General features: G+C 36.2%; 3 protein-coding genes across 22 annotated transcripts in view; 2 read left to right on the top strand and 1 right to left on the bottom strand.

Annotated features, from left to right (window-relative positions):
- The first annotated feature begins 9,864 nt into the window (after positions 1–9,864).
- Positions 9,865–25,793, top strand: LOC140761197 (DEAD-box ATP-dependent RNA helicase 1). Of its 5 annotated transcripts, none has more exons than XR_012104549.1 (12): positions 9,865–10,277; positions 11,508–11,781; positions 12,630–12,864; positions 15,686–15,940; positions 20,171–20,322; positions 20,460–20,637; positions 21,564–21,751; positions 22,785–22,989; positions 24,182–24,287; positions 24,401–24,526; positions 25,225–25,327; positions 25,476–25,793. XR_012104549.1 is itself a non-coding variant. In XM_073098420.1 (11 exons), exons 2-10 carry the CDS (start codon positions 11,672–11,674, stop codon positions 24,511–24,513), a joined length of 1,542 nt encoding a protein of 513 aa, XP_072954521.1. In that variant the 5' UTR covers positions 9,865–10,277; positions 11,493–11,671; the 3' UTR covers positions 24,514–24,526; positions 24,599–25,210. The 5 variants fall into 5 exon arrangements, 1 of the variants encoding a protein (XP_072954521.1); XR_012104548.1 differs by having other exon boundaries at positions 11,493–11,781; XR_012104551.1 differs by having other exon boundaries at positions 11,493–11,781; positions 25,225–25,341.
- On the bottom strand, positions 25,775–37,484 carry LOC140761199 (uncharacterized). 16 transcript variants are annotated; one of them, XM_073098424.1, is made up of 8 exons: positions 37,073–37,484; positions 33,253–33,305; positions 32,632–32,749; positions 32,349–32,412; positions 28,574–28,662; positions 26,432–26,878; positions 26,231–26,300; positions 25,775–25,914 (listed from the first exon to the last, which is right to left on the bottom strand). In XM_073098424.1, exons 1-6 carry the CDS (start codon positions 37,136–37,138, stop codon positions 26,843–26,845), a joined length of 426 nt encoding a protein of 141 aa, XP_072954525.1. In that variant the 5' UTR covers positions 37,139–37,484; the 3' UTR covers positions 25,775–25,914; positions 26,231–26,300; positions 26,432–26,842. The 16 variants fall into 16 exon arrangements, 14 of the variants coding, with proteins under 14 accessions (XP_072954525.1, XP_072954527.1, XP_072954533.1 ...); XM_073098426.1 differs by having other exon boundaries at positions 25,796–25,914; positions 26,223–26,300; XM_073098432.1 differs by lacking the exon at positions 25,775–25,914 and adding an exon at positions 35,129–35,322 and having other exon boundaries at positions 25,972–26,300; positions 35,419–37,484.
- A 26,412-nt stretch (positions 37,485–63,896) lies between these two features.
- LOC140760916 (V-type proton ATPase subunit a3-like) overlaps positions 63,897–67,335 on the top strand; it is a 25,510-nt gene continuing 22,071 nt past the window's right edge. Inside the window, exons 1-2 of the mRNA XM_073098000.1 lie at positions 63,897–64,257; positions 66,625–66,669. Of these exons, the coding sequence (XP_072954101.1) occupies positions 64,093–64,257; positions 66,625–66,669 (210 nt within the window). The 5' untranslated portion in view covers positions 63,897–64,092. The remainder of the gene's footprint in view (positions 64,258–66,624; positions 66,670–67,335) is intronic.

The raw sequence follows: 67,335 nt of genomic DNA, 5'->3' as shown, positions 1-67,335 counted from the left end.
TTAATTATCAAAGAGAATAATAGGCAAATAATTATGATTTAAATACACTATTAAATAATATAATTATGGTTAATAAATAACAAAACAATTATAAAAATGAAGAGTACATGATTACAACAAGAAATTATCTTTTAGCCGAGTTAACTTTAATTTTTAGAAAGACTGACATTATTTGTTATAAATAATTTCAGATCCCGACTCCCCTATTCAAGACCCCGTGGACTTAGCTATCGAGGCTTGATCGTTGTCGTAGCAGCGTGAATGAGTGGTTGTTTGGTAACTGTTGTGGTGGTGAGTAGTCTTATCCCCTAGATGTCTTTCTCAAATTAGGATATATTATATATTATGTGCTTGCATGTTTTGGCCTCTAGCATGATTATATAACTTTATCTAGAGATGATTTCAATTAAGCATATTTTATCATGCATTTGATTAGGCTGATCTAGGATATGAATACATTGGTGATATATAGAGATGATTGGAGATGATTATAATGTTATGATTTTATACCGAGATAATCTCTAGTATGAGTGTGGATGTGATAGACTAGCAGTAATATGCATATGTTAAATACATGGTCGGAGTCTGCATTATATCATTTTTCTCTTGGCTTCTTTACCACCTAAATTCCTAAGTTGCATAATCTATTACAATACTGGATATATGCATATGATCTATCATGTATAGGAAATCATGAAAATACTTGTGTATGCGATGTGATGGTTGGAACGGTATCTGGTTCGGACTGGTACTGGACATACTCTTAACGTATGGCAGAGTATGGTAATGGCTGATGATTGTACTCTTAGCATATGACATGGTACAACTATCATTAATATATCCTTAGCGTATGGCAGGATATGATTATTTTATTCTAAAATATTCTTAGCGTATGGTAGGGTATGATTTATTTACAGAGATACTCTTAACGTATGACAGTGTATACTCTGAGCTTGTAGCATGATGAGTATCGAGTTTGGGGCCGAGTACCGTTGTCCAGCATGGTGAATGATATGTAGATGATTGTGATAGTGAGAGATATGTAGATTATATCTGGATCTGACATATACGATTATCTAGTGGTTGGCATGCATTATGCATCATCATTGATGTGACTAGTATCATTGGATCATGATTATTATATATGATATGTTGCTATATTCGATTATGTTATATTATAATTTCATCATGAGATATAATTTTGGTTGAGGATATAATATGCTCATTCATGAGAATTGATTTTATTTATATATATGTCATTGAGAATACATATGTACATGCTCACACATGGCATCATGTTTCTTTCTGATTCATATTATTCAATCAATGATTTACTCTCTGTTTGGCATCACTGATTCGGGGTAAGGTCTATTCACTGAGCCTTTAGCTCATGACTCTCTTTGTTTTCTCGAACGAGTAGAGCAGGATACTTCCTTGGAGGTCTTTTTAGTGGGTGAAGAGTAGAGTGTGGTTAGTGTTATACGCTAGATGAGTAATCTTATTTGATGTATGAGTGAACATCCCTCAAAGTGTGTCTTTATCTTTATTTTATATTCTGGCAGGTGACTTTGTACTTGAATAATTATGTATATACCACCATTGTAAAAAGCTCTTGATGATGTGTTATGGCCTGTGTAGGGTCCAAGTAGGGTTATCTGTATGCTGTTGACAGTTAATCTAGAGTTATTCTTAGTTTAGATGTTGTGGATATATAGGTTTATTTGATTGTTAGTAACTAACCAAATTGTCAGGTGCCACACACGTGCTGTGTGGGCTTGTGCCATGCACGTGTTTGGGGTTTGTGGGTGTTACATTATGAGTAACAATAAGTTATTAAATGAGATGGGATAAATTATAGGAAAAAGAAGAAAATACTAATATAAAGTAAGCACAGAGAAAAGATATGGATAAAAATAAATAGACAATGACAAACTATTAAATAAAGTTGATTGAAAAGATAGTTATTAAATTAAAATTCAATTACTATAACTTGTATATAATATAAATTAATATATATATTAATAAATTTGAACTTTTCAACCTAATAATTTTATTTCAACTCGGCTCATTTATATATGAGTCAAGTCGTAGTTGAGCTGAGCCCGAACCAACTCAAGCTGCTTGTTTATTTTAACAACCCTATATATATATGATACGACTTGGTCCATATTAGATTTATTGGGATTAGTCTATTTATCTAGTTGAGTTTTATTAGAAGAAATCAAGTACAAAGTTGCATATTTATAGTACTAACAAGGAGAGAGACATCACTTTAAAAACTCTAACACATCATATAACATCAACTCATATAACATACCACACTGACAATATGATACTCCTCAAACGCTAGCAAGGCCTTTAGTAGAGTGTCCCAATTGATCTGCTCACCTAAGTTTTTTTGGAAAGAAAAATAAGAAGGCCATCACTACGCAAAATTAGTTTTTCCCAATGTATTTACCAGCATGTCTAATAGATGTCAGCATAATATAACGTTTATTGACTCTTAGAATTACATGCCGATAAAAATGTTCAACTTTCGATACCTATCATTTTTCCTAGCAAACATGGTGGTGTTTAATAAAATGTTAATAAAAATTGGAGACTATCTCGTCGTTTGTGAAACAACGCCACAATAAATTAAAGAATATAGAGACGTTTATAAAAAATGCTGGAATAATGGTGGAGTTGTTATAGTACTGAATATATGCATGTGATATATCACATAGAAGAAATGCATAAATTTCATGAAAAATTGATGGAAAAAGCATGAGGGTACCTACGCAGGCGCTTAGGATTAGGGGTGTAACGCTCCCATTTATCATGGGCACGTGCACGTGTAACGCCCCCGCCCGGCACGGCACGTGCATGCCCACGCGGCCACACGGCACGCGCGACGCACGCGACAAGTCGGGCGGGGCCCGTCACGCACGGATACTCTCCTGTGCACATATAATTATGACATCATCAAATAAAACCTGCTAATCTATCCATGATCATATAATCCATCACCAAATAAATCATACTCTTAACCAAATAAACATGTTAACATATGAATATCAAAGTCCACAATAATATACACTAGACCGCTACATAATCTGGCAGGACCCATACAGGCCACAACAAACCATCAAGATACAACTAAAATAACTAATACAAGAGTACACTATGATTCGACCTATATTATACAAATCATCGTCTGATACAATAAGGTACAAATATAATAAACAACGATATAACTCAATGTCTGGTTAAACTATCTTCTATACCGTCTCGCATCAATAGCTCACCCCATCATCACTCTAAAATATCTTCCCAAGATATCTCAGGTCGCTATCACGTACCACAAATCTGAGGGGTTAGAAAAGAAATAAAGAGAGTCATGAGCAAAAGGCTCAGTGAATAGACCTTACCCCGAATCAGTGATGTCAAACAGAGAGTAAATCATGTACTGGATAATATGAATCAGAAAGAGTATCATGTCATGAATGAGTATATGAATGTATCCTCAATAATATATAATGAAAAGTAGATAACATGTCATAACTGATAAAAGTATATAATCCTCGACCATGAGTAAACAAATCTCCATGTCATATGATCATCATAACTCTCTATCAAATATGACACATGATGCATGCCGACCATGACCATGCTATGATACCAAATGCAACCATATATGATGTATATTGACCACTCAATAATCAGGTATGTCAGATAAAAATGAAATCATATGCATTTCTCAACATTCACGATCATCACCGACATCTCGGTATAATATCATCATACTAGACCACTGTGCACAGTCAATACCCGGTACCCGGTCTCAACATCATATCCAAAGGCTCAGAGCATACTCCGCCACCCGCAAGAGTATCTCTAATATAACCATACCCCGCCACCCACATAGTTGATAGAAACCTCGTGAGGATAACTCGCCACATATGCCATGGCGAACGGCATGTGTCCGAATGTCTGCTGCACACACAGACTAACGACCTCAGACGTAAGGCCAACAGGATCGCGACTATGTCGAGCGATCAGTCATCTCCAGGCACACCCTAACCCTCGCGCCCAATCGGGTATCCTCACGCTTTCTATCAACTATCCTATCAATCACATTTCATGCTTTCCTTCTAAATGACAGATCATATGCATATATTCAGTACGATAACAAGTCAATGCATAACAGGAATTTAGGTGGAATACGAATCAAGAGAAAAATGATGCAATGTAGTCTCCAACTATATAGTCAACACATGCATACTCATGCTAATCTATTATATGCATACCCATGCTACAGATCAACTAGACATAACCTCACCACAATATAATCATATCTCATCATCTCTATTTATCATCATCATACTCATATCCAAGATCAGCCTAATTATATGCATGATAAAAATATGCTCGACTGTAATCATTTCTAGATAAAATCATATAATCATGCTGGAGGCCAAAACATGCATGTACATAATATATAATATAACCTAATTTGAGAAAGGGATCTAGGGGATAAGACTACTCACACTGATCAGAAGATACAAACCACGTATCCCTTACATCCGCCCATCAACCGTATGACGCTTCTCGCTAGCAAGGTCCATGGGGTCTCAAATAAGGGGTTCGGGATCTGAAAATGTTTAAGTAATATAAAGTTAGTTGTTTATCCCATTATAATCCGTTCGAGTAAAATATGATGATTTATTAGATTTTAGAATTTCTACTTAATTTTATAATTGGCTAGATTTTTATTATAAATAAAATATAAATATAGATAAAAAAACTAATTATAATTAAATTATATCTTGATTAATTAGGGACTATGTAGTCATTATCTTATTTGTTACAAAATAATAATGTATAATAAATTAACAGAATTACTTAAAATTTATATCATAAGAATATTAGAATATAAATCTAATAACTATAATTTACAAATTTATCTATTAATCTAATATACATATAAGTAAATAAATAAATATAAGTATTACCTATATTTATGTGTAATAGTTTACCACTTAATTAATCATCAATAAACTTTAATTAATAATAATCATAATGATGAATATGTATTATTATTAAAATAAATAATGTCTAAATCTATTTGTATTAATTAAGACAGAAATACCTAAATAAATAAATAATAAAATTAAAAGGATAAAGGATCTCTGCTAGAGTGCTGGGCTCGGGCCCAGCACTAGCCTACTACAGTGCTGGGCCGAGCCCAGCACTGTTGCAGAAAATAAGAAGAGGAGAAGTAGCTGAGGAAGAAGAAGAAGAAGAAGAAAGGAAGAAGAAAGAAGGAAGAAGAAGAAGAAAAGAGAAGAGAAGAAGAGAAGAAAGAGAGAAGGGGAGGGAACTGCGGAACCGGGTCGGCGGGGAGGGCACCGGCCGCTGCTGGCCAGCCAGCGGCCGGCCTCTCGCCGGCGGCTCTGTTCCGACGTGCCCGAGCTCGGGTGTGAGCGCGCGCGCGCGCGAGAGAGAGAGAGAGAGAGAGAGAGAGAGAGGGGAGAGAAAGGAGCTCACCGGAGCTCGCGGAGGTGGCGACGGTGACGGCGGCGACAGGCCGGCCTCAATGTGAGAGAGAGAGAGAGAGGGGTTTAAAGAGAGAGAGACCAAACGAGAGAGAGAGAGAGAGATTTAAAGAGAGAGAGGGAAGGCGGTGGGAGGTTGGCGGTGGCTACGGTGGCGCTGGGGCCCGCCGCTGCCAGATGGCCACAGCCGGTTGGCTGCGGCGACGCGAGGGGGGGGGGGTGCGTGGCACCTCCCCCACGCAGCCCCACTGCACGGGCGCGAGGCCGGTCACACTATGGCCGGCCACGTCGTGCCCATAGAAAGAATTTTTTTTTTTTTTTGGGGATTGGGTTGTTACAGCATGCCCACGGACCCACACGGCACGCGCATGAGGTCGGGTGGGATCCGTCACGCACAGATATACCCCTATGCACAAATAATCCATCGCCAAATAAATTATACTATTAACCCAAATAACCTTATTAATATATAAATATCTAAGTCCATAATAATATACACTAGACCATAAAATAAATCATGATATCATCAAGTTAAACCGATTAACAAATTTATATCTATATCCACAATAACCATACTAGATAGCTATATAATCTAGCAGGGCACACATTGTACAACTCAATTTGTATATAAACTATCATTTATAGCGTCTCACATCTATAGCTCACCTTATCATCGCTCTCCTCGGGATATCTCAAGTCGCTATACATAACCTAATATCTGGAGGGCTAGAAAAAAAAATAAAGAGAGTCATGAGCTAAAGGCTTAGTGAATAGACCTTACCTCGAATTAGTGATACTAAACAGAGAGTAAATCATGTACTAGATAATATGAATCAGAAAAAAACATGATGTCATGTATGAGCATTTATATATGTATCATCATAACATATATATATATATAAATGAAATCAATATTATCTCATAAATAAGTATATTATATTCTCAATCAAAAATATATCTCATGATAGAATTATAATATAACATCACCGAATATAACAACATATGATGTATAACAATCATGATCTAGTGATACTAGTTACATCAAGGATGATGCATGCTAATCACTAGATAATCATATATGTCAAAGCCAAATATAATTCACATATCTCTCACTATCACAGTCATTCATCTCAACTCTGAATATCATCCATCATGCTGGACTACGGTACCCGACCCGAAACTCGATAGACATTATGCCATAAGCTCAGAGCATACCTTGTTATACGCTAATAGTATCTCTAGAGATAAATCATACCCTGACATACACTAAGGGTATCTCAGAAGATAATCATACCCTGCCAAACGCTAAGGGTATCTTAGTAAATAATCATAACATATCATACGATAAGGATATATCAATGATAGTTGTATCCTGTCATACGTTAAGAGTACAACCATCAGTCATTACCACACTCTGTCATACGCTAAGAACATGTCTAGTACTAGTTTGGACCAAATACCGTTCCAGCCATCACATCACATATATAAGTATTTTCATGTTTTTCTACTACATGATAGATCATATGCATTTTATCCAGTACTACAATAAATCATCCAACTAAGGAATTTGGGTGGTAAAGAAGCCAAGAGGAAAATGATGCAATATAGTCTCTATCCCTATATCTAACATATATATTTATCTTCATACTAGTCTATCCAATGCATACTCATGCTAGATATCATCTTGACATAAAATCATAACGGTATAGTCATCTCCAATCATCTCTATATATTACTAATATACTCATATCCCAGATCAGCCTAATCAAATGTATGATAAATATGTTCGACTAAAATCATCTCTAGATAAAGTCATATAATCATACTGGAGGCCAAAACATGCATATACATAATTATATAATATATCCTAATTTGATAAATGCGTCTAAGGGATAAGACTACCTACATCTGATTAGAAGACACAAACCACGTAATCCTCACATCCGTCAACCGAGTGTCAAATCACTAGTAGGGCCCATGGGGTCTCAAATAAGGGGTTTGGGATATGAAAATATTTAAGTAACATGAAATTAGCTATTTATCTAATTAAAATCCATTTGTGTAATATAATAATTTATTAAGTTCTAGAGTTTCTACTTATTTTTATAACTAGTTAGATTTACATTATAAATAAAATTTAATATTAATAATATACTATTATTGTAAAAGGGTCGGTTATAAGATAAGAATAAAAGGATTGTTCCTTTTTAGATAAAAAAATAGTCTAAATATGACATTATAAAATAAAATAAAATAAAAGGCTGAATATATGAATATATATATATATAGGGTATATTTATAAATCTGATGACTATAATTAAAAAAGCTAAGTATTAATCTATTATATGCAAGTAATATTATACATAAGTAATAGGTATATTTAGGTGTTTATAATATAATAAATTATCAATTCTACTAATTATAATTAGCTAATAATTATATTACTGAATATATATATATATATATAAAATTAACTGCTTAATTAAATTGCATTAACTAACATAAAATACTTAACTAAAAGGATAAAGAAAGAAAATAAAAAGAAAAAGAAACCACTATCGCAATGCTGGGCTCGGCCCAGCACTATCTGCTACAATGCTGGGCTGAGCCTAGCACCGTTATAGTCAGGAGAGAGGAATTGAGGAAGGAGGAGAAGGAGGAGAAAAAGAAAAGAAGAAGAAGAAGAAGAAGAAGAGGAAGAAGAAGAAGAAGAAGAGGAAGAAGAAGAAGAAGAAGAAGAAGAAGAAGAAGGAAAGAAAGAAAGAAAGAAAGAAAGAAAGAAAGGAGAAGAAGAGAAGAAAAAGGTGAAAGGAAGGGAAGAAGGAGGAGCCGGGCCAGCGGGGAGGGGCTCGACCATTGCTGGCCAGCTAGCGGGGAGGGGCTCAGCCATTGCTCACCAACCAGCGGTCGGCCTCTTGCCGATGGCTCAGTTCCGGCAAACTCGAGAAAGAAAGAGAAAGAAAAGGAGAGAAAGAGAGAGGGGGGGAGGAAGGAAGAGGCTCACTGGCGTCAATGGAAGTGGCGACAGGCTGGTGGGGCGACAGTGGTAGTAGAGAGAGAGTGTTTGAGTGAGAGAGGAGAGTGAGAGAAAGGCTGAAAGAGAGAGAAAGGGGAGAGAAGTAAAGGAGAGAAAGAGAGGTGGTGAAGGGGGAGGGGGGAGGAGGAAGGCGACGGTTGTTGCTATGCTAGGGCCCATCGCGGCTAGTTGTCCTAGCCAACTAGCGGCGTCGGGCCCGCCGCGACTAGTTGGCCGTAGCTAGTTGGCTGCGACAACGACGTTAGGGGGGGGGGGGGGGGGGGGGTGCGTGGCACCCCCATAGTGTGGCCGGTTATGTCGTGCCCAAGTTTTTTTTTTGTGGTTATTACATTAGCAGAAGTCGAGAGTACCTTTACGCCAATTGTCGCTTGGCCAGTGGTGGAATCATCTTTTGCATGGATCGAGGTACCCTCCTCATTCCTGTCGGTTGTGTCTACTATTGTCTGATCTTCTCGAATGACACCCTGCTCCTTAATTTTGATCTTACCGTATGAGTTCCTCATGTTGTTTTTGGTATTGGTCTCCCGAGTCCCTTCGTTAACGCCATTTCTTTGGTAGCTTCTTCCCTTTGAGCTCGAGCAATCCTTCTCGACTATTGCACCCTTCCCTTTCTCAGCTCTAGTATGGATGCCCGTATCCTCCACTGTTGCATTGGTTGCTTGGGCCTTGGTTTGCATTGGGACCGAATTTTTGCTTTGCTGTTTCTGTCTGTTGGTGCTTCTCCCGAGATTATTTCCTTTCCGCTTCGCCACTGCTAGCAACCGAGTGTTCGATCACGCCGCCTCTTTCTGGTCACGGGTCTGGGCCGTGCTCGACCTTTTTGGGGCTAGCTAGTCGCCTACGTTGCACTTGCATCCATGGCCCAACGGTAGAATGCTCACCCTCGCCACCATCCTCTTGACCGATCTTTGATGGAGTGTTTTCACCTTGACCCTTTTAGCCTGAGCTGGTAGCTTCCTTCTTGGCTTGTGGCAAGTTCTCATCCTCCTTCCTTATGTTGCAGTTCTTAACCACGTGCCCCAGCTTGCCACTCCTGAATAGGGGTGACAAAACTTAACCCGACTCGATAACTTAACACGATAACTTGACTGTTAATCAGGCTTGGGTTTAGATTAATCGGGTTCGGGTTATAAACGGGTCAACCCGCCTAACCCGATTATTAACCGGATCTTGTTTGGGTTTATATCTCTGACCTACTTGACTCATTTAACTTATTTAATGGAACAGGTTGGGTCAGGTGGGTCAATCCGCCAACCCGACACACATATATATAGATGCGCCGTCGCCCCTTCCCTTATTCCTTCCCTTACCCATGCCCGCAGCCCACTTTGCCGTCGCCCCTTCCCTCCTCACTCCTCACACCGAGTAACATCGCCCCTTTCCTCCTCACTCCTCACTGCTCACGCTGCCGGCGCTTCTCGCTCATACCGCTCGGCGCCCGAGCTTCTCACGCCGCCCGAGGTCCTCACGCCGGATCTCCCCCCTCACTCACGCCGTCGGGTCCTCACGCCGGCCGAGCTTGTCACGACGCCAATCCCCTTCACTCACGCCGCCTGCATTCTCCACCTCCTCGCCCGCCGCCTCCTCCGTCGCCGCCTCCTCGCACTCAGCCTCCGTTGCTGCCTCCGTCTTGCTCAAGCTGTCCTTCGAGGAGATTGTGGTTTCCGCTTCCAAGGCTTCACTCTGTCGATTTCCGAAGATAGGTGAGATCTTTCTGCAATTTTGCGCCTTGGATTGATGATTCCAGAGTTGGGTCTTTCGGTTTAGTGCTTAATTGGCGAAAAACCACATTTAACTTGTAGTATATGTGATTAGAAAGAACAGTTCTTTATTATTCTAAATAAGCAAATTCAAACTTTGCAAATTGGTGCTGATGCAATGACAAATTACTTGTTCTATTCTGATTCTTTTTCCTTGTTACTATGCATTCTTGGTGTCTAAATCAGATTAGCATATAATGCAGGGTTTCAAGCTAGAACTGGATAATTGCGTCTTTTAATTTAAAGAAATTTAGTTGTTGTAGTTTAGTTGGAGTCTCCCTTGCATGGTCAAAGTTTACTATTTGTGGTGGATTTGCCTGATTTGATATTTTTCCCCTTTTCTGTATTCATAGTATAGGATTTTGTCGTTTTGGTCAAATTTTTGGAGAGAACTATAATTTAATATTGTCACATGCACTCGATAAGAGCGTTTAACTTTTGACCATCATTTGGAATTTTAGTCTCTTTTTAATTGACTGCCCTTTTCCATTGATTTTTTTTCATAATTTCTTTTACTTTGAGATGTAATGAATGCTACCCTTGGACATGCTTGTTAGTTTGCGCCAAACTATTTTGAAGATGCCCATATGTCTAGATAATATGCCAACTAATATTGTTGGTTATTAGCTAAAAAAATAGAGGGAATGTATTTTAGAACATATATATTATTAATTTTTTGTGTCATATTGATATTATGAGAGCAAAATGCTTAAGACTCTATTATCTTTTTAGAGCATATCATGTCTCTTTTGTTTCGATTAATATCTAATATATATCCAAATTCAATATAAGATCTTGTTCGTGTTTGATAGATATTCGTATTCCTTTAAAATCTGGTCCGTATCCAATTTGTATCCATATCTATTCAAAATTTGACCGATTTTTATCCTTAAATATTTAGTCAGGATATGATTTTTAATTATCCTATTTGTCTGATATTTGTATCTGAATCTATATCTAGATGAAAACTAGGACTCGGGCATGAGTTGAACACTATCCAATCTGTTTTCAACCCCACTAATCATTTTTTTTAAGAAAAAAGGAAAACAGGATATTACAAAACCACAAACTAATAATTACAGTTACTAAAAGCTATGCATGATATTCAATTTTATTAATTAATATGTTTAATGAATTATTTGTTAAATATTTGATCAGATGAACATTTCTTAGGATCTGCATCAAGGTTTGTGTAATCAAATTGGCTTTAGCGCGAATGTCCTGCCTGCCTGCTGTGTCCTTTGATTCTTCATGCCCTCTGGATTCGAAAGGCCAAAAACCCTAAACCCTAGTAAAGAAGAACAAGAATACTATTCCTTCCTCAAGGTTTGGGTGATATGGAGGCCTCGAAGAAGCACGTTCCCCACCTGCCATGGATGAGGAATTCAGTGGACATTGATCTCTTCGACGATTGTCCCCTTGATCTCCTTCCATGTCTTGATACCAGGTGCCAATGATCTCCTTTAATTTTTTTTCTTTTGCTCTACATGTCTGTGTTTTAATTTTTGTGATTGCTCCTAGACCAAATGATCTTCGTAAGCTATCACCTAATTTGGTTTGTTCTGCTATGGATTTATCTCAATATGTGAAAAAGTTTTTTTGTCTCTAATTATGAAATATCACTATAATTACAGCTAAGGTGATGTTTCCTTTCACGCAAGATTTTCTGACTCTGTAAGGTCCAATTTGGAAGGATATCTTCTGATGCCCATAACCATGAGAAATTGATAAGTTGTTGTACATCCCAAGAAAAAGTAATTCTTTAAATTGTTCTAGCCTACGAGCTTCTGGTTTCTCCCCTATTATACTTAATTAGTTGGATTTTCCTGTCCACTGCCATGCATATATTTTTGTTTTTTTTTTGTGACAAAACTGCCATGCATATGTTGATATAAACTTACTATCTTTAAGGTTAAGGGTTACAATTTTTTTTCCTTTAATGTGCGAAGAGGCTTACATATTGTTGAAACGGTGTTAGATTGTCATTCCGGAAAGATGCAAGTCATTGTGACCATTATTTACTCTATATCAAAGATTTCTCCAACTGCTTGACTATATTTGTTTTCACCATGATAGATAAGTTGAAGTCAACTAGAGAAAGAAGCCTCTAGAATCTAGATACTTTCTCTTGTTAAATTTTTTGTTCCTTCTATGATTGAGGTTATTTTATGCTCTTCAAGCATTAATACATAGCACATTGCAGCAGATATGCACCCATATGCTCAAGGTTTTAGTTTTCTATAACAAAATAGCCTCATTATTCCTAGTGACTAAGTATATCTTTTGTCATTGCAGATTGGAGAAGGCTTTGTATAAAATGCATATCCAGTCACTTTTCCCTGTGCAAGTAGCTGTATGGCAGGAAACAATTGGGCCTGGCGCTTTTGAGCGAGATATTTGTGTAAACTCTCCAACAGGAAGTGGAAAAACCTTGGCATATGCTTTGCCTATTGTGCAAACGCTCTCAAGTCGAACGATAAGATGTTTACGTGCATTAGTAGTTTTGCCTACACGAGACTTAGCCTTGCAGGTTAGTTCAATTTTTATAGTTGCAGAAATGTCATCATTATTGGTATGATAAATGCTGGACACACGCAAGTGATATCATATTTCAAACCATTTTGTATTATGCTAATAGAAATTGTAGACACATGCTGTATAAAGTATAAACTTGAGTTGATAATACACATGTTATTCCATTTCACACACTGAAGAAACTTGTGATTCATGTAGTTGATGAACAACTATGATAGTGTCAATATATTGTAGGAATCCCTTTAGCTGATTACTTCATCAATGCTTAACCATTTTCTAACAATTATATGATGATCTCATGAGAACTTCTTTAGTTCCGGAAATGTCCTCATCCTTTTGCTACTTACAAAAAGTGTGGATATGTGCTCTTATTATCTTATATTCTAATTTGTATTATCTAATATTTTCATAAGTAAGGTCAATTGATTTTGTATTATCTCCGGTATATGTTTCCTCTGAATGATTTTATAGATTTTATTTTATGACTCGGTCCATGCCATTATTTTAAGTCGACTAGAATTCATTGAATGCAAGGTAAATCCAAATTCCAAAAACATACCACAAGAGATAATTTCAGAATTTATTGATTTTAGTTACCGATGGCTGATTAGTGCTTATTTTTCTCAATACTGTTAAAGTTTGCTTTTCTATCATTTGTTCAATTCTTGTGCCTCGGGATTTTATAAATTCAGCTTCTTTTCGGTCTCCAAAATGACGTCGTGTTCATTCTTGTGAACCAAAAAATGAGGATTTGATATTTGAAAACATTAGTGCACTTACATTATTAGAATCAACCTTTTATTTGTCACAACCCAAAATCGGAATCATGACCTGTCATGTACTCAATATGTTTGAGATACACGAAGTTTTACTAATACTTTCTAAGTACACAATGACAAGAATAAAAAAAAGAAAAAGATTTGATTTATATAATTTAAGCCAATTATAAGGAAAATGACTAATGTCATCACTAATGTGTTTCTAAACAAATTGATTTAACAAATAGTCTAAAATATAAGACCGAATGAACAAAAAAGTAAATAGGTAGGTCTTAAGTGGAGGTAGGGTCTTGGTACATCTCTCTCAGTCACCACGCTGACCATTATCTGAATATTAAAAGAGAAAAAATCTATGAGCCAACAACTATAGTTTAGTGAGTAGAATCTACTCGAAAACCAAGTAAATTTAAAATTTATAGCGTTAAATATAATTTAAATTTAAAGATATAAAATGATAATTTCTACTAAGCATATTCTTAAAGTAACAATAATAACGACAACAATAATAATAGAAAGTCATAATTCGTAATATGCTCCGTTTCAACATACTAATTTTTTTGTCAATAATAAAATGTCATTTATCTTAATTGGGTCTATACTTTGTGAATCCACATCAACCAAAAGTTACATCGAGATGACGCTCGGGTCTTTTTCTCATAGCTAATTCGATTAGGGTCATCAGGAGGTGTCATCATGTGATAAACGTACTCTGTCTCTTTTACTAACCGTTGAGAAAAATTGAAGTCATCTCAGAAAGTTTTTTGATCTATCTTGGGATTGTTTTTTAATCCTGCCAGAGTCACCTAAGAAATTCACTACAGTGATATGAAATAATACTTTCTCTGGACTTTTAGTTAGACTTGAGTCTTGAGTCACTACGAAAAGTTGCAAACGATCTATACAGGGATTGTTCTCTAAATCATACCAAATACTAGTTATATTTTCTTGATTAAAATTTGCAATTTGCACGAAGCATAGCAATGCACTAAATTATATATTTTGCGCACATAATTATAAAAATTTAAATTGCACGTAAAAAATATAATAAATAATTTGCATAAAAAAACGTAGTCTGATAGAAGGTACAAAATGAATATGAATAAATATGCAGATCATTGCAGTGACTTTCTTAAATAACTTTGGTGGGGTTAGGAAACATTCCCAAGATAGATTGAAAGACTTCCTAAGATGATTATAATTTCTCTCAATTGTTAGTGGAAAAGACAGGGTGCGTTTATCACTTAGTAACATCTCCTGATGACCCTAACCGGATAACTATAAGGAAAAGATCCGAGCATCATCTTAATGTGACTTCTAGTTGATGTGGATCCACTTGGTATAGACCTATTTGAGACAAATAACATTATTTTTGAAAAAAAATTTAATATGTTGAAACTGAGCATGGTACGAGTTATGACTTTCTATTATTATTGTCATTATTATTGTTACTTTAAGAACATGCTTAGTAGAAATTATCGTTTTATATCGCTGAATTTGGATTTTATGTAACGTTATAAATTTTAGATTTATTTGGTTGTTGAGTGGATTTCATTCACTGAACTATAGTTATTAGCTTATGAATTTTCCTTTTCTAATATTTTAGGTAATGGTCAGCGTGACGACTGAGCGAGATGCAGTGGGATCTTATCTCCACTTAGGACCTACCCATTTACCTTTCTATTCCTTCAGTCTTATGTTTTACACTATTTGTTAATTCAATTCGTTTAAAAACACATTAGTAATGACATTGGTTATTTTCCTCACGATTGGCTTAAATTATATAAATCAAATCTTTTTTTATTTATTTATTCTTGTCATTGTGTACTTAGAAAATATTAGTAAGGCTTTGTGTATCTCAAGCGTATTGAGGTATATAGCCGGTCATGATTCCGGCTTCGGGTCATGATATTATTAGCTGGAGAAATTATTACGTTTCTTAAAACCTTTTCTTTGTTGTTTACATCAAATGTGAAAACTGTAAATTCTTTTTCCAGATACAAACTTCAATTGTACTTTGATTTCCTTGTTGATTGACAGGTTAAAGAAGTTTTTGATGCTATTGCACCTGCTATGGGCTTAGCTGTAGGCTTAGCAGTGGGACAATCATCAATTGCAGATGAAATTTCTGAGCTTATTAAGAAGCCTGAGCTAGAGATACATGCAACATTTGATCCAGAAGAGATACAAAGAGAACCGCAAACTGCAGTGGATATACTGGTGGCGACTCCAGGAAGGCTGATGGATCATATTAACTTGACAAAGGGTTTTAGTCTAGAACATCTTCACTATCTGGTACTTAACTGATTCATTTGTCTTAAAGCCTTTATTTCATCTTCCTGTGATACTTCTCTTGACAACCTTCCCTGCTTTTTTTTCTCAAAAGTTTAGTGCTTATCTACTGAAAGACTTGCTATGCCCCTCCTTTTGCTCTCTTATTTTTAATTACTTAAATACTCTGAACTTGCAGTTTTACATTATGTAGTGAAACTTCGTTTGTTCTTTGTCACTCAATATTTTTTTTAAGGTATTTGTGCCTCATTTTCTTTTTTCTCAGTTTGGTTACTCATATTAGCAGTAGTATTTTTGTCAATTATAGGATCAATTTATCAATAAATATTTGCATTTCCTCTTATTCTTTTTCCAAGCGGTTTGTTTGTTTTTTATGACATTACTTTTGTGCGATTTTTTCTTGAAAATTTGTGGCTAGCTGATATAAAGAGGTAGCTGCTTTATATTGGCTTCATAGGTTAGGTACAAGGAGAGGAAAAAAAAAGTTGGCTTGAGGCCTTATTGGAGGACTAAGGATTTATCATTTCCAAATTCAGGATATTTGCTAAAAGATAAGAAGGGTGGAAAGGAAGGAAAAGAGAGAAGAGACACTGAAGGAAGAGAATGAGGAAGAAAAAAATAAAAAGAATAATAAATGCTCAACATTTCTGGGAGTCAGCAGTTGTCCTTCAGAAGTAAATTGGTTGTGACTACCTAATTGGCCTAATTGGACAGGACTGTTTTGAAACTGTCATCATTTCTCTATTCACTGATCCACATTGCTCAATTTTCCGTGAAGAGATTTGTGCACAAAATTAAATGGTAATTTTGTGGTCCTAAAGACGTGTAATATTTTGATGCATGAATTTGCATTCATGGCCCATTCCCGAATCTTGATACTTGATAGTATTTGTCATTTCAGATTCCATCCATCTATCATCGCTTGCATCCCTTTTCAATTTCTCCATGCCATGATTCTCTACATTACTGGCAGTGGTTTGCTTACAGGTTAGCCTTTTGAGGTTGTTGTTTCTCCACACATGGTCCTGATGAATTACCAGATACACTTAAGGATCAGATTCCCACATTTGTGGTATTAATCAAGCATTTTAAATGCTGCTGGCAGCCCTAGTGTTGAAGGACTGTCGGCTCGAGATGTATAGGCAGACTGTCAGCACAAGATATTTTGGCTCATCATCAGCTTGGGATGTGTCAGGCAACATAGTTTGTTCCATCCAGCACAGCCTTTTGTTGGCTAAGGGGATACAAACTCCTGAGAGGGGGAGCATTTAGAGTCCATCATTGCCATCACCAATGCTCGCTATTGGTTCACCATTAGAGAGGAAGAGGAAGGATAAGGCTGCTACTGCTATTTCTCAATTAGATAAAGAGAATAAGTAGGTTTCGGATTGTTTGTTCTATGATAATGAATTATTGGAGTTAAGTAGAACCCAATATAGTTAGGTTTGAACCTGCTTCTCGTAACTGAAATAGATTTTAAGGGATAGAATAAACACTATCCCTTCTCTTTGTATTGAGGGCAGCAGTCTAGCATATTTCAATAACGAATATGACTCAATAGGACAAAACAATTTATCAATGATTGCTCAATACAACACTATGTCAGGTTGTTTGTCAGGCATTTACGTACCACCCTCATAGTCAGTTTTAAATTGATTCATTTATAATGGAAACACCATTTATTCTACTTTTTGATCCATCAATGCAACATATTGTTAAATTGAGAGTAAAAGATGGAGTTATCTTCTTCACTATATAGTTGGACCTACATGATGTCTGAAAAGGATGAAGCATGTTTTTTGAGGATTCCCTCTTATTTCTCTAGAAATTGATAAGAATTATGACTGCATTCGTGTTCTCCGTTATCTAATTTATGTTCATATCGATCCTCAATGACCGTGTTTGATGTGTTAAGTTTATATTTGTATATGAATTCCCTCTCTTCCCCACCAATTTTTTTACCTTGAGAAGAGCTTAGGAAACCACATATTTCTAATTTTGACATTACTATTTGATTTTTACTTTTGTACCTTTGAGGAAAATTTTCCTCATTTATATCACTTCTACTCATAGTACTCTAAATTGGGAGCAATATTAAATTTTCTTTTCTGTTTGAAGAAATGATTACCATGACTTACCTTTGTTTTTTTATGTACATCAACCTTAAGCTAAATGAAGCTTCCATCATTCTGCTATTTGTAGAAGAAATAGGAAAGGCACACTATACCAGTTTTTCCACCCTACCACTTTCTAAATACATCTCATCTGACTTTTTTAAAGAGTTAGTGTCTCTTACCTAAAGAAACAATACCAAAGAGATTCAAAAGAAACGAAGCTTCTATTTAGTAATTGATAAATTAATTTTACAATATGGAAATAATGGAAAGTAACTGTTAATGACAAAATTCCAAGATTGGCCTTTTAGACCAAGGTAGGGTTCTTCTTGAATCTAGAGGGATACACCTAGGGTCTTCAACTAGCAATTTCATCATTTGGGCACTAAGGAACATAAAAAAATCCTCAATAATATAGTTTTCAAGCTGAGAGAAAAAGAAAATTATTAGAGGAAGAAGATGGATGATACAATAGAAACAACTAAGCCATTAGTCCCAACTATTTGGGGTCGATTATATGAATCCTCCTCTCTATTCATCTCTATTTTAGTTCATTGGCTTGTGCAAAAGATGGGTAGTTTTTTTGTTGAATACAAAGAAAAGGAAGACCTCAACCTTTTGTTTTGGTTCAAAAGAGAAAGGAGAGAGGAGAATAAAGGTGTGTGTTGGCATGACAATGATTAGGATTTAAGGAGAGAGATGGAGATTTATGTTGGGCTGAAAATGGGTAGGATAAAATCTGACCCAATCCGATCCATATCTGAAAATGGGTAGTTTTTTTGTTGAATACAAAGAAAAGGAAGACCTCAACCTTATGTTTTGGTTCAAAAGAGAAAGGAGATAGGAGAATAAAGGTGTGTGTTGGCATGACAATGATTAGGATTTAAGGAGAGAAATGGAGATTTATGTTGGGCTGAAAACAGGTAGGATAAAATCTGACCCAATCCGATCCATATCTGATTTTGGCCAAATAAGTATCCGGAAGTCTGAAATGTTATGAAAATAGTGATAAAAAAGGTTATGGAGATTTATGTTGGGCTGAAAACGGGTAGGTTAAAATTTGACCCAATCCGATCCATATCTGAGTTTGGCCAAATAAGTATCCAGAAGTTTGAAATGTTATGAAAATAGTGATAAAAAAGACTATTTTTGTACTTTTATGGATCTCTGATATACTTTTCTTATATATTTACCAATTTATGCTACAAATTTAATAATATCTTAAATTCCTGTAGTTTAAAAAAAAAGGATTTTATCTAATATCTGATCTGTATTCATTTTTGTGCTTTGCATATATGGTAATTAAATTCATTATCCTTTCAATATCATAACCTGTACCTGTATCCAGTCCCTTTTCACCCCTAGTTGTATGATATGAAAATGAGAGAGAAGAAGAACCAACTTAATGATCTTGGGAGTAAGGACCGACTCCTAGTCCAAATTAACCCATATTGAAGTTCAAAAGTTCTTAATGTAGTTTGACTTGATATGGACAACTGTTACATCTTAGGTTAATCTGACTTGTATTATAGGCCTACTTGGCCCAGAAAAGAAAAATAGAGATCCAAATGAAACTGGAAATGGAACCTAAAATGAGCCACTTTTAAGAAAAGTGAAACTAAAATTAAAGTTAATTGAATCTAATTAAGCCCACAAATTGGACTATAATGAATTGATCTTATTTAAGCCCAAATAACCTTGTTTTTTTTAAAGAAAGCCCGACGAACCTAAAATGGGCAATTTAGCTTTTGATGTGCGCGTCTTCAGTAACTATGATCCATCAATTAATCAAATAGTTTTCCTTTGCATGGATGAGATTGGAACACTTTCTAAGATCACTTGAAGCTTAATGCTGCATATCTGTCTCTTTTTCTATTTATCTCCTATATGTACAAACAGTTTTACTATTTCTAGAGTATGCAGATGTAATACTTGGGAATATCTTTAACGGTGTTTACTTTCATGTGGAACATTTGCCAAACTTGTAACGAGTTTGAATGCCATTTTATTTGGACTTTATCTTAACGCATTGATTTAAGGTTTTAAGAGTTAAATTTTTATTGTTTGTTCAGCATCTTCTTTACTTTTGGCTGAATATTTTGTTTCTCTGAAATCTCAGGTTGTTGATGAAACAGACAGATTGTTAAGAGAGGAATATCAGTCTTGGTTGCCTACTGTGATCCAACTTACTCACTCAAATGATGATGAATCATTTGGCCATGAAACGACAAGCCCCTCTATGCTTGGTTTCTTGACTACATTTAGGAGATCGTAATTTTTATCTCTTCCTTTCCAATTTTCTGGAACCATTTTCTGACATCAATTTTTCCTATAGTAAATGTTGGGCTCGTCATTTTATGTTCCTAAACTTGGACAAATGTTCTGATTAATGCTTCTTTGGCATGCAGAGGTGTTGAACGGGGTTATAAAGGAAAACGCTACCCAAGACTGGTAAAAATGATTTTCTCTGCCACGCTGACTCAAGACCCTAGCAAGCTTTCTCAACTTGACTTAGATCATCCTTTATTGTTGACAAGTGGGAATAAACGTTACAGACTACCTGAAAAGCTGGAATCCTATAAGCTGGTATAAGCTGATATCTTTTATTTAAATATTATAAAACTGGTATCTTTTAGTCAAATGTAACTCCAGCAGCTTCCTATATGTGCAATTCAAAATAATGATGTCACTGGGAAATCAAATGCCTGATTTGGCTCTTCCCTACCATGTGGCATTTGTGCTTTTCTTTCCCTTTTTGTAATATAGTAATATAGTTGCAGATTAAACTTGCCATAGATAAAAGATATTGTTGAACTTGATTTATAGTTTATATATAACTTTTTAATTAGTTGGCATTACTTTTCTAATAGTATGCATGTTGGGAATATTAGGTTATAGCTAAAAATATATTCCCTTTTTAACATAATTTTTCTTTGCATTAGATCTTAGCGAAAGAAGGGAAGAAAGCATCAAATTATTTGTCCGCATTCCACATACTTTTTTTAGTAGTTCAAAGCAAGGATGGCCGAGCTGTGTCGATTGGCACAGTTGTGTGCCGATCATTGTGTCGATATAGAATATTTTTTCAATTAATATTATGTGTTCATTCATATTATAGAGTGTTCAATCATTAATATTAGTTTTAATAAATATATTCAATCATATTATATGTTAAATAATATTTATATTTGACTGTTGTTTTATCTTTAATAAAAATGCCATTTATAAAAATAATCTAAAGATAAAATACTATAATATAGGTTTTAATATTTATGTACATTTAAAGCAAAAATCAAGGATTGACATGTCGAAGATTCAAAAACTTCTTTAAATATTCTAATTTTTTTTATTAAAAATATTATGAATATGTTCCAGTAGCACGCCCCACATCGACCAACTCGTACTGTGCTATGGTGGTATGGCACAGCCATCATTGGTTCAAAGATTTGGAATATTTTTTCCTTCAATAATGATTTAACTTTTGATGTCTTCTTGTTTTGGTTCCTTTGCAGATATGCAAGTCAAAACTGAAGCCATTATATCTGGTTGCTCTTCTTCAAGAGTTGAAAGGAGAGAAGTGCATAGTTTTTACATCATCCATAGAATCTACTCATAGGCTAAGCACGTTACTAAAGTTTCTTGGAGATTTGCCATTTCAATTTAGTGAATATTCACGTCTGCAGCATCAATCTGTCCGAAGGTAACTGTCTGTCTGATATTGTTTGTTTTGTGGAAAAAGTTTGGTAACTGTCTTAACTTTTTAAAAAGTTTTCTGTTAGTCCTTGCTTCAAATATGCTACAGCAATAGAGTTGGCATTTACAGAAATTTTGCATTGATTGATGGAAACCAATAGCAAAAAAGATGAAATTCACTCTTCTGATAAATGTTACTTTATGCTGCATTTATCTTATCTATGCCCAACATCATTAGCTTGCTTGGATAAATTATAAGCCTCTCATGCATTTGCTCAGCTCTTTTGGCTGATCATTCTTCTTTGGTAGATATCTGGTTAAAAATTGCATGCTTGCTAGTTGGCTGGGTGATGAGATAAGGAGGTATTCAGGAGAGTAATAGCTCTAAATTGGATGTAATTTATGTTGCAAGATAGTATGGACTATGGAAAGGTAAAGTTAGACGAACCCTATAGGAGAGTTACAAAAAATCATTGCTAATTGTCAGTATGTTGTGTTATATATTTATGGACAACCTGCAACTCCAACTAATACTTGATATTGGCGCTCAATCAAGCTACATGAAAAGCACTAACGACACACCATCAAAGCTCAGAAGGTAAATAATAGCAGAGTTGTGAATTTGGTTGAGGTAGGTGTGGTGGATTGTAGCATGATCTTATGGTTTTAAGTTAACTTTGACTGCCTCATGTAACTTATAATACACTCTGTTCTTTGTAGATACATTGTAATTTTTTTCCCTCCTGCTGATTATACTTCCTATCAAGAGCAATTTTTATGTTTATGTTCTTTGCATGCCAACATGTGCACCATCACTCAAGACAGACCTGTTCATTTGATGTTGTCAAAGTTTAGCCATAAGTTTGGTGACAAATAGGATGTACTGATTCATCTTACATTGACTGTTGAGTAGGTTATTAGATTTTATTCTCATTAGAATTTATTCTCTTGACAACTCATGTGAATGTTCTATTATCTTATCTTGAACTTAATGATTTTAGGGTGGGTTTCTTATACTGATGAAATTTCTTTCATTGTAGCAAAACGTTGAAGGCCTTTAGGGAAGGGAAGATAGAAGTGCTCATTGCTACAGATGCAATGACTCGAGGAATGGATGTTGAGGGAATCAGAAATGTTATAAATTATGAGGTGCCAGCTTTTGTCAAGACATACATTCACCGAGCAGGTCGCACTGCAAGAGCTGGCCAGTCTGGTTGCTGCTTTACTTTGCTGAGAAAACATGAGGTAAGAAAACTTGACCTTGTGGTGGTTTATATGCTGTGCCCTTCAAGCTCACTAGTGTCTGTTGTCTTTAACTGATCAAAGTTGAAGCGTTTATTAATCTGGTTGTGCCTGGGAAAGTTGACCTCCTGGGAGCAGGTCTATACAGTTGAGGTTGCTCCAAAGCGTAAACATGTTAGATAATATAAACATATATTTTGCTCATGACTATCTTTCTTATGTCTGTATAGCAATTATGACCACGAAGCCACAATTTATGAAGGCAAGAAGCTTCGTTCCTTCATTGGAGGGCCCATCCATATGTGTCCATCTGAACATAGATTGAACTTATACACAAGACCTGGTGAAATAGATTCTCTTCTCTGCAAGTGTTGACTATTCAAGAACCAGCCCTTATTTTTCATAAGATCTTTTAGCTTCCACTACATCCCTAATTTCTAAATTATTCTGTCCAAAATCATCTTAGTTAATTAACCTATATGTTAGTTGTAGATGCCCCATGCATTGGAATGCCTTCTTTTAGGAACAACCTCCTCAGTAATGAGGTTAAGAATGTGTACATCTTCCCACTCTGGACCCTACATTAGGGGACATTCTTTTAGTGTATACGATTCAAAGTATTAGTACTCTATTCCACTACTTTTGTTGCATATAATTAACTATTGGATAGTATTACTCATTTTCAACTTTGAAAAGTTCATTTACATGGTGAGCCAGGAGAAAGGAGTAGTGTTCCACATGGATGAAAAGTTGAGTAGCTAACATAGCATCACCAATGTATTTAAAATGACACAGGAATTGCAGCCTTCCATGGAAAAAGCTGAGTTGGGTGCTAATTTTTTAAATCAATTTCCTTCCAAGTGGTGGTGGAAGGGATCTTGTCTAAAATTAACTAAGCAAATGTGTGAAATTCAAGGTTCTGCACTTTTGTGCATCGCAAAGTTGCTGAGTAGAGTATTATAATACTGAGTGAATGTAAGGAATACAAATGATATCAATCAGGCATTTACCAAGAGTACTTCCTTTCCAACTTGCTATCTATTGAATATGTCTTTTACGTTTTCTTTTTATACAGTTGTGTAGTGCCTGCCTCTGAAAGGGTGATGCTTTGTACAAAAAGGAGTAATGAAATTAAATTGACTGTTATGCTACCTATTATTTCCTGACATGGCATTTTCTTTTTCTCCGTTATCAGGTTAAACGTTTTGATTTGATGCTGCAAAAGGCGGATAATACTTCTTCTAGTGTTCGTTCTTTACCTGCAGATGCAGTAGAAAACATTCTTCCTCTTTATTCTCCTGGTGATGTCATCAGCAAATCTTTTCTTTTTTATTGAATTGAACCAAGAATATTCACCAATTATTTCTTGGCTCATAGTTTTCTATTTGTTTCTGTTTCACTTGAATGTTTACAGCATTAGAGAAGCTGAAAGAATATGTGGAAACAGAAACAGCAAGGAAATCCAGTATAGGTTTCAAATCGATGAAATCAAGTAAAAGAAAGAAAGCTACCACTGTAAAGGAATAAATCTAATTTCAAGGTACAGACCCTTCTTGGAAGATGTTCTTACACAATCTTGCATGGTGAGATCAATGTTCTATATTTCATGCAGGACCCCTTCCTCTCATTACTTGCTTACAGATGTTTAGATGTTGAATTGGTTGCAGAATTAAAAAGTTTACCAAACAGGTTTTTATCAAAGTCTTTTCTTAAGCCATGATGGCCTAATGAATCAATTTCTTTAAAAGCTAATATAGTTAAAAGAGTATCTTAATTTGCTTAGACTCTCAACTTTCTCATCATAAAAATTACAACTAGACAGCTTCGGAATCAATTATGGATTTCAGCAACATATGGGATTTACATACTATATTTAATGTTCATAATCATAATGACAGGTCTTTTAGCATTTACCTATTCACCCAAGTTAGCTTAAAAGAGCACAATCCAATAGAAGGTACCTCTAAGTTCTAATGAAATATACATTTTTTAAGTTAATATAATTTTAGAAAATTACTTCCTTTTTCTTCGTTCTTTGTAAAATTTCATGAATTTGAGAAACAGGTAATCTCAATCCACTAGGATCTGGTCACTAATTTTGGGAGCAATTTGCATTAACTTTTTTTTTTTTTTCCTTTGAGCTTATATATATATATATATATATTTTTCCCTTCTTAAAAGAAATGAAGTGACATTTTCCTTTTTATATACAACATTGTTACCTTTTGCTTTGGCAAGGGACATTTTCATACTTGGATAAATTGGATTGGCTTTGGAGCAAAATCAAAGAACTCAGGGTGCATACAATTCTGGCGAGTTCTGCAGTCCATGCAATCTAAAGGTTTGTCACAAGGAGTAAGCAACCTTTGCTTTATTGCTAGTTCATCAATATGCTGCCTGGCGGATAGAGGATTTGAGAATGCATAGTCGTCACCATAGTCGTCACCACAGGGTATTGCTGACTACTTAATTCCACTTTCATTCTGTAGGAAATTGGAAAGAACAATGATAAAGTGCAGCTATGCTCCATCAGTCATGATTTCCACATAAAAATGAAAAGCTTCTCATGATGACAGTGTACACATGATTGAGCATTTGATTGCCAGAGATCTCAAAAATCATGAATCTTTGGATTCAAATTCTACTACATGTGTGATTTGATCTTGACTAGCATTTTGAAGAGCGTTGTAGTAATTGAAGTTTGCAGGCATTGTTCTTGTCATCTGTTGCCTTGCTATTTTACTTATTTGATGTTGCTTCATATTGGTTGTAAACCCAATCTATCAAATTTTGGATGGAGAGAAGCAGATTATTGACTACAATCATTTACATTCGAAATAAACAATACACTCCACTTTTAGTATGTTTTGCAAAAGATCTATGGGCTAGAGATCTGCGTAACTGCGCCAGTTCTTGTAGCCAAAATGCCTGTGAGAGAAAAAGAAAAGTTTCACTTGGGTAAAAACAATAAAATTGCAGCTCACATTATACGAATTTCTCGGCAAATATTTCAACTTCACAAGATAACATAAATCAAATCCAAACTAATTACATTAACTGTCACAGCTCTTCCAAACGTGTAAATTAAAGCACTTCGAGACATTTATTACTTCAGCTTTAAACACAACAATTTCTCAGTTTTAGACGTTCAATTTTGAATATAAAGCAGGGAACTGTTGAGTTGACTTTGAAAAAAATGGAGAACTGGGAAATGCCCATGAAGATGGACTTCCTACCACTTAACTGCAAAGAACATATTAAGCAGTCTGACAACTCCATTTTGTTTGTAACTGCTTCAACATATCTCCGTCAAACTGCAGTAAAGAATAAAATACTTCAGAGTCCACTGCCAAAAACGTCGAAGAGTGAAAAGGTAAATGAAACTTTCTATTATCAGTGTTCTACATGACAGATTCAGAAGAATTTAGGAAAATTTTGTTCTTACTTTATAAAAAAGTAATCTCGACAAAGCTTTGCCAACTTTTGTAAAGGGGTATAAAGGCTCCCCAGAACAAATACTGCACAATCACCAAAGAGCTCACTTGTCACTTCCTGCTGAAAGGATTCATTGCGCAAGATGTGTCAGGTATGTTCTAACTGCAAGCTTTTGCTCAAAATGGGTACAAGAGTCTGAAGCTCAATGTTGAGTACCTTTTCAAACTTCCTACCAATGTTTGAAGGAAAGTGGCTGTAAATATATAAGGAATGCTAATTTATCTCCCTTGCATTAGTATTACATATAAAGCTCCCTAACATAATAGAATTAGAGATAATGAATGACATTCTGTGACGCTAGCTTTTCGTTGCTGAGAAATTCTTCGGTTTAGATCTTCCCATCCCATAAGAAAGAGCAGCATCAAAGTAGGCATATGGATTTCAGCTTCTCGATTTTCTGCATGAGATAGATGCAGCATGAGAAATATGACATGGATTTCAGCTTAAAATTTCTGCATGATAGATGCCAGCATGAGAAGCATGACAAAAGCTTTCTAGATATTCAGTCCTCAAATTGTTAACAACCGACCTCAAAACATAAGCTAAGCTAGTGACATATATGAAAATCATAAACCCTAGGTGTGGCTTCTTAAACCCTTGACTTAGAAACTCAAGTCTTTGAACATCTAAACGCCTTGTGAACAAATGACTAAGTTGTAATTATGTCTGAATGTACTCCAACAATATCACTTTGCCTTCAATAAGTCCGCATACAAAGTGATGTCGTCTGTCAATGTTCTTCATACGTGAGTGTTAAATGAACATAGTTGATATTAATTGCACTCATTATATCAAAATATAACATTATGGTGCCCTAACCAATTCCATTTTCTCAAACCATTGTCTCATCCAGTAATTTAGTACAACTGTTTATTGCAATATATTCTGCCTCTGCAATAGACAAAGAGATAAAATTCTACTTCTTACTATGCTAAGCAAACCAAATTGTTTCCGACACAAAGACACCCACTAGATGTGGTTATTCTGTCATCACAGCAGCTGACTCGACCTGAATCTAAATATCTCGATACAATAGCGCTGGTGTCAAAGGTGTATCAAATACAGTGATCTGTAGTACCATTAACATATTTTTATGATCCGCTTAATGACAAAGAAATATGATTCCTTAGGATTAGACTGATATCTAGGGCACACCTACAGTAGTGAAAATATCAGACCTACATGCAATCAAGTAGAGCAAACTACCTATTGTGCTTTTGTAAAGCGTTGGTTCCCATGTTGTCTTTCCTAAGATTCATGCTAGTACTCATAGGAGCTATGATATGATTGGAAGAGCTTATCGCCAAATTTAGTCACTAAGTCCTTAGCATATTTGGATTGAGAGTTAAATATCTCTTTATTCAGCTGAATGATTTGTAATCCCAAAATGAATTTCAACTCATTTATCATACTCATCTCAAATTGAACAAAATCAGAAGGGTAAGAGCGCATTTTATGCTACTTTGCATGAGAGTAGCAAAGTCTTTGGCTAAGTTCTGACCATTGCTTTAAAGCAACAACAAAATTATTATTTTCCCATTTAATGAACAAAGTTCTATCCACGCACCCTTGAGTGAAACCCACATCAAACAAGCTCATTTCAACTCATATATGTAAAGAGTCTTATTCAGCTTGTACACGTGAGAAGTAATGATCTTCAAATCCTTTGAGCTATTCTATTAACACTTCTTCATTCAATGTCCCATTTAAATAAGCACTCTTGATATCCATTTGAAATAATTTGAACTTTAAATGACAAGCAATGGCAAGCAAGATATGAATAAACTCGAGCTTAGCTACATGGGAAAATGTTTTATCAAAACCAATACCATCAACTTTTGTTATATCTTGAAGCAACCGGTTTAGCCTTATTTTTATTTTTTTTATTATCACCATTTTCATCACTCTTCTTTTTGAAAATCTATTTAGTTCCAATTACATTCACATTCTTACATCTAGGTATATGGAACCAAATGTCATTTCTCACAGATAGTTCAAATTCATCATGCATGTCATTCACCCAAGAATCATCTAATAAAGTATCAATAATATTCTTCGGTTCAAGCATGGACGTATAACAAATAAATGTTACCTTGTTTTCCAAACTTTTCTCCTTGTTGCTATCCTCTTGAGGACTCATTATCTGCTTGCCTTTCGTCCAATTCCTTAGTATCTGCAATTCTGCATATTCAAAATCAGAAGAATTAAAAACACTAGTATTCAAATCTGAAAAGCTTGGGGGAGATGATTTCTACTTTGACTAGGTCTAGAGATATAGAAAATAAAAGTCAAGTCAGTATCAGAAAAACTCAAATCATACTAGGTCTAAAAAAGTCAAATAAGAATCATATTTAAACAATTGAAACCAAGTAGATCTAAATTTTAATCCTACTGAAACTATGAAAACCAAACTCATATCAGAAAGTCAAAACATAGTAAGAGAAGACAACACAAAGTTATGGAAAAATAGGATAAGCACAGCAAGCAAATGAGGATGTGGAAAATCTCTCAATCCATCGAAAGGAAAAAAAAACTACAGATCCGCTAAAACCGGATCAATCTATATCATATTGTTAGTAGAAACAAGTACTTACAACCCCTAGACAGTTCACCGTCTAAGTACTAGAGTTCATATCTCTTGCTCAAAATCTGCCTCGATCAATTACCCCAGATTAGATTGCTTCTGCATTTGTTTCCCAGTACATCGCTCTGGATCGCTCCTCAAACTCCTTGAGTTCTTTGAATTGATTCTCCATTCTACGGTAAAAGGCTTAGGGCTTAAAGGCATGGCGACTTAGGGCTATGGTAAGGATGGTAGATCTGTAGAATGTGGATAGGGTATGGATGATGAAGATTAGGGAAAGATAGTGAGGCTGAGGGCATGGATGCTCTCAGCTATGATTGGTCACATGCAAAAGTGAAGGAACGAGAGTCATGCAAAGGGACAACTCAAGTTAGGGTTGGATGAGATGGGAGGAAGGAAAGAAAGAGGGAGAAGAGACTAAAAAGATCAATACTCAAGATAACTGGACTAGTACTGCACTCCACATATATATAGAGGCTAAAATAACTATCTAGCCAATTTGGCTAGGGCACGACGCAAACAAATACTAAATTGGTTAGGACTAAATCATATATAGATTCAAACTAATTAAATAAACAATTAACTGAACTAAACCTAATAAACAAAGGACCGGACTCAATTGGCTCACCGACACAAGCTAACTCGGGCTTAAACTCGAACTCGGATTGGACTGTTATATTCAACCAAGCTTCCATTCACCTTGTTCTAAAGGTGAGAACTCTAAAAACCTAGTCATGCAAGTTGATTCGATCATTCAAGTCATGCAAGTGAGCTCAGGGCCGAATTTGGTCAGAGGTGGTCGAACCAACCTATGCACATCCGCTCGCCATTACCGCAGGTAGCCGAGCCCACTCATGCACGTTTGTTGTGGTCGTGGATAGCCAAGACATGCCCCTCATGTCGGCTCTCTACGGCGATATTTAGGCCGACCATAGCACGTGAAGCTTCTCCTCCATCACACTAGCCATGTAGAAGGCATCTTCAAGTGAGTATGGTCGAGCTGCCTTCATCTCGATTTGGATGTTGCAGCAAAGTCCGCTCAATGGAAGTACTTATTGTTACGATCCAAAGTGAGGGTTTAACAACTCATACCTAATAGATTCAAAGGCCAACTAAGGTCTATATCTAGACTATGCTCAATAGGATAGTCCATGGCTAGTCCAAGTGTCTCAAGTCTATATGACCACCTCTAGGGGATAAGAGTGGCTGATAGGGGTTCACGCAACTCTACGAAGGGCTGGAGTAGCCTTGGTTCAAGGAATATGGTGACAGAGCTCAAACTCAGCTAGTGAATTAGATAAACTGATGGCACACACTATTTGGATATCTAAGGGCGCATGGCTTGTAGTGGAAGTTAGATAACAACCTAGTTAAGATCTAGCACATGAAGAATTTGGAGAAGGGTAGCTAGGGATAAACCAAACCGCAATCAAAGGTGGATCGAGTCTTCCTAGAGCTTTGACATGACTCAACTTGAAGAAAGTGTATCGTAGTGAGGACCCTATTAAAGGTTGGAGTAAGGCTTAACTAGTGTTTGAGCTTGGGCATGGCTCGAATGCAAAGGAGAGTCCTAGTCGAGTTATAAGCGCATAGTCTTTGGTTGGCTAGCTAAGAATTTGGCGCATCCAAAACTGAGGGGTGCATGCCTATAAGAGGCAGGTAGCCGACTAGGTGTGATGGGTATGCCGAAGCAATGGAGAGCTATCAACATGGTGATATCCTCCTGCGACTACATTAGACATTCTTGACTTGGGTGTGGGCAACAAGGCCGCTAATTGAGGTGATAGTCCCATAAGTGTGATGGCCACATCTTCATGCCTGTACAGCTTTGGAGATGTGAGCCACATTAGTTGATATCACTCAAATTGAATTGAGGCTTGACTCAAATAGCAAGATTAGGCTTCGGTTCAAACTAGACGTGTAGATTAGTCGATAGGCTTTGGTCTTGGTGAGAGCATCTTGATTCGAGGTTTAGCTAGTTCGAGTGAAGAGGACCTAGGATGGGTCTGACTAGAAGAGCTCAACACAAGTTTGGAACTAATGAGTTATCGAATACACAAGGTGAATTTGGACTAGCTATGGCGCGCACACAGAGGCTGGGCCAGCTTGAGTAAAGGCATGTTTAAGGGTTTTGGAGGCGCATTTAAGGTGAGGGAGTGGTTTAATAAAAAGGTAGCTAGGTTCACTTAGGGCTATGCATTATAGTGGTCAAGACCCAGATCCGCCGCCATTCATCATCTCAAGAATGTATGTGGTTGTTTTCCACGATTGCCAACACCTATTTAGTGAGGACATAGCACATCACAACTATCATGGATGCGAGATCAGGGCTGTGTCGATGACATTTCCTTGTGAAAATCCACGATACGTTGAGTAGCACCATGACCAATGTCAAAGAGCTTGGATCTATCGCGTCCTTCCTTGTTGACATTAAATGGGTGGTGGGCATGCCGAGAAATATTGGCTCTGATACCATTTTGATGTAAATCAAAAACTTGGGGAAATTCGATCCATCACATCCTTCCAGTATGATGCAAGGAGATGAACCAATATGGCTATTCATAACTGTTGGATGAGGTCATGCATCAACTTTCCAACTAAAGCATCGTGGTTTTGCAACACTCCATGATGAAGGTAAACTGGAATTACACTATGCATACTTCTCTAGCTCAACTACCTGTATGGAATGAAACATCCACTGACCAGCACTTGGAAAGTTATCATCAAATTGGTAAGCTAGTTAGGCTGCATTGTTTAATCATCTACTCTCAATTGATCATTTAAATAAAAAATCAACTCAACAAATTAAATGTGAAAATAAATTGAGCCTGATTAGCTCAATTAGCCCAAAATTGGACTCAAGCAACTTTATTTTGGTCAAATTGAAGATGATGCCAATATCAAATATGTAGGGTCAGATTTTTGGGTTTAGATTCTCTCAGATGCATTAGAGCTGCAGGCCAATGCCTGCAGAGGATGAGGCCAACCACCAGACCCCACAAATTAGAGAATACAATTGGCAACAAATACAGCAGCAGCAGCAGGAACAGCAATAAGAGAGAAGAAAAAGAAAGAAGAGAGCAGATCCTCTGCTGTCCCAATTGCAGGGATTTCCTGCATGTAAAACCTTACATTAAAGTGAAGTTTGAAGTTCAAGAATTCTACCCAAAGCATGACATCACATGCAGCTTAGTAAGATGGGATTTGGTCCAAGTTTGCTAATAGCATTTAAAAGCGGAATTATCTTACAAATCATTCTGACTTTAGCCAACACCAATCTTACCCATTTTAAAAATATTGATCTTCCCAAAAAAAAATGATCCATCATAGATATAAAAAATAATCACCTGAAAGAATCAACCAAACAATAAGTCATCTGAATAAACAAAATTAACCCCATCATTTGAAAAAGAAGAGAAAGGAAACTTAGCAAGAAAATATGCTTCTTTACCAGAAATTGGAGAGGAAAAAAATGGTGAGGCTCAGATAATAAGCCCATGAGAAAGAAAAGAGCCCAGCCAATGTTTACCAGATTTTGCCTCAAAACAAGTAGCTGCAGTGGTTACCTGCAGAGAAGGCCATCCAACTGCCCGGCCAATGTTTTGATAGTGGAGATCACTATGAGAAGACCAGATTTCTTGGCAGTTCGTAGAAATTAAGGGGGCATATTGTCTGCTGCCCTGACTGCATCATCAATGTCCATATCATCACAAAAGAAAGGGCAAAAGAATGAATGATTGGCATGATAATTCACTTTTATAGTCAAAAGTAGGAAATGTTGATCACTTCTTTTTTTTATCTAATCAACAGCATTGCTTGAAGACCTGGTGCTTATCCGCATAGCCACAGAAGGGAAAGAAAAATTTATTGGCCTACTAGCAAAGAAGGACATAGAGAGCGATGAAGATTTTTTTTAATAGAAAAAAATTTGCTTCAGGTCTCACTATTAGAAAAAATGGACATAGAGAGAGAGAGAGATGAAGAGAAAGAGGCAGACGAGGTATCAGTAATGGGCAAATATCGGCGGTGGTGGTATCACTGGTGGTGGTAGTGTTCTTGACCAAACTAGGCCTGCACACCATAATATGTAACCAAGTAGTTGAGGTTGAAAGTAGTGTTCTTGACCACCAAACTAGGCCTGCACACCATAATATGTAACCACGTAGTTGAGGTTGAAACTTATTTACCTAAGCAAAGGCTGTAAACAAGTAGAACTTGACCGATTAGCCGCAGCAGTTACCTGCAAAACGGTAGGCCAACCAATTGCCGAGATTATGGTTTGATCATTGCTACATATAAAACTCACTAAACAATAGTGAGCATTGCTACATATAAAACTCAAGTTTCCATCTTGGTTGCTGATGCATTCGAATAAATGATCGATGATATACGAGGGATATGAAATACTTTAAAAGACCGTATAAAGGTCAGAAGCATTTTTCTTTTCTTCACACTACTAGAAAAATATATTGGTTTATCATGCAAGTTTCCCAAAGAAGAATAACAAAGGTTTTATCCATCTAATCAGCACCGTTGCATGAATAGGTGGCCCTTATGGACCTTATCCTCATTGCCTCAGAGGGAAAAACTCTATTAGCCAAATAAAAAAATTGTGCTGAAAAGAGGTGCGCGAAAAATCACAAAAACCTCATTGAGAAATCAACCAAAACAAGGATTTCTCTAAGGTAATCACATCATCCCATTAAATGAACAGAAAACTAAGGAACAAAATTATTTACAAGAAAATATAGCAGCGATGTAATGCCATCAGCATCACCTCCAGATGCAAAACCTACAACATGCAAGCACTATAACTTTTGTAAATGAGGTGGTTGTTTGCAATAAGATGAAAATGTAGGTGATGATACCAAAAAAAAAAAAGAGTTGTGCTAATAGAAGGAACGCAGCATTTCTCATCAGAAAACATAGAGAAGAAAAGGAAGAGGCTCAGATTTGTTGTAACAAGATCATGAGAGCTAAAATTCCTCTTCTAGTCACCTCTACTTCCCTGCAAAACACGTAGCTGCAGTGGTTGCCTGTGGGGAAGCAAATAGGCCATCCAACTGCCAAACAACATTCCATTAGTAGGCAGAGGGGGAGGTATTGGTGGTGGTGATGGTGATGGTAATGTTGGTGTGGTAGTAGAGTTTTTGACCAAACTAGGCCTGCAAACCATAATATCTACCTAAATAGTTGAGGTTGAATCTTACTTACCAGAGCTAAGGGTTTAATTGAGCCGAGCTTGACCGAGTAGCTGCAGTGGTTACCTACAAAGATGTAGGCCATCCAACTGCCAAGACTACAGTTCGATTCAAATTTAGAAGGAAGAAGAGCATAAAAAAATAGGGAGCATTGCCACCTATAGACACAAGTTTCCCCTATTGGTTAACAAATGTACTCTATTAAAGGATTGATTATGTATGGGGATTATGGGGATATCAAGCATTGTAAGCCCCTATTCACTTTATGAATAACTTTTTTCTTATTCTACAATACTACCCCTTATTCTAGAATTATAGCTAAACATCATAATAATTTTAGTCAAGAATACAAACACTAATCATAAAAAATTACATCTTATATCATACACTAATTCAATTATCAATTTACCCTTAATATATATCTCATCAATCTACTTTATATCAAATCAAAAAGTGACTCGTAATTTCATAAAAAAAATAAAAAAAATTTCTCATCTTTTCTTTCACTTTAAAATACTACTGAATATACCAATAGTTATTCTTGGAATAAGTCTCATATTGGTAAATAATAACCCTATTCTACATTTGAACGAGGCCTAAAAGACATTATAAAGGATCAGCACATTTTTCTTTTCCTCACCCCACTAGATAAATATATGGTTTCTCATGCAAATTTCTCAAAGAATAGAAAAGTTTTTATCCATCCAATCAGCATGAATATTGTGCTGAAAAGAAGCTTTCCTGAAACGAAGTGTAAAAAAATTTAAAGAAACTTCATTGAGAAATCAACCAAAAAATAGACTCCTAAGTTAATCACATCACCCAATTAAAAGAACATAAAACTAAAGGAGAAAAATATTACCAAGAAAATATAACGGTGCAGTGATCCCAGCAGCATTGCCCCCCAAATGCAAAATCAATAGCCTGAAAGCCCAACAACTTTTGCAAACTGAGGTGGTTGTTTGCAATAAGATCAAAATGTAGGTGGAGATATGCCCAAAAAAAACCCCAAAAAGAAAACTTGAGACTGCGTGCCATTTGAAGGAAAATGAATGACTTTTCTCACATGAAAACAGAGAAGAGAAGAAAAAGAAGAGGCTCAGGTTTGATGTATTATGATCATAAGAGAGGTGACACTCCTCTACTACTCACCTCAACTTTCCCCTCAAAATGAGTAGTCGCATGGTCGCTTGTAGAGAAGCAAGGAGGCCATCCATTATTAGTATAAAAAGCACAAATACAGGAAGACAGAGCTGCAGAGAGAGGATTGATGGTGGAATGGGATTTGGTGGTCGATCCCTTACATGTCATGTCAATCCTGATGTACCATCAGATGCGCACCAACGCATCGATCACGCACATCCAACAGCTCTGATCATGCCCACTGTGATCCTACGCCCTTTGTATTCAATTTCAAGCATGATCAAAGCCGTTGGATGCGCACGATCGATGCGCTAGTACACAACAGATGCTACTCGGACCTACTAAGACAAGTCAGCATGCATGGAATTTTTTACCAAACCAGGCCAACGCAGTATGATATCTATCATATGCAATCGAGTAGTTAAGAGAGAAACTTATTTACCTAAATATATGGTTTAGCTAAAGATTATGACATTTATGGTGCATCCACATGAATAAATAGCAATTTAATTTGGTTGGTAATTCTTAGTACACTTCCACCTCCTTTTGAAAACCCCAAATCCAATTCAATTGATTGGAATTCTATTTTCTCGAGATGCATTTTTGGAACCGATGAGTGATAAGACCAATTTATTTCAGCGGATTTGAATGGATTTCAAATGAAATCCATTGATTTGAAGTCAGATTTGGATGGAATTCATTTCCCACTTAACCTTTTGAAATCTCAAAACTAACCCTTATTTCGCTATATTTATATTGATGTTCAAGAGAAAATACAAGAAAATGTGATGAAATGAATACCTACCTCACTCCAAGCAACAATAAATGGATTTCATTTCAATTCCAATAATCCCAAACACAAGAAATTCATTTCCAAATGAAATCAATTGAATCTATCAGAATGAATTTAATTTGAAATTCATCTAAAATTGGTTCCAAACATACCACCCTTAGTAAAAAGGAAGCTATATATAATCCCATAAAAAAGACTCCTCAAGAGACAAACTTGAAAGAAAAAAAAATGGAGATACAAACCCAAAAGAAAAAAAAAAAAAAAACAAGTGAGGCTCAGACTTTTGCGTTAATAAGCTAAAAGCCCATGGCCATAAGATGCTCACCCTCACCCCGCTCAAAACCAGTAGCTGCAGTGGTTACCTGCAAAGAAGAGGCCATCCAACTGCCGAGCCAGTCATTGTGTAAAGTTTGGGGTGTGGCCTATTCAAGTACTTGCAAGTTTGTAAAGAGGGCTAGTTTGGTCAAAAACTCGGAAGAAGAAGAAGAAGAAGAAGAAAAAGAAGAAGAAGAAGAAGAAGAAACTGAGCATTGAATAATTGTGAACTTTTAGTAAGTAGGGCATTCTTGAGCATTGCTATCTCTCGCCTCAAGTTTACCCGTCGCATGAATAGCTAGTGCTTTATCCTCATCGCCTCACGAGGAAAAGAAAAGAAAAGAAAAGAAAACACCCTCTATTAGCCCAAAAAAAGAGTACCGAAAAGAAGAATTTCCATAACAAGATCAATCGAAAATAGAATGGATTTTTCATGCACGTTGACCTGGAAAAAATCAACACAAATAAGGACTAATTTAAGTAAATCGCATCATCTGATTAACAAAAGGAAAAGGAATAAAAAAAGAGAGGAAAATAGCAAGGAAAATCTTGTACCAAACTTTGGATGATAACTAAAGATGAGGCAGCAGCATCTTGATGGTCTCTCTTCACATCCCGCATGCAAAACTAAAGATGATAGCACTATATTTTTCCAGATAAGGTGATCTCTTACAATAAGATCAAAATGTAGGTGGTGCTTGCCATTAAATTGAAAGAAAATGTACAGCTTTTTCATCAGAGAAGAAAGAAAGAAAGAAAGAAAGAAAGAAAGCTCATGAGGGATTAGCTGCAGTGGTTGCCTACAGAGAAGCAAGCAGGCCATCCAACTGCCCAGCCAAACTTTTGTTAGTGTGTGTGTGTGTGTGTGTGTGTGAGAGAGAGAGAGAGAGAGAGAGAAGTAGGTGGTGGTGCCGGTGCCGGTGCCGGCAGTCAGTAGCGTCAGACTATCGGACTAGCTCTCCCTCCCTCCTTTTCTATAGCATGGTTCTCTTTTGGAAGGATTTAACTTTGAGCCTAAAGGTCAAAAGTACTATAGTGATAGTGACTAGTGAATGACTCTGGTTCACTTCCCCAGGCTCTACTACCGAGTTTTATTATAATATTAGAATAATTAATTGCCTTGTTCGAGGTGAAATAGGAATAATAAATAAAAGTTATTATTACAATTTATTCTACGAATATCTACATTTATCTCTACGAATAATAATTATATTTAATATAATATAAAATAAAAGATAAAAAATTATTAAACAATCTTTTGATTTAATTTAAAATAATAATAAATAGATTAATATATTTTATGTATATAATGTTTAGAGTTGTATATACAATCCTCGCTTCCCTTTCTTCTTCTCTTCTCTTCTTTTCTCAACTTCCTTTTTCCTTTTCTCAACTTCCTTTTCCTTGTTCCTCCTCCTTCCCTTTTTACGATAAAAGGTTGCTCCCTCTTATTAATTTTTATTAATTATAGAATTTAATTCTCAAATTAAAGTAAATTAGCTTATTTGGATAGTTAATTATTTTGATAATTTACACTCACTAGTATAATTATTAGCTAAGCATAATTAGTATAATAATTGACTAGATATAATTATAAATAATTGTATATCAATGTATGTGTAGTTTAGGCATTGCAATTAGATTTGTGCATATAGCTATATTGATAAAAATTTATATTCATGCTTATATAATTATTTTTAGCATCCTATTATTGTCTACTATTTTTTTAAGTATTATTTTTATATAATTGGATAACGATTCTTTAACATTTAATTAATGATGAATTAAACAAGAAAGAAATTACAAAAACAATTATTAATAAGACAATGATTATAATTATACTAATCATATATATAAATATGTTGTATATAAAACCCTCCTTTATAAATGTTACCGTGGTTTACGTCCTATATTTTTACTATTTACAAATCGAGTTTTATAATTTAGCAAAAATATATAAAATATCATCGATTAAATTTAAATTAATACCGTAAGAATATTTCATTAAGTAAAGATATTTTATTTTTAAAATAATAAAATATCTTTAGTATGACTTAGTTGATAGTATTTTTATAATTTTCTAGTATAGTTAACTTAACTCAGAAATTTAGTTAAGTTTAACTAACTGATTTAATGGCAGGATGTTTTCTAACAGATGAGAGAAATATGTGATTTATATCTTCTTATCAGAGGGGTGTAGTTTTACCCTTTAGACGTATTTCTCAAGTTAGGATATATTATACTTATACTTATATATATATATATATATATATATATATATATATATGTATTCTACTTTGGCTTCTAGCATGATTATATGATCTTATATAAAGATAATTTTAGTAGAACATATTTTATCATTTATTTAATTAAACTGATCTCTAGTATGAGTATGTAAGTGATAGACTAGTATGAATATACATGTATTAAATACATGGTCAGAGACTATATTAAATTATTTTTCTCTTAGTCTCTTTACCACATAAATTCTTGATACGCATGACTTATTGTACTACTGGATATATACATGTAATTTATCATGTATAAAAAATTATAAAAATAAATATATATGTGATGTGATGACTAGATCGGTATCTAGTTTAAAATGGTACTCGATATACTCTTAGCGAATGATAGAGTACAGTAATTATGTAGCCTAAAACATATGTAAAAGAATTTACAATGGAAACATTAAACGGGAGAAAAGTGTAGCCTAAAACATATCTCGATTTTCAAAGATAAAATTCTCTTAAAATGCATTATAAATCTATCGATTTTCCTGCAAATTGACCAAAGAAGAATAGGAAAGGTTTTATCATCATCACCTCAATGGAAGAAAAAACTCTGGTTAGCTGCAAATAAATATGTGATGAAAAGAAGCACTCCTCTAACTGTGGCGGAAAAAAAATCAAAGAAAACGACCAAAAGAAGGTTTCCTCAAAGTAATCACGTCATCAGTTTAAAAGAAGGAAGACTAAGGGGAAAATATTTGCGAGAATATATAACGGCGAAGTGATGCCTGCCGCATCGCCTCCAAATGCAAAAATCTATTACATAAAAGCACTATAACTTTTGCAAATGAGGTAGTTGTTTGCAATAAGACCAAAATATAGGTGGTGATATGCTAAAAAAAAAAGACCCAAAAAAGATAACATGAGACTATGTGCCATTAAAAGGAAAATGAATATGGCTTTTTTCCGCCACAAAACAGAGAAGAGAAGAGAAGAGAAGACAAGAGAAGAGAAGAGAAGAGAAGAGAATTATAGCCGTTAGATCGTTTTATCTTTTAAGAAGTAAATTATAACCGTAGAAACATTCCGATCTTTCAAAACCCTAGCCACCTTCTACCAGCAGCAGCCACCCTACTATACGGCCGTCCACCACCCTTCGATAATTGCCGCAACGTCGGTTAATTACTATTCTGTCCTACTTCAATCTTGCTCCACTATTTTAATCATAACTTTCCATCCGGATCTCCGATTGATTTCATTCCAAGGCCATTAGATTTAAAACTTCCTAGGTTACTACCTCTCAAAATCTCAAGATCATCATATGGATAGATCGTTTTAGATCTGATTCGTAACAGATCAATAGTAACAAATAAACCAATTATACCAGAAGACATGCTTAAGCTAATCTAAAGAGTAGGAATGATCTGGATCAGTTTGATGTAACAAACTAATAGATTGCTTAATATCTAGAGTTGCAACAGAAACCTGGTTAGGAGATAAGTTTGGTTAACAACCCCCCTTAAACGAACGGTGGGTTCAATCACCATGAGTTTAGCCTTCAGGTATTGAAACCAACTAGAGGAAAGGCCCTTGGTAAAAATATATACAACTTGATCAGAGGAAGAAATGAACCGTAAACATACATCTTGATTAGTAACCTTCTCCCTGATAATGATAATCAACCTCTATGTGTTTAGTCCTAGCATGAAACATAGGATTAGATGCAAGTGACATTGCTCCTTGATTGTCACACCAGATGATTGGTATAGATAATAGTGGTAAACAAAGATCACATAAAAGCATTCAAAGCCAATATAACTCGGCCGCCACCATAGCTAATGCACGGTACTTTGCTTCGGTGCTAGAATGAGAAACAACTGCTTGTTTTTTGGCACACGAAGAAAGTAGGCAAGGGCCAAGAAACACACCACATCCAGTTGTAGAACGCCTATCATCAGGATCACTGACCTAATTCGAATCGCAATACGCTTGTAAATTAAGAGAACCACAAGAGAAATAAAGACCATGATCAATAGCGCCTTTTAAGTAGTGTAAAATATACTTAGCCGATTGCAAGTGACATGATGTTGAAGAATGAAGATGCTGACAAAGTTGATTCACTGAGTATGCAATCTCTGGACGAGTAAGAGTGTAGTATTGAAGAGCTCCAACAAGTTATCTATACTCAGTTACATCATGTAATGGTGTACCAGATTGTGAGGAAAGCTTACCCCCCACAACACATGGAGCTAGATAAGGATTAGCACCAATCATGCATGCACGATGAAGAATATCAATAATATACTTACTTTATCTAAGTCATCCACATAAATAAGAATAAAAATGTGAAGACCATCTCTCTGAAAAGTAAAGAGTGAAGTGTCTACTTTGGACCCTTGAAACCCAAGATGAAGCTTGGTTGAAAGGTGAAGGAACCAAGCCCTAGGGGCTTGTTTTAGGCCATATAAAGCTTTCTTAAGGTGGCAAACATAATATGAATATAATGGATCAACGAAGCCCTACAGTTACTCAATGTAAACCTCCTCGAGTAGCGCCCCATAGAGGAAAGCATTGGAGACATTAAGTTGTTTAAGAGTCCAACCAAAAAAAATTGCTATAGCAAGCACCACCCGAATAGTAGCCGGTTTGATCACCGGACTAAATGTCTCCAAAAAATCTAATCCACTCACTTGCTCATACCCTTTCGCTACAAGTTTTACTTTAAAGCGATCAATATTGCCATCTGACTTTTGTTTGATCTTAAATACTGATACACTTAGTTAGGATCTTTTTGTATTGCATTAGATATTTATTTTCATTAAAATAATATTCCTGTAAGTCGCGTTCGAATGCAAGAGGAGTCACGTTCGAACGCCTTTGCGAACGCCTGCATCAGGTTTGCAAATACAGAGAATGTATATTGTGCGTTCGAACGCCCTTGCGAACGCCTGCATTAGGTTCGCAAATATAGAGAACGCATATTGTGCGTTCGAACGCGGTCGGGTGAGTTCGAATGCTCGCGTGCGAACGTGATATATCGAACGCCTATATCACGTTCGCACATCCAGAGATGGAGCTTATTGAGTGCGTTCGAATGCGATCGGGTGCGTTTGAACGCGATCGATGGGAATCCTCTAAAATTAGAGTTTTATATTGTTTTAGGACTTGTTAGTTAGCCTCTATAAATATGTGGATGGCAGACAACTTCATTATGGAATTGGATTATTGATTTCTTATGTCCTATCTTCTCTCTAGACTTCTCCCTCATCCCTTTTCACCATCCTTCCACTTCTACAGTTGGTAAGGTTTATTCGAACTTCTAATCTCCTTCGACTATCGAGCCACCCCTCTTCTTTGGGATCTCGACCACTTCGTTCCCTTAATCACATCCACCATCCACCTTCACCTCCATATCCATCCATAACCCTAACATTCACTCCACCCGTCACCACTACCATCACCCACGTTATTCCATATTTTTGTCCCTTCTATAGTTCGAATTTGCAAAGGGTGTAAATACGAAAGTTATAGATCAGGAAGTTACGGATCCAACACAATTAGTTTTGTAATTTTCTAAGTGTTAGAGAATATTTGATGAATATTTTTCCATGATTACGCGGATTTATTTCTATAATACATTCAGATCTTAAAGGAATCGTTGTGTAGCCTATCTTTGGTTCCAGATCTTATCAAGTGGTATCAGAGCCTATCAAATGATATCAGAGCTTATCAAATTGGTATCAAAGCTTATCAAATACCCAACGAGTCTTGATAACATTATGATCAATAAGTCGAGGAACCAAAATCTATGTCTTATTGGCAATAAGTGCATTATATTCAACATCCATAACATCCTGCCAATCTCTTGAGACACAAGCCTGTGAGTACGATTTTGGTTCTTTAATGTTTAAAACGGCAGCAAGGGCTTGGAGAGGATGCTTTGTAGTGTAAAACATTTGAAAATCTGGGAAAGCTTTAGGTCGAAGTGTTCTGGTTTGAGACCTAGTTGTCATATGAGGGTCGAGATGGAGATGATTCTACTATGGAGGGAATAGATAGATATAGAATTTCAACAATGGTAGTGGAAATGGGAGAGGGAGTTTCATTAGCATGATTCCAGGGGTGAGGAGTTGTTTGTGGTATTTGAGCAACAGTGTGACTCTAGGAGGGTGAGGTTTTGTTTAGATTGTATTGTATGATCAATATGAGGCTCTAAAATCTGATGGGGTAGTGAAAAGGTAGGAGTTGTATCAAGAGACATACCTGATGAGAACACATCCTTACTAAGGAAGGGAGTTTGAGAGAGCCACATCCGAGCTGGGAACAAGTTTTCATAAAAAAATGACATGTCATGGTAAGTAAGTTTTGCAGGGGACAGAATCAAACATTTATATCCATGATGATTAGGAGAATAACCAAGAAAAATGCATTGCTTGCTCCTAAAGGCAAGTTTGTCATTGCATAAGGCCTCAATAGTGGATAGCACGCACATCTAAATGTTCTTAAAAATTGGTAATATGGATGTTTGTGAAACAACTTACCGAAAAGAGACTCATCATCTAGGAGACAAGGTGGTGGTTCGATTAATCAAATATATGGCAGTCATGAAAGCATCTACCCTATAGGATTTAGGAAGAGAAGATTGTGCCAATAGTGATAAGCCAACTTCCATAACATGACGATGCTTTCTCTCGGCTAATCCATTTTGTTGAGCTGTGTATGGGCATGTGAGCCTGGTGAATACCATTGGAACGAAATAAATTTTGAAACTGATGTGATGTAAATTCACCTCTATTATCAGACTGAAATTTCTTGATTTCGCAAGACAGCATATTCTCAACAAGAGTCTTAAATTGAACAAAGCAAATATAAACATCAGATTTATTGGCAATAGGGTACAACCATGTAAATTTAGAGAAGTCATCGACAAACAAACATAGTATCGATAACCGCTATTGGATATCACAAGAGAGACCCAGACATCAGAGTGTATGAGTTCTAGAGGAGAAGGAGACATGCTAAGAATCACCAAATGACAATTGTTTGGCTTTTCCTAATTGACATGAATGACATATTTGCTTAAAGCTAATAGAACCATCAACTGGCAATTGGAACTATTTGACCATATTGGAGGTAACTTGAGATGAGGGATGCCCAAAATGCGCATGCCACACATCTATGGAAGTTCGGACACCTAATAAAGCAATACTAGATTGACATTTATTTATTGTGTTCTTGTTCACTTTGATCGGATATAACCCTCCTTCACTTCGTCCTGATAGTAGAGTGCGTCTCGTGAGGTTGTCTTTGATCACAAAATGAGTGTTAGATAGAAGAAAATAACAAGAATTTTCAAGACAACTTGTTTATGGAGAGCAAGTTAGTTAGAGCTTTAGGATAATGTAAGACTTGGGAAAGATGTAACTTGGATTTCGGTGCATGAAGAATAAGAAAATCAATGTTTTCAACATTAAGACCATTACCATTGACCACGACTACTTTCTCTTCTCCATTATCGAGCTCGGAGTTAGTGAGATTGGTATGTTAGGAGTAATATGTTGGTTTGCTCCACTTTCTACAAACCAAGTAGCATCATCGTAAAGAACATTTGATCTAGCCACCATAATTGCCGGTTGCTGAGGAGGATGTCTTCCTTGATAACTCAAACTTGTGAAAACAGTCAAAAGCAACATGATTTTTCTTACCACAAATTTGGCAAGAAGATTATCTAAATTAGAAGCTAATAGAATAGGACGAGGAGGTGTCCTATTATTATTGTTCTGATTGTTGTATTGAGATCGCTACAGAGTTGGTCTTCTTATTGGCCAATTGATGAGTCATCATAGCGAACGTTTGGTGCTCGGACTAGGTGGTGCGATGTTGAGTATCCAAAATAGACTCAAAAATAAGTACACATTGAAAATCTTCAAAGGAAAGCTTCTTGTCACACAAAAGAGCAACTAGAGATAAATGGTTTTGTGCCATCCACGAAACCTAGAAGATCACTGCTCCTCAAGATTGGCATAAATTGATAAATCCAATTCAAATAGATCGAGCCATCTAGTTTTACCAAAACTAATTGGACAATATTTGGTAAAATAAAGGAAGAGGCGGAAGCTAAAGAGGAAGACATTATAAGTCGTGTGAGCCAAAAAGGCTCTGATACCATGAAAGATTGAAGAGAATTGGGTTTTGGCAAGCGTACCAAAACCTTAGTATATTGGTATATTTATAATACGCTTGTTATGAGATAGATACTAGGGGAACAGATCAATAGTAACAAATATACAAACTATAACAGAATACATGCTCAAGCAAATCTAAAGAGCCAGAATGATCTAGATCAGTTTGATGTAACAAACTGATAGATTGCTTATCATCTGGAGTTGCAACAGAAACCTAGTTAGGAGATATGGTTTGGTTAATACAAACAGCAGATTCATTTCCAAATGAAATCAATTGAAATTCATCTGGAATTGGATCCATACATACTCTTGCCAAAATAGAGATATAATCCTATAAAAAGACTCCTCAAAAGGAAAACTTTAAAGGAAAAAAAAATTTGAAGATACACACCAAAAGAAGTTCTCCTACACCCTGCTCAAAATGAGTAGCTGCAGTTGTTACCAACAAAGAAGTAGGCCATCCAACTACCCAGCCAATCATCGTAGAAAGTTTGTGGGTAGCCTATCCAAGACTCATAAGTTTGTAAAGAGGGCTAGTTTGATCAAAGAAGAAGAAGAAAAAATTGAGCATAGAATATTTGTGAAGGGTTTGTAAGTAGGGCATTCTTGAGCATTGCTACCTCTCAGCCTCAAGTTTACCCGCTGCATGAATAGCTAGTGCTTTATCCTCATTGCCTCACAAGGGAAAGAAAAGCAAAAACCCTCTATTAGCCACACAAAAAAAGTGTACCGAGAAGAAGAATTTCCATGACGAGCTCAAATTGAAAATTGAATGAATTTTTCATGCACATTGCCCTTGAAAAAAATCAACAGAAATGAGGATAAATTTAAGTAAATTGCATCATCTGATTAACAAAAGGAAAAGGACAAGGAAGAAAGAGGAAAGTTGCAAGGAGAATCTAGTTGGATGATAACTAGTGAAGCAGCAGCATCTTGATGGTCTCTCTTTATACCCCACCCCGCATGCAAAACTAAAGATGATAACACCATATTTTTCCAATTGAGGTAACCCCAAAGAAGGATTTACTTTCCTCACCCATCTAGAAAAAAGATCCAATGAAGAATGTAATGGTTTTCTCCATCTAATCAACAGCATCTCATGAAGACCTGGTGCTTATCCTCATCACCTCAAAAGGGGAAAATCTACTAGCTTAAAGAAAGTATGATATTACCGTACATTGGCAAATGAGATGATTGTGTGCAATAAGATCAATATGTGGTTGGTGATATGCAAAAGGCCCAAAAAGAAAACCTGAAAGAAACATATATGGAACTTTTTTTTTCTCATCAGAGAAATGGAGAAGAGAAGAAAAGGAAGTTCAGATTTGTTGCAGAAAGTTCATGAGACAGCTAAATTCCTTTAAATAAAAAATATTGATGAGATTTAAATTATTACCTTAAACTTTAGAGAGCAAAACTAAAATTTTAAAATAATGAACAATGATTTAGAGCTGAACTCCAAATCAATGGGTTGAGCTCCAAGTTCTCCAAATTTGGAACAATGATTCAAAACTCGATTAGGACTCCAAATTTGAAAACCACTATAGTGGGGCTCATAATTTAGAGCCTAACCCAATGATTTGGAGCCCGGCTCTAAATTACTATTCAACTTTTTAAAATTTAACTTCTGCCCTCTAAAGCTTAATCTAATAATCTAAATTCCATTTGTACTATTTATTTAATAATCTAATTATTTAAACTGAGCATATAATTAGTTTTACTAATCAGTTTTTAACAAAAAAAGTGTTATTGAAAAAATCTTAGCGACACCTATCAAATACATTTAATATTAAAATATTTTTGAGTTATTTTACATTTTTTATTTTTAAAAATTAAGTAATAAATATTTTTCTTGGTTATTATTTAAAATCGATGCTTCTCATATAGTGTAATTCTACTTATTATTTTTATTATTAGATACTAATTTTTGCTTATTTTGTATAATATAATTTTGATGTTTTAGTTAATAATTTAGTAATTTAAAATTACTTCTGAAAGTATTGAGTATTAGTTCTAATTTTAAAATTTTCAATGAAAATTTTCTAACAATATTTTGTTTAAACTAATAATTAGGTTAAGAGAATCTATTAATTGATTTAAAAGACAATGTGTGTGTATATATATATATATATAATAATAATAATAATAATATAATATATATAGTTATATTATCTATTTTAAATCACTTAATAGGTCCTTTTAGTGTTATTATTTTTTAATAAAAAATATATAGTTAGAAAACTCTCATCGAGATCTTTAAAATAAGATTAATATCCAATAGTTTCAAAAGTAATTTTAAATTTTAAATTTTTAATTAAACTCATCGAAATTATATTACATGAAATAAACATCAAAATAAGCATTACACGTCGTTACTAAAAATGTCGAAAATAAAATTACACAAAATAAAAAAAAAATAGCATTTAATAATAGAAACAATAAATATTTAATAGTCTGGTAAATCATCTTCATACTCACCAATTTCATAGCCACCTCATTTTCCTTGACTATATCCATCTCCTTTATATTGATCTTTCGATGAATCTCTGACTTAAAAATGAATAAGCGAGTATTACATAACATTATGATTACTTGTATGATATTACACAATGTGACTGTGGATGATGAATGAGACGAGGACTTAATATTGTTAATTTTACTCAACCTCCTGTCGTTAAAGAGATGGAAGCCAATGATAATGAACGATTTCAATGATTCCTCACTCGACCTACATAGATTGAAGATAAAGGAGATTATTTTAAGCTTCAAAATGCACTAATTGAATACTTATAGCAGAAACCCAAGAATATAATGTCTATTGATGTATTTCATGTTTGATGTATCTCACATGTATTTTATGTTTGATGCATTTAATATTTAATATTTTAATATTTAATATTTATATTGAAAAATAATTTTGAGTCATTATATTTTAGGACACATCGATTTTAAATAAAAAATATTTATTTATTTTATAAACAATAAAAGATTTAAAATTATTTAAATATAATTTAATATTAGACTCATTTTAAACGGTATTTGATAAAAACTTATTAGTAAAACTAATTATATATTTAGTTTAACTAACTAGATTATTTAATAAAGGATGTAGATAGAGTTAAAATTATTAGATTAAATATTTCTTGAGCAGAGTTAGAATTTTTGAAAAACATAAAAAGAATTGTGTCAAGCTCCAAATATTTTGGTAAGGCCCCAAATTTGGAGCTCCACCATAGCTAGCTATGGAGCTCTATTGGAGTCCACCAGGCTTCAAATTAGAGCATCTCCAACCGGGCTTTAAATCTCAAAATCTGGAGCCCGGTGGACTCTAACGGAGCTCCATAGCTGGTTGCAAATATAGAGCTAGCTATAGTGGGGCTCCAAATATGAAGCCCTGCTCCATTTCTTTTTAGAATTTTTAAAAATTATAATTTTGCCTAATAAATATTTAATCCAATAATTTTAATTTTATCTGTATACTTTATTAAATAATATTGTTGGTTAAACTAAGTATATAATTAGTTTTACTAATTATTTTTTAAACAAAAATAATACCATTGCAAAGGTCTTATTGAGACCTTTAGAATGATCCTAATATTAAATTATTTTGAGTTAACATAATTTCAAATTTTTAGTTGTTTAAAAAATATTTTTTTATTATTTCAAATCGATGTGTCATAAAATATAATAACTCAAAATTATTTTTAATAAAATATTAAAATAAATTAAATATGAAATACATCAAACATAGTAGATACTACAATTAGAACAACAAGCTATGCAATTGAATATTGATCGTGACCACGAAGATAAAGAATCTTGTCAATTAATTCAAATAAAGTTGAATATTCGGATGAACGTCGTTCTTTCTTTCAAAGAAAAAGAAATAAAATCAGTAGAAGAAACAATATTTATTTTCTAGTCTGAGATTCGGCGAAAGATTAATATAGAGGAGGTGGATACAGTCCAGGAAGAGAAAGTAGCTACAGAACCAGTGACTACAAAGATAACTTACTAGATTACTAAATATTTATTATTTCTATTATTAAATATTAGTTTCTATTTATTTTGTGTAATGTAATTTTGATATTTTTAGTAATAATGTGTAATGTTTATTTCGATGTTTATTTTATATAATATAATTTTGATGTGTTTAATTAAAAATTAGTAATTTTAAATTACTTCTGAAACCATTAGATATTACTATTATTTTACAGATCACTAATTGAGTTTTCTAACCATATATTTTTTATTAAAAAAATAAAACTAAGAACACCTATTAAATAATATAAAATAGATAATAGTCGCGCCTCACAAGTGAAAGAAAAGAAAATTCCTCTATTTAGCCAGAAGGAAAAAAAAAAAAAGTGTATCGAACCGAAGAATTTTCATAACAAGCTCAATAAAAAATAAGGATAAATTTAAGTAAATCTCATCATCTGATTAACAAAAGGAAAAGGACAAGGAAAAAAGAGGAAAATTGCAAGGAAAATCTAGTATCAAACTTTGGATGAGAACTAGTGAGGTAGCAGCATCTTGATGATCTCTCTTTACATCCCGCATGCAAAATCTAAAGTATGATAGCACTATATTTTTCCAAATGAGGTTGTCTTTTGCAATAAGATCAAAATGTAGGTGGTTAAAATATACAACTTTTTCATCAGAGAATGGAGAGGAGAAGAAAAAAAAAAAAAAAGAAAGAAAGCTCAGATTTGTTAAAATAACCTAAAAGTTCCCCTTCTACTCACCTCTGCCTTCCGCTCAAAACGGATTAGCTGTAGCGGTTGCCTGCAGAGAAGCGAGCACGCCATCCAACGGTGGAGAAGAGAGAGAGAGAGAGAGAGAGAGGATGGTGGTAACGATGGAGCAACCAGGAGCATGGGACTGACTACCTTCTCTTCCATGGGCATGCTTCCTCTTCGGAAAGATTTTAAGTTTAAACCAAAGGGTAAAGAGTTCGATAGCGACTACTGGTAGTGAGTAGTAATAGCTTGTTCGCTTCCCTATGCTATATCTATCGAGTATAATATTGGAGCAACTAATTTAGTATTAGAGTAATAATTCTTCTCACAGTGACTACTAAATTGTAGGGGGTGTTCACGAGCAAAGGTTGAGTTCCATTTCAGCTCTCAGCTCGCCTCGCCTTGGCTCTAGCTCGATGAGGCTCGAGCTCAGCTCGACAGCTCATGAGCTGCTTAATAGGCCAACGTTGGCAGGCGGCTCTATCCAAAATCTAAGTGTTATATCAAGCTAATTCAACAACATTTTGTTGTATTCAGAGGGAATGATATTTATAAAAGCATATATATATTTCTCAATTTTTGATATGGGACTAAACATGTAAGCCCCGTTCAAAGATAGCAAAAATCTTTATTTCAGAATACAACCTCTTATTCTAGAATAAAAACTAAACACTATAATATTCGTATTCTAGAATATAAATACTATTTATCAAAATTATATATTATATCATACACTAACTTAATTATTAATTTACCATTGATTTGACTACAACCTCTCTTAAAAATCTTATTATAATTTATTATTTATCATTTATCTCTATTAAACGGTTATCATAATTTATTACTTATCTTTTATCTTTCTTAAACATCTAATCAACATACTGTCGTAATACTCTCTCTCCTCTCTTATCATATTTTTTAATTTTATTTTATACTAAATAAATAAAATTTAACTTAAACAGAATAAATATCAATAATTTAATATTTTATAAAAATAAACACATTTTAAAAAGTATTACTATTATTAAATATTACTTTTTGTAAATATAAATATTATAAAATTCTTAATAATATAGTATTTAATTGATGAAATAATTATTTTATAAATTATCTTATCATTAAAATTATTTTTTCTATGTACTAAATAACATCAAAAATATAATATTAATAAGCTAATATTTTATCAAATTAAATATTAACTCATAGATAAAATAATATATTTACTATTTAAACTATGTATTAATTTAATTAAATCTTTTTTAAAAAATAATAAAATAGTAAATTTGAAAAAAATAATATAATATTACTAATAATCTTATGTTTTAAGCTAAAAAACATATGAAAGTAGAAATATTTTAATATAATTAATAATCTCATTTTGCAAAGATATAAAAATATATATATTCCATGTAAAATAAGATTTTAATATTTTAACATTAAAATATAATAATATTTAAAATATAACTTATTATTTTTGACTAGAAAATATGTAGGATTAAATGTAACAAAAGATTAATATAAATAAATTAATATTTTAAAATATTACATACGTACCAATATACAATACATAAGTATGCTCCCAATATAATAATGTGTGCTAGTAAATAAGTAAAACATGATAATAATTGATATTGATTGCTAAAATATAATACATTATATATGTACTAGCACACAATACATAGGTACGCTTCCACCATAGTAATAGGTGTTGGTAGATAGGTAAAATATGGCAATAATTAATATTACTTGTTAAAATGCATTACATACGTACCAATATATAATTCGTACCTGTGCTCCTTAATAGACAATGGAAGATAAGTAAAGCATAAAAATGTGATATACCTTGTGAGAGTCTTTTCTTATTGTATTAATTGTTTAATTTTATTAAAATAAAATTCCTGTAAATTATGTTCGAACGCGGAAAGGGTCGCGTTCGAATGCCCTTGCGAATACTTGCATCAGATTCACAAATACAGAGAACGTGAAATGCGCGTTCGAATGTGGTTGGGCGCATTCGAACGCCGCGTTCGAACGCTTGCATCGCGTTCATACAGATAACACATTTTGTGGTTTCGAATGCGATCGGGTGCGTTTGAATGCGATCGGCGAGATTGCACTACGATTTGAGTTAGTTATTATTATTAGAGCTTGTTGGCTAGCCTCTATAAAAGTGTGGGTGGCAGCCAAATTCAGAATGCTATTGGATTATTAATTTCTTGCCTCCTATCTTCTCTCTATTCTCTCTATCCTAAGCTCCCTCCTTTCTTTTCACCAATCTACTACCTCTACCGTTGGCAAGGTCTCTCTTAACTTTTAATCTTCCTCGTCTGTCGAGTCCTTCCTTTTCTTTGGGATCTCGACCACTTCTTCCCCTTCGTATTTATCACTTAAACCACATCACCCATCCATCCTTATCTCTATTATCATCCATAACATCTAACATCCACTCCACCCGTTATCACCACCATTACTCGTGTTCTTTCATATTTTCGTCCTAGTTGTAGTTCGAATCTACGAAGGGCGTAAATATAAAAATTGTATATCAGGGAGTTAAAAATGTAATCCACTTAGTTTCATAATTTTTTAACTATAGAAGAATATTTGGTGAATAGTTTCTCGCGGTTGCGCGGACCGATTCTTATAATAAATCCAGATTTTGAAGGATTCGTTCCGTAGACTATTTTTTGGTACCGTAACCCATCAATTTGGTATCAGAGCAAGGCGAACCTCAAACCTCCATTAATGGTGAAAATAAGGAAGATGACATCAAGAAGACTGATGTAGAGCACACCGACAAAAAAAGACTCAACCCACGATAATCCTTACTGTGATGCCGATTCCTTTGGAGCGACCACAGCAGGACCGAGTTAACCAACATCCATGGGTATGAATATAGGCTTGGTGGATGAACTTAGGGGCATGTTCCAAACATTGCTGTATAGAGTAGACGCAATGCAAAATGATCATAATGCTTTAAAGGAATATGTCATGAACCGATCGGCTTCGTCATCTCCTTGATGAAGATCGATGCCTCATAAAGGACCAGTATTGGAACTTCCCTGATAAGGATGATAAGAAAGGTGACGCTGTGACTGCGAAGGCGGTAGGCTCTGGCTAGTAGAAGGAACTCTAGAACTCCCGCCTCGCCCAGACTATGTCCCAAATCGTCGAGCTTCCATAGCCCTCTTCTCCTGAATCACCCCTTCAAGTGCCATAGCCCTCTCTACTGTATCAGCATAAGGGATGAGGCCGGCTGCCTCCAAGCTCTGACGTATAGCATAATTCAGCCCATGCTTGAAGCGTCGAGTTCTGGTTGCTTCATTTGGAACTTGATGGGGTACAAAACGGGCTAAAACATTAAATTTGACCTCATACTCTGCCACTGTCATAGGACCCTGACGTAAATGCAGAAATTCTTCTTCCATCTTTTCTTTCCTCCACGCTGGAAAATGCTTTTGATCAAAGGCATCAAGAAATAACTCCCAAGTGATGACTGCATCCCCTATCCTTGATTTTATCAGTCTCTCCGTAGCTTTCCACCATTATTCTGCCTCACCTCTAAGCATAAAGGCAGCAAAGGCTACCTTCTGCTGATTATTACATCCTAGAGTATCCAACATTTTCTCTATATTCGATAACCATCCACTAGCCTCTAGTGGATCAACACCTCCACTGTAAATCGGGGGGTTTAACTGCATAAACTTATTTAAGGTAATGCCCACTGTAGGAGGTGGCTCAGAACTCTCTGCTGATATACCAGCTCCTCTGCTTCGAAGGATTTCCTCAATAAGTCTTTCTTGACTGTCTAGGAGGCGTGAAATAGGATCATGCTCCTCTACAGATGGAGGAACTTCTGGGGTCTCAGTAGGGGCCTCAGTTGTAGAGGTCACCCTAGACTGTGAACCTCTACAACAGGGCAGCATTTTTCTGTGAAAATAGTCAAATTCATCAAATGATTAGTAATTAAGTAAACGTCTAAAATTTATCTCTTGCATAACCCTAAGATCGCAATACTTCCCTAGACTTAAGGTGACAATGTACAAAAGCTCTTGATGATATGCCGGATACTTAACAAACCTAGGCTCTGATACCACTCTAAAATGTAACACCCAAACTCTAAACACGTGCATGGCACGAGCCCACACGGCACGTGCGTAGCACCTGACCATTTGGTTATATACTGACAATCAAATAAACTTGTAGCAACATCATAATTTTATCCACAACATCTAAACTAAGAATAACTCAAGTCTAACTGTCATCAGCATACAAATAACCCTACATGGGCCCTACACAGGCCACAACACATTATCAAGAGCTTTTCACAACTACATATACACAACGGTAGTATATACATAATTATACAAGTACAATGTCACATGCTAAAATATAAGACAAGGATACAGATACACTTTGGAGGATGTTCACTAGTACATCAGATAAGATAACTCGTCTGGCATATAACACTAACCACACTCTATTCCTCACTCACCAACAAGACCTCTAAGGGAGTATTCTGCTCCTCTCGTTCACCTAGATTTTTGAAAAGGAGAAAATAAGAGAGTCATAAGCTAAATGTTTAGTGAATAGACCTTACCCCGAATCAGTGATGCCAAATAGAGAGTAAATCAAGTACTGGATAATATGAATCAGAAAGAGTATCATGTCATGAATGAGTAAGTGAATGTGTTATCAATAATACATAAATGAAATATAGATAACAGGTCATAACTGATAAGAATACATAATCCTCGACAATGAATAAATAGATCACCACGTCATATGATCATCATAACTCTCTCTCAAATATGATATATGATGCATGCCGACCATGACAATGCTATGATATCAAATGCAATCATATATGATGTATATTGACCAATCAATAATCAGGTATGTTAGATAATAATGAAATCATATGCATTTCTCAACATCACGATCATCACCGCCATCTCGGTATAATATCATCATACTATACCATTGTGCACAGTCAACACCCGGTACCCGACCTCAACATCATGCCCGAAAGCTCAGAGCATACTCTGCCATCCATAAGGAGTATCTCAAATATAACCATACCTTGCCATCCGCTAAGGGTATCAACATCCATCCAGACCGGGCACCCTTCTAGCTGATAGAAATCTCGTGAGGATAACTCGCCACATATGCCCTAGGGAACGGCATGTGTCCGAATGTCTGCTGCGCACACAGACTAACGACCTCGGACGTAAGGCCAACATGATCGCAATTATGTCGAGCGATCAATCATCCACCAAGCGCGTCCTAACCCTCGCGCCCACTCGGGTATCCTCATGCTTTCTATCAATTATCTTATCAATCACATTTCATGCTTTCCTTCTAAATGATAGATCATATGCATATATCCAGTACGATAACAAGTCAATATATAATAGGAATTTAGGTGGAAATAGGAATCAAGAGGAAAATGATCTAATGTAGTCTCCAACTATATAGTCAACACATGCATACTCATACTAATCTATTACATGCATACCCATGTTACAGATCAACTGGACATAATCTTACAATAGTATAATCATCTCTCATCATCTCTATTTGTCATCATCATACTCATATCCAAGATCAGTCTAATTATATGCATGATAAAAATATGCTCAACTATAATCATCTCTAGATAAAGTCATATAATAATGCTGGAGGCCAAAACATACATATACATAATATATAATATAACCTAATTTGAGAAAGGGATCTAGGGATAAGACTACTAACTCCACTGCAAATACCAAACCACCACTCATTCACGCTGCTACGATAACGATCACGCCTCAATAGCTAAGTCCACGGGATCTTGAAAAGGGGATGTCGTAATCTGAAATTATTTATAACAAATATGTCAGTCTTTCTATTAATTAAAATTAACGTGACAAAAGGATCGTTTCTTGTTGTAATTATGTACTCTTCATTTCTATATTTGTTTTTGTTATTTATTAATCATAATTATATTATTTAATAGTGTATTTAAAATATATTTTATCTGTCTATTATTCTCTTTGATAATTAATAAAATAAAAATTAAGTTACTGTAGTTAATTATGTAAGAATATACGTACATAACCCTAATAGTTACTATTACCTACTTAGGATTAAAATAGTAATTTATATTGCAGGTATTTTGCTAAACATGATATAATTTGAACTATATACTAACTATGATATAATTATATTTAATTTGTATAACCTTAATACATTAAATTAACTAAGCTAAACTAATTGTGCATATATATATATAATTATATATAGTGCTGGGCTCACCATGCACAGCAAGGCGCTGGGCCGATCCCAGCACCCCTTGCAGGGTGTAGTCAGAGGAGAGAAGAGAAGGAGGAGGAGGAGAGGAAGAGGAAGAGGAAGAGGAAGAGGAAGAGGAAGAAGAAGAAGAAGAAGAAGAAGAAGAAGAAGAAGAAGAAGAAGAAGAAAGAAAGAATAAGAGGGTTGGGCCATGGGGGAGGGGTGCGACCGCTGGTGGCCACTAAGTGGCCGGCCTCTCGCCGACGGCTCAATCCTCCGGCGGTCCTGAGAGGAAGCCGATAAAGAGAGAAAGAGAGATAGAGAGAGAGAGGTAGAGAGAGAGAGAAAGAGAAGGAGGGAATAGCGAAGGCACAAGACCCCCATTCGAACTCTCACACCTGCCTAGGTGGAGGAGCGAATAGCGAAGGGCCTTTGCTTTCGATGTGATGAGCGTTTCACCCCCGGTCATCTATGTTCTAAACTGATCGGGAGTGTGATGCTCATCGACGATCTCAAGGAGGATGATGAGATTGTTGATAATGGAGAGTGTCCAGAGGAGGTCCATGAGGATAGCATGGAGGAAGATATCCAAGCTGAAATATCGATGCATGCATATTTGAGTACTTCCGTGCCGAGGACGTTACGAGTAGACAGACTTGTTAAAAAGCATTGTGTGCACATTCTCATCGATTCGGGGAGTACATACAACTTTCTAGACGAGAGGTTAGTGAGGAGATTGGGTTTGAATGCTGAACCAACTACGGAGTTTGATGTTGCTATTGGAGACGGCACGAAGCTTAAGGCAAAGAGCTTGTGTCGCCGGGTCGGTATTCGGGTGCAAAGACACAACATCATTGTGGACTTATATCTATTGACGCTACGAGGAGCAAACATTGTCCTTGGCACTCAGCGGTTACAAAGCTTGGGACCCGTCTCTGTTGATTTTTAGAGCATGTGGATAAAATTTAAGCAAGGAAACAAAGATGTGTGGCTTAATAGCGTTCGATTTCTGCCAATTCCTCTTATGCAACCGATGGTGGGGCTTCCCTGTGGGAGTGATTTGGCCTATCTTATTTAGTTAGAACTAGTTGGAGATGAGTCTCAAATGAGTCTAGATACTTTAATCGAGTTGTCTAATTTATTAAACAAATTTGCTAGACTATTTGAGGAACTAAAGGAGTTGCCACCAAAGAGAACGATGGACCACTACATAAAGATTGTGCCCGGGGCTGCACTCGCGAATATGAGGCCATATCGATATCTACATATGTAAAAGGAAGTTAGCTCCAAGATGGTAGCTGAGGTTTTGGAGCAAGACCTCATTCAACTAAGTCATAGCTCTTACTTATCGTCCGTGCTATTGGTGCGAAAGAAGGATATGACATGGCATTTTTGTGTCGACTATTGGGCACTAAACGCTATTACCGTCAAGGATTGGTACCCCATTTCGGTTATAGAGGAGCTGTTGGACGAGCTTGCAATTGCGACTATATTTTGCACGCTTGAGGGCTGAGTATCATCAAATTAGAGCACCCGATGGATATGCATAAAACTGTATTTCAGACTTCGAATGGGCATTACGAGTTCCGAGTGATGCTCTTTGGTCTCACCAATTCTCCAACTACTTTTCAAAGCCTCATGAATGATATATTTTGGCTTCTATTGCGAAGGTATGTCTTGCTATTCTTTGATGATATTTTAGTATATAACAGGACTGACTTGGAGTATTGGTGGCATTTAGAGGATATGCTGAATTTGTTAAAGCAAAACCAATTAAAGATCAAGAAGTCCAACTGCCTATGGAAAGTACCACAAGTGGAGTATTTAGGCCACATTATCTCAGCGGAATGTGTAGCGGCGGATCCTTAAAAGGTAGCATGCATGACCGCTTAGCCTATTCTTACTACCACCACTGGATTGAGAGGATTTTTGGGACTGACTGGATATTATCGCCATTTCTCTAAAAAGTTCATTGTGGAATGTGATGCGTCGGGAGTTGGCATAGAAGTTATACTAATAAAAGGAGGATGTCCCATAGCCTTTCTTAGTAAGGCTTTATCATAAAAATCTCAACAATTATCGACTTATGAGAGAGAGAGATGTTGACAATTCTGTATACGGTGATAAAGTAGAGGCCTTATTTGATCGGTAGACGATTCATTATATTAACTGATCAAAAGAGCATTTCATACTTTATAGGACATCATATACATACTCCGGCACAACAGAGATAGGTCTCAAAATTACTGGGGTATAATTATGAAATCCAATACAAGAAGGGAACAAAAAATAGAGCGGTGGATGCACTATCTCGCCAACTCGATACCGTCGAGCTTACAGCCTGTTTTTCTTCCATTTTTCTTTTCCTTAATGAGCTGAGGTATGCATATATATCTAACCCAGATGTTTTGAGATTGTTGTAGGAGGTGTTGGATGATCTAGAGGGCCATCCAGAATTGGAGAACTGAGGCGGTTTGCTGTTGGACCGCAGATGCATTCGAGTGCCCACAAATGATGGGTTGCTGTAGCAGTTGTTGGAGCACTTCCACCAAACTCCAAAGGCTGGTCATGAGGGTGTCTTGAGGATTTATAGGAGGATATCTCAGAGTTGCAGGTAGTAAGGATTGAGGTGGGATGTGAGGAGTTTTGTCCGTGCTTGCGAAGTCTATCAAAGGGCTAAGGCAACCATATTGAAACCGGCCGCATTACTTCAGCCTTTATTTATACCGGACCATGTTTGGGAAGATATTTTTATGGATTTCATAAAGGGTATTTCGCTGGTACGTGGTTATTCCGTAATTTTTGTAGTGGTTAACAAATTGAGTAAGTATGCGCACATTTCGGCATTATCACATGAATTTTCTGCCAAGTCAGTAGCTGAAATTTTTGTGAGGCATATTGCTCGGTTATATGGCATGCCACGCACGATTATCTCGGATCGTGATCGTGTATTTATAAGCGACTTTTGGACGGAGTTTTTCAAATCACAAGGGACTCAATTGAACTTTAATTCGACCTACCATCCACAGATAGATGGCTAAACCGAGGTGGTCAATCGAGGCATTGAGCAGTATTTGAGGTGCTTTGGAGCGTGCCGAGATGATTTGGAGTTCTTACCGTGGGCGGAGTGGTCTTACGACACCACCTACCACAGTAGCATTAACATGACTCTATTTAAGGTGGTGTATGGGCGCATGGCTCCGACATTATGCACTTATGATTCAGTGACGTCTACAGATCGGACAGAGGTGGACTTAGTTTTGATGGATAGAGACGCCACATTGAGGAGGTTGCGTTTAAACTTGCTCAAAACCGTATGAAGCAAGTTTATGATCACAGCCATAGGGAGTAGGAGTTCGACGTCAGCAGTTGGGTGTTTGTGAGGGTGCAACCGTATTGACATGTGACCTTGCGTCCAATGTAAAATCAGAAGTTGGCACATCACTATTTTGGTATGTTTCATGTGTTAGAGCGTATTAGTCCGGTTGCATATTGTTTGGAGCTATCAAAAGGGTCGAGAGTGTATCCTGTCTTCTATGTTTTATTGCTGAGGGAGTGAATTTGAGATCATGAGGTTGTTGGATCAGTTTTACCGGAGCCACTGGAAGAGACAGAGATTGTAGAGCTTGTTCATATACTTGCTAGGCACCGACGACGACATGGTACCAGATTAGAGATGGAGATTTTAGTTGAGTGGCTTGGCAAGCTATCTGATGAGGCGACATAGGAGTTGGAGATTGACATTTTGGATTGTTTTCTCGTCTTTTCACCTTTAGGGCAAGGTGTGAGAATTGTGGTGGGCTCATATATTTAGTTATGATCTTTTCTTACATATTTTTCTTAAAATAAAATTTTTGTAGGGTTTGAACGCACTTCTGAATGCCTACATTAGGTTTGCAAATACGGAGAAAGCGAAAAGTGTGTTCGGCTACGTTCAAACGCCGCGTTTAAACGACTGCATTGCGTTCACACATACAGAGATTGTCTTCTGTATGTTCGAACGCAATTGGATGCGTTCGAACGCGATCGACGAGATTGCACTAGGATTATGGTCAATTATTATTATTAAGGCTTTTGGCTAGCCTTGGATAGCAGCCAAATTTATTACACTATTGGATTATTGATTTCTTGCCTCCTATCTTCTCTCTATTCTCTCTCCCTCCTCTTTTCACCAACCTACCACCTCTATCCTTAGTAAGGTTTCTCTTAACTTTTAATCTCACTTGTCTATTGAGTCCTCCCTCTTCTTTGGGATCTCAACCACTTCTTCCCTTTCATCTATATCTCTTTACCACATTCACCATCCACCTTTATTTCTATAATCATCCATAATCCCTACATCCACTCCACCTGTCACCACCACCATCCTCGCGTTGTTTCATATTTTCGTCCATGTTGTAGTTTGAATCCATGAATGGCGTAAATACAAAAATTATAGATCAGGGAGTTATGAATTTAATCCACTTGGTTTCGTAATTTTGTAACTATAAGAGAATATTTGGTAAATATTTTCCCACAATTATGCGGACTGATTCTTGTAATAAATTCAGATTTTAAATGAATTGTTCCGTATACTATCTTTTGGTACCGTAACCCATCAGAGAGGCATGTGTTTGGTGGTGGGTTTTACAAGGATCATAGTCAAAACCCGGTCTGACAAGATGAGTAATACAAACAAAAGGGAACAAATTTAACCACTTAGGATTGCCAAAAGCTTTATTAAGCCGACACCAAATATAGCCTTCTTTAGGATGATTATTGGACCAAGTAAAGAGGGGACCCGAGAAGCCAAGATCGACCAAATTTGCACCACTCATGCAATTCTCATACTCCTTATTACTAATCTCCACGGTGAACAATTTTTCCCATTTTTTATTATTAGCAGTAAGCAGAACATTAAAATCACCAGCATAGATTCAAGGCAAATCAACACAGCCTAAATTGTTCAATTCATCCCATAGCAATTTTCTAATTATGTAGGAGGTGTTGGCATAAATACCTTATGCCATCTAAGAGTAATTAGACTGTTTTGAAATAACAATATTATGGATAGTTTGAGGGGAGGCACACAAGATGGAGACTATAACCTCCTTCGAGTTCCAGAGCATGATAATACCACCTGACAAGCTACGACTTGAGACCGCAAAATAGTCCCAATTATGTCCTAGCGAGTGAGCAATAATATTAGCTTTGGATCCACTAATTCTAGTTTCTAATAGAAAAAAGGTAGAAATCTTTAGAGTACAAACAAACTCAAAGCATTTATTGCGTGTTGCCCTCTTCAGAGCCCCACGACAATTCTAAACAATTGTATGCATAAATTAAATAGTTCGACTACTTCCCTTTATTGGCCCTAAGGGTTGGTTAATCGCATGGCAAAGCATAGATTTCTTCGGTCTTATTCTAGGTTTTGGGATATTTCCCTTTTTCTTCTGGATAATCTCTTTTGAAGCTTGCAGAGCTATCTAAAAGTTTATTTGTTTTCTAAACTTCTAGGCTTCATCTAGTATATTATTTCTTTCTTTGTTTTCTAGCTATTCCACCAGAGTTTTCGAGATAGTAGAACGAGATGAGGAAGGCATGGTATTGAATGAAGCATGTGTTTTTCTCACTACCTCTATATGAGTTGCCATCAACTCAAGGCTTTCATCATGATTTTGAAGAGACAAGAGGTTGAAAGGGTATAGGTTCATATCCTCTACCCCAACCGTATTAGGATTATTATCCAAGCCTATTTCATGATTTGTCTGATCCAATGGTTTAGAATAGGCCACTTGAAAACCCCCAACGGTCATAAATTTAGTGGCATTTTTTTATTACCAACTATTGTGCCACGCGTAGGAACCATTTCAAAGGTTTGCGTATTGGTATCACATTATTGGCCTACTTGATGGGACTGATGAGCCACTTGGTCAGTGGTCTCAGAGGAAGATTTAGGAAGGGTGTGGCTTGAGGAAGTGGTAGTCACATCCACTAGACTCGAGGCGCTTGAAGTAAGAGGCTCCTTGTTATTGCTACCTAGGCTTGGCTTGGTCTAACCAGGATCAGATGAGTTAATCGTTCACTATTAGATCGAGCCTAGTTTGACTAAGATTGATCCTAATTCACACTAGGCTGGAGATGGTGGGAGCCCTTGGACCCATTCAAGCGCCCATCTCCACCCTTGGCGCTATTAGTCGATCCCCGACCTCCACAACGCCTCTTACTCCCCTTGCCGGTCGTCAGCTAATGAGGACCCTTGTCCCATAGAGGCGTAGAGAGACTTGCAGAGGTATAGAGGCTGTAAGAGAGCATCCCGGGGCGTCAAGCACATCCTGTTGAGAGTTATTAGGCATTGAGACTTCCATCGGGGCACATCCCTCAGTCGATATTAGGCATTTTGTTTGTCATATTGTGGGGCATCGAATTAATGAATGCCTACCCCCATCACTATAGTGGTGTCGTCAATTTTAAGCGGTCTACCAACCATAGTAGCTACTTCCACAACGATGTAGGATTTCTAGTATTCATCAGGGAGGTCCATGAACTAGGCCCATATAGGGGCTTTAGAGATATGTTTCACTGTCAGTCTAAAATTCAGTTTCCACTTAGTAAGGTTAAACACCGATCCACGAACAAGCTAAGGAGCTTCAGCGGGAATAGTAATCATGTCTTCTTTACTGCTAAATCGGAGAAGAAAAAAATTCTTCTGATTTATCCATGATTTAAATAGGACCAGTGAGCCCCTATTGCTGAATAAATTCAGCTCTAACGATATGTAAAGGAGGAGTCTTATCTAAAAACTTACCGAATAAGATATTTTTTCATCTAGCTCTGCTCTCCTCAAGGACAATAAGATCAATAATGAGGACGTAAGGATCAATAATGAGGATATTAGTGGTTGAGGCCTTAAACATGGCTAGTTGCTCTTAAGATAATGTTGGCGCTTGACACTTTGGCCGGAGTTCCCTTTACCACACGAACCTAAGAGCGAGTAAGATTTGGGGTTGAAGAAGGGTGAGGCCTTGCCACTGGAGGTGGAACCGTGGGAGGAGCTTCTCAACCCTTAGGAAGAGGGGAGTTAGACCTTTTTCGCATTCTTCTCAGGAGTAGGACTAGGAGTTTGGATGTGGCTCAAACAAGGAGGGTCACCATCTAGAGAAAAGGGAAGAGAGAGGAAAGTGGGAGAGGGCCTCGAGGAGGCGCCTTCTCCCTAGGCCATAGAGACAAAGCGAAAGTAAAAGCCGTCTCGATATCGCCTCAAAGGGATTTTTCAAAGCCTGAAACTTTTTGCACCGGGCCTTCCCTGAGATGTTCTAAGGTGACTGAGTGTTTTTATTACTTAAGAAAAGGGATGGAGAGAAACCTAAATTTATATATACTTTAAATCTGGTATTAAAAAACAATTTTTTATTAATATAATATTAAGTCCAAAATGTACCGCTCCACTCTAGATGCAAGAAGAATTCCTCCAGTCGTGTATGCAGGCGATCTCCTCCCCCAGCGATAAAATCATCCGTCCCATGATCCCATCCTATCCCTCTTAGATCTCGTCCACTTCCTCGTTTTTCTTGCCTTCTTCTGATTTGCCCAATTTGCCCCTGTTCTCTGCCGTATCCGCAGGAACGGTGCAGCGCAGGATTCCTCAATACTTAGGGGTACAAAAATAGTTTCATATATGGTGGCGAAACACTAAAAGGTAATGTTCTTGGGAGACTTCTGCGTACTCGTACCGTTTCGACTGCGCTACTCAAATAAGATCCACACGTCGTAAGTGGGCCCCACCCATACGGGGATAATGAACGGAGGCAATCACATAGATAGGATGACGTGTCATGATCTCAAACCACGGCCCCTTGCCACGTCACCAATATTCTAGAGAGTTTGTGAAACTTTTTGTGAGCGTAGCATTTTTCCGTGATTTTTTTTTAATAATTCTGCCCGGAAAAGGAGTCGTCGTCGTGTTTCTAATCTAACCCTCTTTTTTTTGGTTAAGAAGAAGGGGGTAGGGAAGCCGAGGGAAAGGAGAAGCGGCGAGCGATCCCGTCCGACCCGATAGGTGTACGGGATCCAGTAGAACGTATCTCCTTATCGTCCTTTTGCCCTAAATTGGGAAGAGATCAAGAAGAAGGAGAGAGAGAGAGAGAGAGAAGAAGGGGAGAGAGATGGGGGACTACGAGGTCTTGAATCCACCTCGGGGCGGGTGTTGCCCTCCGATGGATCTGATGCGATCGGAGCCGATGCAGCTGGTGCAGATCATTATCCCAATCGAGTCGGCACACATCACACTGTCCTACCTCGGCGATCTCGGCCTCCTCCAATTCAAAGACGTATGTTTGAACACCAGTTTGCTTCTTCCTTTTTCTGTTTCCTCATCTAAAGATTGATCTGCTTACTGTTTTTGTGTGAAAAATGAGGTAAGACAAAGAGGGGTTTTGGATTTTGTGGAGATTATGGCGTATTGGGGTTGATTTGTGGTGATCTCGACGAGTAGGATGAGGGGCGAGCCAAGGGGACCCATAAAGATGGGATTTTGGGTGACGAGTTAAAAATTGGATTGATAGACGCTTCTTGTACTTACGGATAGATGGGTTTGGGAAATGTCGAGCATTTTGCTTGATTGGAGAAATGTGGGTATTTCTGTTATGGGATTTTGGAGTTGACAAAGGGGTCACGTTGCTCGTGATCTCATTTGGGCTTTTGAGTTTCTTTGAATTTTCGCCATGTTTTGCAGCTTTTGATAATTCCTTTAAGAGCATGTTTACTTGCGATTTTGTGTTGGATCCATCCGTTATTTGTATTTCTTTCCTTCGGTTTGTACACTGCCCATTATACTTATTTGATTGTTCTTACTTTTGAGGCATGACAATAATATTCTTATGTATTGGTCTCCAATTTAACTCTGTTGGTCACATGGAATTAAACAGCTGCTGCTATGAGGGTTTTAATTTGACAAGATGAGCTTGTGTTTCTAAAGCACCAAACTTCCATAAAACTTGTGCATGAGATAGGTCAAAGCTTTTCTTTTTCTTTCCAGATCTGGTCTCATACTCTATCCCATGAAACACCTCAATGTTGATTCATGTTTTATGTTGTCTTTGAACTTTATTCATCTGAGTACATTCCTATCATTGCTTGCTACCTCAATAGTGTTGGGAGGTATATAAAAGTGGTTGCGATGTTGTATCAATAAGCTACCTAAACCTTGATTGAAATGGTATGCAACCTCCAATGTTATTTTTTGAGTTCTCTTTTGATCTCCGACTTATCAGAAATTTGTTTCACTACATGTGGTTGAGGCGTTACCAGATGACTGGGGAACTTTTCTTCTTTTGTGGTAAAAAATGATTTGCCTTATGATGCATATTCTTTAGCTTGATTGTTGTGATTGATTAAACTCTTAAGTTTGTGAATTTTATGTGATTAGTGTCAATATAGTTACTTTAGTATGCAACTTTGATGAATTATGGATGCAACCTCCAATGTGTATACTGGCATGGAGTTCTCTTTTGACCTATGACCTATGAATGTTTAATTACATCAGGAAATTTTCCCATTCTTGCAATACTAGGTTGTCTTGTATTGTATATATAGTTTATCTCAATTGCTGGGATTGACTGATCTTGTCTGTTCATTAAAATTCTATTTGTGCATATTTTTGCAATTCCTTCTCAAAGGTTTTTTTTTTTCCTTTTGGCGAGGAAAAGGCATATTACTGAATAGTTCCTTAGCGATTTTCTTATTGGGCTTCGTAGTTTGAATTTGAGAAATTAAAGCTGGCTGGCAAGTACCCATTAGATGATGTTAACTGCATGACTAGCAAGTATGATATATTGCTGACTCGAGAAAATGAACTACTGTTTATCAACAGTTTCCATGATGATACTGCCAGTTACTCTCACTGGTTATTGTTCATGTACTTATTTTCTTTAGCTACTTGCTCATTATCTGATTGATCACTTGTTCGAACTTTCACCTTAAACTTGGAAAATATAGCCAAGCTATGGACTTTTGACAGAGCCCCAGGATGAAAATCTTAATTTTAGTCAACAATGATCCAAAAAGAATATTGCCCAGAAGGGTCTAAAATCCAGACTAACTCATGAGGCTTATGTTATCATTTCTTGTCTCTTAGTGCAAAGGCTGCAATATGGAAATGTTTATTCTGAAATCATGGCATCTATGACAATGAAGTTGACATGGTCTTTGGCTCTTTGCTTTACCGAGAAGCATTTTCTGCATACAGTTGGAAACATAGAGACGGACATGGACTTATTAGTATTTTCTTTTTTTAAAGTTATTGTGAAGCTCTGATGTAGCAGGAATTTATTGGTGACAATAATACAAAATCCATAGTTAGTCTTAGGTATATGCTGAATTGGTAAGGTCAAGCTCTCAAGCTTTACCTTTTTCCAATTTCATTGATGAGCAAACTATTTTACATTAGTTATAAGGCCTTTATCTAAGTTTTAACTCTTTAGATTTGATGAATCATTCATGATGTGACATTTTAGGGAGAGTGTCTTATTTTTATATTTGTAGCCTATATTTGGGGTCATGGGTTGGTTTGTACTTGAACTGTAGCAGAATTGGGTGAAAGATTGACAAGAGAGATTTTTTTTTTATGCTTTTTGTTTTAATCTTTTTCTTGGTGCAGATTGAAATTTTTATCAGTATTAACATATCATTTCTTTCAGCTTAATGCAGATAAAAGTCCCTTCCAACGAACATATGCTAATCAGGTATATCCGATATCTCTCAAGCATTGGCATAATTTTCTAAGTTATTGCTATAATTTCTGCTTATTCTTTGATGTTGTCTTGTCAACCTATTCTGTTGCGATGTATTTCAATAGGATTACCAATAGGGAACAACGATGGCCGTGTCGACGTAGTACTAACATATGGCACGAGGTGTGCCACATGGCACCCCGCAAAATAGCTCCATCATCGGCCTAGAGGGAGAGAAAAAAGAGAATAAGAGAGGAGAGGGAGACTTGTCGTGCTGTTGTTGCCGGTGCTTGACGCCGCTCTCGTCCCCTCCCGCCTACCTTAAGTTAGAGCTGCTAACTAAAGTTTTTATTCAACCCATTATGGGTCATCTTCTTCCTCCTGATCTATTCCTCATGACTAGGGCATGGGGAAGTGAACCGAGGGCAAAGCTGAAAGCAGCGACGGCGAAGGCAGCACGACAAGTCTCTCTCCTCTTTCCTTCTCTTTCTCCCCCTTTAGGCCGATGGCAGAGCCATTTTTCTCTTGGCACGGTCGGCAAGTGCCGCGGCATGGCCATCCTTGATAGGGAGCAAACATAGTTTCTTAGTTGTAAAATTTAAATGCTTTGTTATATCATCTAAACTTTTACAATTGTGTTACAATGTAATTTTATGCTCAACGAACATCTTTAATCAT

This window comes from Typha angustifolia, chromosome 6 (genome assembly GCF_048772165.1).
Source record: "Typha angustifolia cultivar Huaian chromosome 6, ASM4877216v1, whole genome shotgun sequence".
In the NCBI taxonomy this organism is placed as follows: domain Eukaryota; kingdom Viridiplantae; phylum Streptophyta; class Magnoliopsida; order Poales; family Typhaceae; genus Typha; species Typha angustifolia.
Note: the sequence above shows the minus strand (reverse complement) of the source record. Positions and strands in the feature narration are given on the sequence as shown.

Excerpts from the sequence above, each read along its gene's own strand:
- LOC140761197 (XM_073098420.1), top strand. The coding sequence starts at position 11,672 with ATGGAGGCCTCGAAGAAGCACGTTCCCCACCTGCCATGGATGAGGAAT. Across the intron at positions 12,865-15,685 it reads CACGAGACTTAGCCTTGCAG|GTTAAAGAAGTTTTTGATGC; the intron begins GTTAGTTCAATT and ends GTTGATTGACAG. Across the intron at positions 24,288-24,400 it reads TCTTCCTCTTTATTCTCCTG|CATTAGAGAAGCTGAAAGAA; the intron begins GTGATGTCATCA and ends GAATGTTTACAG.
- LOC140761199 (XM_073098424.1), bottom strand. The coding sequence starts at position 37,138 with ATGCGGGATGTGAAGAGAGACCATCAAGATGCTGCTGCCTCATCTTTA. Across the intron at positions 33,306-37,072 it reads TAGTTATCATCCAAAGTTTG|GTAACTGCTGCGGCTAATCG; the intron begins GTACAAGATTTT and ends ACCGTTTTGCAG. Across the intron at positions 32,750-33,252 it reads TGTTTACAGCCTTTGCTTAG|TCAGGGCAGCAGACAATATG; the intron begins GTAAATAAGTTT and ends TTGATGATGCAG.